The sequence below is a fragment of the Pelobates fuscus genome, chromosome 2 (assembly GCF_036172605.1).
Source record: "Pelobates fuscus isolate aPelFus1 chromosome 2, aPelFus1.pri, whole genome shotgun sequence".
NCBI classification, from domain to species: Eukaryota; Metazoa; Chordata; class Amphibia; order Anura; family Pelobatidae; genus Pelobates; species Pelobates fuscus.
Genome location: NC_086318.1, coordinates 150,142,991 through 150,215,079, shown reverse-complemented (window position 1 = coordinate 150,215,079; position 72,089 = coordinate 150,142,991).

Here is a 72,089-nt window from a genome sequence, read left to right as displayed (position 1 = left end):
ATATAGAATAGCATTTTGATATCTCAGTATAAAATTGAAAAGCAAAATGATAGCTAAATAATTAACTTTCAGAAGATAAAATTAAACTACATGTAAGTTGAAAGGAACATACATTTTTCAAATATATACTAATGAGTTTAAGATGACAGCGGAGAGAATTAGTTAGATTTGACCATGCATTGACTATACTAATTTGACAATGTAAGATTTTAAAGCAACTGTGGTACATCCATTATTTTCCTATTGATAAATCCAGGTCAAGTTTCTTGAAGGCAAAATCTTTTGCCATTTGCCAAAAAAGTGTTGCAATGGTTTATGAGTGACAATGCAATCTTTCTGATGGTTACTGTTATAAGCAATCAAGGTGTTCAGTGTTTCTATAATATTTTAAGCGTTGTTGTCTTTTGTATATTTCATAAATATATATATGGTCACAGACAAAACTAAAATTTCGATATCTTTTGTTTATGTCATATTTCATTGCACATTATTTCTATATTCTAGTTCCTGCTGCAGTGGAGAATGTGATCATAGAGAATATCACCACCAATTCTGTTCTCCTGATCTGGCAAACACCCGGAGGGAACAGAAGTTCATATGAATTAGAAGTTTTAGGCAATTCATCATCCGTTGTGAGCCTTAATTCTAATGATACATCTTACCTTGTGGACCATTTAATACCTGGGAACTTTTACACATTCAAAATCTATGCCAAAGCTGGAAACGGTTTGACTGGGGGCATCGCAGAAAACTATACATTCACAGGTAAATATAGAATAGCATTTTGATATCTCTTTATAAAAATTGAAAAGCAAAATGATAGCTATATAATTAACTTTCAGAAGATAAAATTAAACTACATGTAAGTTGAAAGGAACATACATTTTTCAAATATATACTAATGAGTTTAAGATGACAGCGGAGAGAATTAGTTAGATTTGACCATGCATTGACTATACTAATTTGACAATGTAAGATTTTAAAGCAACTGTGGTACATCCATTATTTTCCTATTAATAAATCCAGGTCAAGTTTCTTGAAGGCAAAATCTTTTGCCATTTGCCAAAAAAGTGTTGCAATGGTTTATGAGTGACAATGCAATCTTTCTGATGGTTACTGTTATAAGCAATCAGGGTGTTCAGTGTTTCTATAATATTTGAAGCGTTGTTGTCTTTTGTATATTTCATAAATATATATATGGTCACAGACAAAACTAATATTTCAATATCTTTTGTTTATGTCATTTTTCATTGCACATTATTTCTATATTCTAGTTCCTGCTGCAGTGGAGAATGTGATCATAGAGAATATCACCACCAATTCTGTTCTCCTGATCTGGCAAACACCCGGAGGGAACAGAAGTTCATATGAATTAGAAGTTTTAGGCAATTCATCATCCGTTGTGAGCCTTAATTCTAATGATACATCTTACCTTGTGGACCATTTAATACCTGGGAACTTTTACACATTCAAAATCTATGCCAAAGCTGGAAACGGTTTGACTGGGGGCATCGCAGAAAACTATACATTCACAGGTAAATATAGAATAGCATTTTGATATCTCTTTATAAAAATTGAAAAGCAAAATGATAGCTATATAATTAACTTTCAGAAGATAAAATTAAACTACATGTAAGTTGAAAGGAACATCAATTTTTCAAATATATACTAATGAGTTTAAGATGACAGCAGAGAGAATTAGTTAGATTTGACCATGCATTGACTATACTAATTTGACAATGTAAGATTTTAAAGCAACTGTGGTACATCCATTATTTTCCTATTGATAAATCCAGGTCAAGTTTCTTGAAGGCAAAATCTTTTGCCATTTGCCAAGAAAGTGTTGCAATGGTTTATGAGCGACAATGCAATCTTTCTGATGGTTACTGTTATAAGCAATCAAGGTGTTCAGTGTTTCTATAATATTTGAAGCGTTGTTGTCTTTTGTATATTTCATAAATATATATATGGTCACAGACAAAACTAATATTTCAATATCTTTTGTTTATGTCATTTTTCATTGCACATTATTTCTATATTCTAGTTCCTGCTGCAGTGGAGAATGTGATCATAGAGAATATCACCACCAATTCTGTTCTCCTGATCTGGCAAACACCCGGAGGGAACAGAAGTTCATATGAATTAGAAGTTTTAGGCAATTCATCATCCGTTGTGAGCCTTAATTCTAATGATACATCTTACCTTGTGGACCATTTAATACCTGGGAATTTTTACACATTCATTATCTATGCCAAAGCGGGAAACAGTTTGACTGGGGGCATTGCAGAAAACTATACATTCACAGGTAAATATAGAATAGCATTTTGATATCTCAGTATAAAATTGAAAAGCAAAATGATAGCTAAATAATTAACTTTCAGAAGATAAAATTAAACTACATGTAAGTTGAAAGGAACATACATTTTTCAAATATATACTAATGAGTTTAAGATGACAGCGGAGAGAATTAGTTAGATTTGACCATGCATTGACTATACTAATTTGACAATGTAAGATTTTAAAGCAACTGTGGTACATCTATTATTTTCCTATTGATAATTCCAGGTCAAGTTTCTTGAAGGCAAAATCTTTTGCCATTTGCCAAGAAAGTTTTGCAATGGTTTATGAGCGACAATGCAATCTTTCTGATGGTTACTGTTATAAGCAATCAAGGTGTTTAGTGTTTCTATAATATTTGAAGCGTTGTTGTCTTTTGTATATTTCATAAATATATATATGGTCACAGACAAAACTAATATTTCAATATCTTTTGTTTATGTCATTTTTCATTGCACATTATTTCTATATTCTAGTTCCTGCTGCAGTGGAGAATGTGATCATAGAGAATATCACCACCAATTCTGTTCTCCTGATCTGGCAAACACCCGGAGGGAACAGAAGTTCATATGAATTAGAAGTTTTAGGCAATTCATCATCCGTTGTGAGCCTTAATTCTAATGATACATCTTACCTTGTGGACCATTTAATACCTGGGAATTTTTACACATTCATTATCTATGCCAAAGCGGGAAACGGTTTGACTGGGGGCATTGCAGAAAACTATACATTCACAGGTAAATATAGAATAGCATTTTGATATCTCAGTATAAAATTGAAAAGCAAAATGATAGCTAAATAATTAACTTTCAGAAGATAAAATGAAACTACATGTAAGTTGAAAGGAACATACATTTTTCAAATATATACTAATGAGTTTAAGATGACAGCAGAGTGAATTAGTTAGATTTGACCATGCATTGACTATACTAATTTGACAATGTAAGATTTTAAAGCATCTGTTGTACATCCGTTTTTTCCCATTGATAAATCCAGGTCAAGTTTCTTGAAGGCAAAATCTTTTGCCATTTGCCAAGAAAGTGTTGCAATGGTTTATGAGCGACAATGCAATCTTTCTGATGGTTACTGTTATTTGCAATCAAGGTGTTCAGTGTTTCTATAATATCTGAAGCATTGTTATCTTGTGTATATTTCATAAATATATATGGTCACAGACAAAACTAATATTTCAATATCTTTTGTTTATGTCATTTTTCATTGCACATTATTTCTATATTCTAGTTCCTGCTGCAGTGGAGAATGTGATCATAGAGAATATCACCACCAATTCTGTTCTCCTGATCTGGCAAACACCCGGAGGGAACAGAAGTTCTTATGAATTAGAAGTTTTAGGCAATTCATCATCCATTGTGAGCCTTAATTCTAATGATACCTCTTACCTTGTGGAACAGTTAATACCTGGGAACTTTTACACATTCAATATCTATGCCAAAGCTGGAAACGGTTTGACTGGGGGCATCGCAGAAAACTATACATTCACAGGTAAATATAGAATAGCATTTTGATATCTGATAACAAAAATTGAAAAGCAAAATGATAGCTAAATAATTAACTTTCAGAAGATAAAATTAAACTACATGTAAGTTGAAAGGAACATACATTTTTCAAATATATACTAATGAGTTTAAGATGACAGCGGAGTGAATTAGTTAGATTTGACCATGCATTGACTATACTAATTTGACAATGTAAGATTTTAAAGCAACTGTGGTACATCCATTATTTTCCTATTGATAAATCCAGGTCAAGTTTCTTGAAGGCAAAATCTTTTGCCATTTGCCAAGAAAGTGTTGCAATGGTTTATGAGCGACAATGCAATCTTTCTGATGGTTACTGTTATAAGCAATCAAGGTGTTCAGTGTTTCTATAATATTTGAAGCGTTGTTGTCTTTTGTATATTTCATAAATATATATATGGTCACAGACAAAACTAAAATTTCGATATCTTTTGTTTATGTCATTTTTCATTGCACATTATTTCTATATTCTAGTTCCTGCTGCAGTGGAGAATGTGATCATAGAGAATATCACCACCAATTCTGTTCTCCTGATCTGGCAAACACCCGGAGGGAACAGAAGTTCTTATGAATTAGAAGTTTTAGGCAATTCATCATCCATTGTGAGCCTTAATTCTAATGATACCTCTTACCTTGTGGAACAGTTAATACCTGGGAACTTTTACACATTCAATATCTATGCCAAAGCTGGAAACGGTTTGACTGGGGGCATCGCAGAAAACTATACATTCACAGGTAAATATAGAATAGCATTTTGATATCTGATAACAAAAATTGAAAAGCAAAATGATAGCTAAATAATTAACTTTCAGAAGATAAAATTAAACTACATGTAAGTTGAAAGGAACATACATTTTTCAAATATATACTAATGAGTTTAAGATGACAGCGGAGAGAATAAGTTAGATTTGACCATGCATTGACTATACTAATTTGACAATGTAAGATTTTAAAGCAACTGTGGTACATCCATTATTTTCCTATTGATAAATCCAGGTCAAGTTTCTTGAAGGCAAAATCTTTTGCCATTTGCCAAAAAAGTGTTGCAATGGTTTATGAGTGACAATGCAATCTTTCTGATGGTTACTGTTATAAGCAATCAAGGTGTTCAGTGTTTCTATAATATTTTAAGCGTTGTTGTCTTTTGTATATTTCATAAATATATATATGGTCACAGACAAAACTAAAATTTCGATATCTTTTGTTTATGTCATATTTCATTGCACATTATTTCTATATTCTAGTTCCTGCTGCAGTGGAGAATGTGATCATAGAGAATATCACCACCAATTCTGTTCTCCTGATCTGGCAAACACCCGGAGGGAACAGAAGTTCATATGAATTAGAAGTTTTAGGCAATTCATCATCCGTTGTGAGCCTTAATTCTAATGATACATCTTACCTTGTGGACCATTTAATACCTGGGAACTTTTACACATTCAAAATCTATGCCAAAGCTGGAAACGGTTTGACTGGGGGCATCGCAGAAAACTATACATTCACAGGTAAATATAGAATAGCATTTTGATATCTCTTTATAAAAATTGAAAAGCAAAATGATAGCTATATAATTAACTTTCAGAAGATAAAATTAAACTACATGTAAGTTGAAAGGAACATAAATTTTTCAAATATATACTAATGAGTTTAAGATGACAGCAGAGAGAATTAGTTAGATTTGACCATGCATTGACTATACTAATTTGACAATGTAAGATTTTAAAGCAACTGTGGTACATCCATTATTTTCCTATTGATAAATCCAGGTCAAGTTTCTTGAAGGCAAAATCTTTTGCCATTTGCCAAGAAAGTGTTGCAATGGTTTATGAGCGACAATGCAATCTTTCTGATGGTTACTGTTATAAGCAATCAAGGTGTTCAGTGTTTCTATAATATTTGAAGCGTTGTTGTCTTTTGTATATTTCATAAATATATATATGGTCACAGACAAAACTAATATTTCAATATCTTTTGTTTATGTCATTTTTCATTGCACATTATTTCTATATTCTAGTTCCTGCTGCAGTGGAGAATGTGATCATAGAGAATATCACCACCAATTCTGTTCTCCTGATCTGGCAAACACCCGGAGGGAACAGAAGTTCATATGAATTAGAAGTTTTAGGCAATTCATCATCCGTTGTGAGCCTTAATTCTAATGATACATCTTACCTTGTGGACCATTTAATACCTGGGAATTTTTACACATTCATTATCTATGCCAAAGCGGGAAACAGTTTGACTGGGGGCATTGCAGAAAACTATACATTCACAGGTAAATATAGAATAGCATTTTGATATCTCAGTATAAAATTGAAAAGCAAAATGATAGCTAAATAATTAACTTTCAGAAGATAAAATTAAACTACATGTAAGTTGAAAGGAACATACATTTTTCAAATATATACTAATGAGTTTAAGATGACAGCGGAGAGAATTAGTTAGATTTGACCATGCATTGACTATACTAATTTGACAATGTAAGATTTTAAAGCAACTGTGGTACATCTATTATTTTCCTATTGATAATTCCAGGTCAAGTTTCTTGAAGGCAAAATCTTTTGCCATTTGCCAAGAAAGTTTTGCAATGGTTTATGAGCGACAATGCAATCTTTCTGATGGTTACTGTTATAAGCAATCAAGGTGTTTAGTGTTTCTATAATATTTGAAGCGTTGTTGTCTTTTGTATATTTCATAAATATATATATGGTCACAGACAAAACTAATATTTCAATATCTTTTGTTTATGTCATTTTTCATTGCACATTATTTCTATATTCTAGTTCCTGCTGCAGTGGAGAATGTGATCATAGAGAATATCACCACCAATTCTGTTCTCCTGATCTGGCAAACACCCGGAGGGAACAGAAGTTCATATGAATTAGAAGTTTTAGGCAATTCATCATCCGTTGTGAGCCTTAATTCTAATGATACATCTTACCTTGTGGACCATTTAATACCTGGGAATTTTTACACATTCATTATCTATGCCAAAGCGGGAAACGGTTTGACTGGGGGCATTGCAGAAAACTATACATTCACAGGTAAATATAGAATAGCATTTTGATATCTCAGTATAAAATTGAAAAGCAAAATGATAGCTAAATAATTAACTTTCAGAAGATAAAATGAAACTACATGTAAGTTGAAAGGAACATACATTTTTCAAATATATACTAATGAGTTTAAGATGACAGCAGAGTGAATTAGTTAGATTTGACCATGCATTGACTATACTAATTTGACAATGTAAGATTTTAAAGCATCTGTTGTACATCCGTTTTTTCCCATTGATAAATCCAGGTCAAGTTTCTTGAAGGCAAAATCTTTTGCCATTTGCCAAGAAAGTGTTGCAATGGTTTATGAGCGACAATGCAATCTTTCTGATGGTTACTGTTATTTGCAATCAAGGTGTTCAGTGTTTCTATAATATCTGAAGCATTGTTATCTTGTGTATATTTCATAAATATATATGGTCACAGACAAAACTAATATTTCAATATCTTTTGTTTATGTCATTTTTCATTGCACATTATTTCTATATTCTAGTTCCTGCTGCAGTGGAGAATGTGATCATAGAGAATATCACCACCAATTCTGTTCTCCTGATCTGGCAAACACCCGGAGGGAACAGAAGTTCTTATGAATTAGAAGTTTTAGGCAATTCATCATCCATTGTGAGCCTTAATTCTAATGATACCTCTTACCTTGTGGAACAGTTAATACCTGGGAACTTTTACACATTCAATATCTATGCCAAAGCTGGAAACGGTTTGACTGGGGGCATCGCAGAAAACTATACATTCACAGGTAAATATAGAATAGCATTTTGATATCTGATAACAAAAATTGAAAAGCAAAATGATAGCTAAATAATTAACTTTCAGAAGATAAAATTAAACTACATGTAAGTTGAAAGGAACATACATTTTTCAAATATATACTAATGAGTTTAAGATGACAGCGGAGTGAATTAGTTAGATTTGACCATGCATTGACTATACTAATTTGACAATGTAAGATTTTAAAGCAACTGTGGTACATCCATTATTTTCCTATTGATAAATCCAGGTCAAGTTTCTTGAAGGCAAAATCTTTTGCCATTTGCCAAGAAAGTGTTGCAATGGTTTATGAGCGACAATGCAATCTTTCTGATGGTTACTGTTATAAGCAATCAAGGTGTTCAGTGTTTCTATAATATTTGAAGCGTTGTTGTCTTTTGTATATTTCATAAATATATATATGGTCACAGACAAAACTAAAATTTCGATATCTTTTGTTTATGTCATTTTTCATTGCACATTATTTCTATATTCTAGTTCCTGCTGCAGTGGAGAATGTGATCATAGAGAATATCACCACCAATTCTGTTCTCCTGATCTGGCAAACACCCGGAGGGAACAGAAGTTCTTATGAATTAGAAGTTTTAGGCAATTCATCATCCATTGTGAGCCTTAATTCTAATGATACCTCTTACCTTGTGGAACAGTTAATACCTGGGAACTTTTACACATTCAATATCTATGCCAAAGCTGGAAACGGTTTGACTGGGGGCATCGCAGAAAACTATACATTCACAGGTAAATATAGAATAGCATTTTGATATCTGATAACAAAAATTGAAAAGCAAAATGATAGCTAAATAATTAACTTTCAGAAGATAAAATTAAACTACATGTAAGTTGAAAGGAACATACATTTTTCAAATATATACTAATGAGTTTAAGATGACAGCGGAGAGAATAAGTTAGATTTGACCATGCATTGACTATACTAATTTGACAATGTAAGATTTTAAAGCAACTGTGGTACATCCATTATTTTCCTATTGATAAATCCAGGTCAAGTTTCTTGAAGGCAAAATCTTTTGCCATTTGCCAAAAAAGTGTTGCAATGGTTTATGAGTGACAATGCAATCTTTCTGATGGTTACTGTTATAAGCAATCAAGGTGTTCAGTGTTTCTATAATATTTTAAGCGTTGTTGTCTTTTGTATATTTCATAAATATATATATGGTCACAGACAAAACTAAAATTTCGATATCTTTTGTTTATGTCATATTTCATTGCACATTATTTCTATATTCTAGTTCCTGCTGCAGTGGAGAATGTGATCATAGAGAATATCACCACCAATTCTGTTCTCCTGATCTGGCAAACACCCGGAGGGAACAGAAGTTCATATGAATTAGAAGTTTTAGGCAATTCATCATCCGTTGTGAGCCTTAATTCTAATGATACATCTTACCTTGTGGACCATTTAATACCTGGGAACTTTTACACATTCAAAATCTATGCCAAAGCTGGAAACGGTTTGACTGGGGGCATCGCAGAAAACTATACATTCACAGGTAAATATAGAATAGCATTTTGATATCTCTTTATAAAAATTGAAAAGCAAAATGATAGCTATATAATTAACTTTCAGAAGATAAAATTAAACTACATGTAAGTTGAAAGGAACATAAATTTTTCAAATATATACTAATGAGTTTAAGATGACAGCGGAGAGAATTAGTTAGATTTGACCATACATTGACTATACTAATTTGACAATGTAAGATTTTAAAGCAACTGTGGTACATCCATTATTTTCCTATTGATAAATCCAGGTCAAGTTTCTTGAAGGCAAAATCTTTTGCCATTTGCCAAGAAAGTGTTGCAATGGTTTATGAATGACAATGCAATGTTTCTGATGGTTACTGTTATAAGCAATCAGGGTGTTCAGTGTTTCTATAATATTTGAAGCGTTGTTGTCTTTTGTATATTTCATAAATATATATATGGTCACAGACAAAACTAATATTTCAATATCTTTTGTTTATGTCATTTTTCATTGCACATTATTTCTATATTCTAGTTCCTGCTGCAGTGGAGAATGTGATCATAGAGAATATCACCACCAATTCTGTTCTCCTGATCTGGCAAACACCCGGAGGGAACAGAAGTTCATATGAATTAGAAGTTTTAGGCAATTCATCATCCGTTGTGAGCCTTAATTCTAATGATACATCTTACCTTGTAGACCATTTAATACCTGGGAACTTTTACACATTCAAAATCTATGCCAAAGCTGGAAACGGTTTGACTGGGGGCATCGCAGAAAACTATACATTCACAGGTAAATATAGAATAGCATTTTGATATCTCTTTATAAAAATTGAAAAGCAAAATGATAGCTATATAATTAACTTTCAGAAGATAAAATTAAACTACATGTAAGTTGAAAGGAACATCAATTTTTCAAATATATACTAATGAGTTTAAGATGACAGCGGAGAGAATTAGTTAGATTTGACCATGCATTGACTATACTAATTTGACAATGTAAAATTTTAAAGCAACTGTGGTACATCCATTATTTTCCTATTGATAAATCCAGGTCAAGTTTCTTGAAGGCAAAATCTTTTGCCATTTGCCAAGAAAGTGTTGCAATGGTTTATGAGCGACAATGCAATCTTTCTGATGGTTACTGTTATAAGCAATCAAGGTGTTCAGTGTTTCTATAATATTTGAAGCGTTGTTGTCTTTTGTATATTTCATAAATAAATATATGGTCACAGACAAAACTAATATTTCAATATCTTTTGTTTATGTCATTTTTCATTGCACATTATTTCTATATTCTAGTTCCTGCTGCAGTGGAGAATGTGATCATAGAGAATATCACCACCAATTCTGTTCTCCTGATCTGGCAAACACCGGGAGGGAACAGAAGTTCATATGAATTAGAAGTTTTAGGCGATTCATCATCCATTGTGAGCCTTAATTCTAATGATACATCTTACCTTGTGGAAGAGTTAATACCTGGGAACTTTTACACATTCAATATCTATGCCAAAGCGGGATACGGTTTGACTGGGGGCATCGCAGAAAACTATACATTCACAGGTAAATATAGAATAGCATTTTGATATCTCATTATAAAATTGAAAAGCAAAATGATAGCTAAATAAGTAACTTTCAGAAGATAAAATTAAACTACATGTAATTTGAAAGGAACATTAATTTGGCAAATATATACTAATAAGTTTAAGGTGGCAACAGAGTGAATTAGTTAGATTTGACAATGCATTGACTATACTAATTTTACAATGTCAGATTTTAAAGCAACTGCGGTACATCCATTTTTTTCACATTGATAAATCCAGGTCCAGTATCTTGAAGGCAAAATCTTTTGCCATTTGCCAAGACAGTGTTGCAATGGGTTTTGAGCTACAATGCAATGTTTCTGATGCTTAATATTATTTACAATCAAGATGTTCAGTGTTTATATAATATTTGAAGCATTGTTGTCTTAATGTCTTGTGCATATTTCATAAATATATATATGCTCAAAGACAAAACTAATATTTCGATATCTTTTGTTTATGTCATATTTCATTGCACATTATTTCTATATTCTAGTTCCTGCTGCAGTGGAGAATGTGATCATAGAGAATATCACCACCAATTCTGTTCTCCTGATCTGGCAAACACCCGGAGGGAACAGAAGTTCATATGAATTAGAAGTTTTAGGCAATTCATCATCCATTGTGAGCCTTAATTCTAATGATACATCTTACCTTGTGGACCATTTAATACCTGGGAATTTTTACACATTCATTATCTATGCCAAAGCGGGAAACAGTTTGACTGGGGGCATTGCAGAAAACTATACATTCACAGGTAAATATAGAATAGCATTTTGATATCTCAGTATAAAATTGAAAAGCAAAATGATAGCTAAATAATTAACTTTCAGAAGATAAAATTAAACTACATGTAAGTTGAAAGGAACATACATTTTTCAAATATATACTAATGAGTTTAAGATGACAGCGGAGAGAATTAGTTAGATTTGACCATGCATTGACTATACTAATTTGACAATGTAAGATTTTAAAGCAACTGTGGTACATCCATTATTTTCCTATTGATAATTCCAGGTCAAGTTTCTTGAAGGCAAAATCTTTTGCCATTTGCCAAGAAAGTGTTGCAATGGTTTATGAGCGACAATGCAATCTTTCTGATGGTTACTGTTATAAGCAATCAAGGTGTTTAGTGTTTCTATAATATTTGAAGCGTTGTTGTCTTTTGTATATTTCATAAATATATATATGGTCACAGACAAAACTAATATTTCAATATCTTTTGTTTATGTCATTTTTCATTGCACATTATTTCTATATTCTAGTTCCTGCTGCAGTGGAGAATGTGATCATAGAGAATATCACCACCAATTCTGTTCTCCTGATCTGGCAAACACCCGGAGGGAATAGAAGTTCATATGAATTAGAAGTTTTAGGCAATTCATCATCCGTTGTGAGCCTTAATTCTAATGATACATCTTACCTTGTGGACCATTTAATACCTGGGAATTTTTACACATTCATTATCTATGCCAAAGCGGGAAACGGTTTGACTGGGGGCATTGCAGAAAACTATACATTCACAGGTAAATATAGAATAGCATTTTGATATCTCAGTATAAAATTGAAAAGCAAAATGATAGCTAAATAATTAACTTTCAGAAGATAAAATGAAACTACATGTAAGTTGAAAGGAACATACATTTTTCAAATATATACTAATGAGTTTAAGATGACAGCAGAGTGAATTAGTTAGATTTGACCATGCATTGACTATACTAATTTGACAATGTAAGATTTTAAAGCATCTGTTGTACATCCGTTTTTTCCCATTGATAAATCCAGGTCAAGTTTCTTGAAGGCAAAATCTTTTGCCATTTGCCAAGAAAGTGTTGCAATGGTTTATGAGCGACAATGCAATCTTTCTGATGGTTACTGTTATTTGCAATCAAGGTGTTCAGTGTTTCTATAATATCTGAAGCATTGTTATCTTGTGTATATTTCATAAATATATATGGTCACAGACAAAACTAATATTTCAATATCTTTTGTTTATGTCATTTTTCATTGCACATTATTTCTATATTCTAGTTCCTGCTGCAGTGGAGAATGTGATCATAGAGAATATCACCATCAATTCTGTTCTCCTGATCTGGCAAACACCCGGAGGGAACAGAAGTTCTTATGAATTAGAAGTTTTAGGCAATTCATCATCCATTGTGAGCCTTAATTCTAATGATACCTCTTACCTTGTGGAACAGTTAATACCTGGGAACTTTTACACATTCAATATCTATGCCAAAGCTGGAAACGGTTTGACTGGGGGCATCGCAGAAAACTATACATTCACAGGTAAATATAGAATAGCATGTTGATATCTGATAACAAAAATTGAAAAGCAAAATGATAGCTAAATAATTAACTTTCAGAAGATAAAATTAAACTACATGTAAGTTGAAAGGAACATACATTTTTCAAATATATACTAATGAGTTTAAGATGACAGCGGAGTGAATTAGTTAGATTTGACCATGCATTGACTATACTAATTTGACAATGTAAGATTTTAAAGCAACTGTGGTACATCCATTATTTTCCTATTGATAAATCCAGGTCAAGTTTCTTGAAGGCAAAATCTTTTGCCATTTGCCAAGAAAGTGTTGCAATGGTTTATGAGCGAAAATGCAATCTTTCTGATGGTTACTGTTATAAGCAATCAAGGTGTTCAGTGTTTCTATAATATTTGAAGCGTTGTTGTCTTTTGTATATTTCATAAATATATATATGGTCACAGACAAAACTAAAATTTCGATATCTTTTGTTTATGTCATATTTCATTGCACATTATTTCTATATTCTAGTTCCTGCTGCAGTGGAGAATGTGATCATAGAGAATATCACCACCAATTCTGTTCTCCTGATCTGGCAAACACCCGGAGGGAACAGAAGTTCATATGAATTAGAAGTTTTAGGCAATTCATCATCCGTTGTGAGCCTTAATTCTAATGATACATCTTACCTTGTGGACCATTTAATACCTGGGAATTTTTACACATTCAATATCTATGCCAAAGCGGGAAACGGTTTGACTGGGGGCATCGCAGAAAACTATACATTCACAGGTAAATATAGAATAGCATTTTGATATCTCTTTATAAAAATTGAAAAGCAAAATGATAGCTATATAATTAACTTTCAGAAGATAAAATTAAACTACATGTAAGTTGAAAGGAACATACATTTTTCAAATATATACTAATGAGTTTAAGATGACAGCGGAGAGAATTAGTTAGATTTGACCATGCATTGACTATACTAATTTGACAATGTAAGATTTTAAAGCAACTGTGGTACATCCATTATTTTCCTATTGATAAATCCAGGTCAAGTTTCTTGAAGGCAAAATCTTTTGCCATTTGCCAAGAAAGTGTTGCAATGGTTTATGAGCGACAATGCAATCTTTCTGATGGTTACTGTTATAAGCAATCAAGGTGTTCAGTGTTTCTATAATATTTGAAGCGTTGTTGTCTTTTGAATATTTCTTAAATATATTTATGGTCACAGACAAAACTAAAATTTCGATATCTTTTGTTTATGTCATATTTCATTGCACATCATTTCTATATTCTAGTTCCTGCTGCAGTGGAGAATGTGATCATAGAGAATATCACCACCAATTCTGTTCTCCTGATCTGGCAAACACCCGGAGGGAACAGAAGTTCATATGAATTAGAAGTTTTAGGCAATTCATCATCCGTTGTGAGCCTTAATTCTAATGATACATCTTACCTTGTGGACCATTTAATACCTGGGAATTTTTACACATTCATTATCTATGCCAAAGTGGGAAACGGTTTGACTGGGGGCATTGCAGAAAACTATACATTCACAGGTAAAAATAGAATAGCATTTTGATATCTCAGTATAAAATTGAAAAGCAAAATGATAGCTAAATAATTAACTTTAAGAAGATAAAATTAAACTACATGTAAGTTGAAAGAAACATACATTTTTCAAATATATACTAATGAGTTTAAGATGACAGCGGAGAGAATTAGTTAGATTTGACCATGCATTGACTATACTAATTTGACAATGTAAGATTTTAAAGCAACTGTGGTACATCCATTATTTTCCTATTGATAAATCCAGGTCAAGTTTCTTGAAGGCAAAATCTTTTGCCATTTGCCAAAAAAGTGTTGCAATGGTTTATGAGTGACAATGCAATCTTTCTGATGGTTACTGTTATAAGCAATCAAGGTGTTCAGTGTTTCTATAATATTTTAAGCGTTGTTGTCTTTTGTATATTTCATAAATATATATATGGTCACAGACAAAACTAAAATTTCGATATCTTTTGTTTATGTCATATTTCATTGCACATTATTTCTATATTCTAGTTCCTGCTGCAGTGGAGAATGTGATCATAGAGAATATCACCACCAATTCTGTTCTCCTGATCTGGCAAACACCCGGAGGGAACAGAAGTTCATATGAATTAGAAGTTTTAGGCAATTCATCATCCGTTGTGAGCCTTAATTCTAATGATACATCTTACCTTGTGGACCATTTAATACCTGGGAACTTTTACACATTCAAAATCTATGCCAAAGCTGGAAACGGTTTGACTGGGGGCATCGCAGAAAACTATACATTCACAGGTAAATATAGAATAGCATTTTGATATCTCTTTATAAAAATTGAAAAGCAAAATGATAGCTATATAATTAACTTTCAGAAGATAAAATTAAACTACATGTAAGTTGAAAGGAACATCAATTTTTCAAATATATACTAATGAGTTTAAGATGACAGCGGAGAGAATTAGTTAGATTTGACCATGCATTGACTATACTAATTTGACAATGTAAGATTTTAAAGCAACTGTGGTACATCCATTATTTTCCTATTGATAAATCCAGGTCAAGTTTCTTGAAGGCAAAATCTTTTGCCATTTGCCAAGAAAGTGTTGCAATGGTTTATGAGCGACAATGCAATCTTTCTGATGGTTACTGTTATAAGCAATCAAGGTGTTCAGTGTTTCTATAATATTTGAAGCGTTGTTGTCTTTTGTATATTTCATAAATATATATATGGTCACAGACAAAACTAATATTTCAATATCTTTTGTTTATGTCATTTTTCATTGCACATTATTTCTATATTCTAGTTCCTGCTGCAGTGGAGAATGTGATCATAGAGAATATCACCACCAATTCTGTTCTCCTGATCTGGCAAACACCCGGAGGGAACAGAAGTTCATATGAATTAGAAGTTTTAGGCAATTCATCATCCGTTGTGAGCCTTAATTCTAATGATACATCTTACCTTGTGGACCATTTAATACCTGGGAATTTTTACACATTCATTATCTATGCCAAAGCGGGAAACAGTTTGACTGGGGGCATTGCAGAAAACTATACATTCACAGGTAAATATAGAATAGCATTTTGATATCTCAGTATAAAATTGAAAAGCAAAATGATAGCTAAATAATTAACTTTCAGAAGATAAAATTAAACTACATGTAAGTTGAAAGGAACATACATTTTTCAAATATATACTAATGAGTTTAAGATGACAGCGGAGAGAATTAGTTAGATTTGACCATGCATTGACTATACTAATTTGACAATGTAAGATTTTAAAGCAACTGTGGTACATCCATTATTTTCCTATTGATAATTCCAGGTCAAGTTTCTTGAAGGCAAAATCTTTTGCCATTTGCCAAGAAAGTGTTGCAATGGTTTATGAGCGACAATGCAATCTTTCTGATGGTTACTGTTATAAGCAATCAAGGTGTTTAGTGTTTCTATAATATTTGAAGCGTTGTTGTCTTTTGTATATTTCATAAATATATATATGGTCACAGACAAAACTAATATTTCAATATCTTTTGTTTATGTCATTTTTCATTGCACATTATTTCTATATTCTAGTTCCTGCTGCAGTGGAGAATGTGATCATAGAGAATATCACCACCAATTCTGTTCTCCTGATCTGGCAAACACCCGGAGGGAATAGAAGTTCATATGAATTAGAAGTTTTAGGCAATTCATCATCCGTTGTGAGCCTTAATTCTAATGATACATCTTACCTTGTGGACCATTTAATACCTGGGAATTTTTACACATTCATTATCTATGCCAAAGCGGGAAACGGTTTGACTGGGGGCATTGCAGAAAACTATACATTCACAGGTAAATATAGAATAGCATTTTGATATCTCAGTATAAAATTGAAAAGCAAAATGATAGCTAAATAATTAACTTTCAGAAGATAAAATGAAACTACATGTAAGTTGAAAGGAACATACATTTTTCAAATATATACTAATGAGTTTAAGATGACAGCAGAGTGAATTAGTTAGATTTGACCATGCATTGACTATACTAATTTGACAATGTAAGATTTTAAAGCATCTGTTGTACATCCGTTTTTTCCCATTGATAAATCCAGGTCAAGTTTCTTGAAGGCAAAATCTTTTGCCATTTGCCAAGAAAGTGTTGCAATGGTTTATGAGCGACAATGCTATCTTTCTGATGGTTACTGTTATTTGCAATCAAGGTGTTCAGTGTTTCTATAATATCTGAAGCATTGTTATCTTGTGTATATTTCATAAATATATATGGTCACAGACAAAACTAATATTTCAATATCTTTTGTTTATGTCATTTTTCATTGCACATTATTTCTATATTCTAGTTCCTGCTGCAGTGGAGAATGTGATCATAGAGAATATCACCACCAATTCTGTTCTCCTGATCTGGCAAACACCCGGAGGGAACAGAAGTTCTTATGAATTAGAAGTTTTAGGCAATTCATCATCCATTGTGAGCCTTAATTCTAATGATACCTCTTACCTTGTGGAACAGTTAATACCTGGGAACTTTTACACATTCAATATCTATGCCAAAGCTGGAAACGGTTTGACTGGGGGCATCGCAGAAAACTATACATTCACAGGTAAATATAGAATAGCATGTTGATATCTGATAACAAAAATTGAAAAGCAAAATGATAGCTAAATAATTAACTTTCAGAAGATAAAATTAAACTACATGTAAGTTGAAAGGAACATACATTTTTCAAATATATACTAATGAGTTTAAGATGACAGCGGAGTGAATTAGTTAGATTTGACCATGCATTGACTATACTAATTTGACAATGTAAGATTTTAAAGCAACTGTGGTACATCCATTATTTTCCTATTGATAAATCCAGGTCAAGTTTCTTGAAGGCAAAATCTTTTGCCATTTGCCAAGAAAGTGTTGCAATGGTTTATGAGCGAAAATGCAATCTTTCTGATGGTTACTGTTATAAGCAATCAAGGTGTTCAGTGTTTCTATAATATTTGAAGCGTTGTTGTCTTTTGTATATTTCATAAATATATATATGGTCACAGACAAAACTAAAATTTCGATATCTTTTGTTTATGTCATATTTCATTGCACATTATTTCTATATTCTAGTTCCTGCTGCAGTGGAGAATGTGATCATAGAGAATATCACCACCAATTCTGTTCTCCTGATCTGGCAAACACCCGGAGGGAACAGAAGTTCATATGAATTAGAAGTTTTAGGCAATTCATCATCCGTTGTGAGCCTTAATTCTAATGATACATCTTACCTTGTGGACCATTTAATACCTGGGAATTTTTACACATTCAATATCTATGCCAAAGCGGGAAACGGTTTGACTGGGGGCATCGCAGAAAACTATACATTCACAGGTAAATATAGAATAGCATTTTGATATCTCTTTATAAAAATTGAAAAGCAAAATGATAGCTATATAATTAACTTTCAGAAGATAAAATTAAACTACATGTAAGTTGAAAGGAACATAAATTTTTCAAATATATACTAATGAGTTTAAGATGACAGCGGAGAGAATTAGTTAGATTTGACCATGCATTGACTATACTAATTTGACAATGTAAGATTTTAAAGCAACTGTGGTACATCCATTATTTTCCTATTGATAAATCCAGGTCAAGTTTCTTGAAGGCAAAATCTTTTGCCATTTGCCAAGAAAGTGTTGCAATGGTTTATGAGCGACAATGCAATGTTTCTGATGGTTACTGTTATAAGCAATCAAGGTGTTCAGTGTTTCTATAATATTTGAAGCGTTGTTGTCTTTTGTATATTTCATAAATATATATATGGTCACAGACAAAACTAATATTTCAATATCTTTTGTTTATGTCATTTTTCATTGCACATTATTTCTATATTCTAGTTCCTGCTGCAGTGGAGAATGTGATCATAGAGAATATCACCACCAATTCTGTTCTCCTGATCTGGCAAACACCCGGAGGGAACAGAAGTTCATATGAATTAGAAGTTTTAGGCAATTCATCATCCGTTGTGAGCCTTAATTCTAATGATACATCTTACCTTGTGGACCATTTAATACCTGGGAACTTTTACACATTCAAAATCTATGCCAAAGCTGGAAACGGTTTGACTGGGGGCATCGCAGAAAACTATACATTCACAGGTAAATATAGAATAGCATTTTGATATCTCTTTATAAAAATTGAAAAGCAAAATGATAGCTATATAATTAACTTTCAGAAGATAAAATTAAACTACATGTAAGTTGAAAGGAACATCAATTTTTCAAATATATACTAATGAGTTTAAGATGACAGCGGAGAGAATTAGTTAGATTTGACCATGCATTGACTATACTAATTTGACAATGTAAGATTTTAAAGCAACTGTGGTACATCCATTATTTTCCTATTGATAAATCCAGGTCAAGTTTCTTGAAGGCAAAATCTTTTGCCATTTGCCAAGAAAGTGTTGCAATGGTTTATGAGCGACAATGCAATCTTTCTGATGGTTACTGTTATAAGCAATCAAGGTGTTCAGTGTTTCTATAATATTTGAAGCGTTGTTGTCTTTTGTATATTTCATAAATATATATATGGTCACAGACAAAACTAATATTTCAATATCTTTTGTTTATGTCATTTTTCATTGCACATTATTTCTATATTCTAGTTCCTGCTGCAGTGGAGAATGTGATCATAGAGAATATCACCACCAATTCTGTTCTCCTGATCTGGCAAACACCCGGAGGGAACAGAAGTTCATATGAATTAGAAGTTTTAGGCAATTCATCATCCGTTGTGAGCCTTAATTCTAATGATACATCTTACCTTGTGGACCATTTAATACCTGGGAATTTTTACACATTCATTATCTATGCCAAAGCGGGAAACAGTTTGACTGGGGGCATTGCAGAAAACTATACATTCACAGGTAAATATAGAATAGCATTTTGATATCTCAGTATAAAATTGAAAAGCAAAATGATAGCTAAATAATTAACTTTCAGAAGATAAAATTAAACTACATGTAAGTTGAAAGGAACATCAATTTTTCAAATATATACTAATGAGTTTAAGATGACAGCGGAGAGAATTAGTTAGATTTGACCATGCATTGACTATACTAATTTGACAATGTAAGATTTTAAAGCAACTTTGGTACATCCATTATTTTCCTATTGATAAATCCAGGTCAAGTTTCTTGAAGGCAAAATCTTTTGCCATTTGCCAAGAAAGTGTTGCAATGGTTTATGAGCGACAATGCAATCTTTCTGATGGTTACTGTTATAAGCAATCAAGGTGTTCAGTGTTTCTATAATATTTGAAGCGTTGTTGTCTTTTGTATATTTCATAAATATATATATGGTCACAGACAAAACTAATATTTCAATATCTTTTGTTTATGTCATTTTTCATTGCACATTATTTCTATATTCTAGTTCCTGCTGCAGTGGAGAATGTGATCATAGAGAATATCACCACCAATTCTGTTCTCCTGATCTGGCAAACACCCGGAGGGAACAGAAGTTCATATGAATTAGAAGTTTTAGGCAATTCATCATCCGTTGTGAGCCTTAATTCTAATGATACATCTTACCTTGTGGACCATTTAATACCTGGGAATTTTTACACATTCATTACCTATGCTAAAGCGGGAAACAGTTTGACTGGGGGCATTGCAGAAAACTATACATTCACAGGTAAATATAGAATAGCATTTTGATATCTCAGTATAAAATTGAAAAGCAAAATGATAGCTAAATAATTAACTTTCAGAAGATAAAATTAAACTACATGTAAGTTGAAAGGAACATACATTTTTCAAATATATACTAATGAGTTTAAGATGACAGCGGAGAGAATTAGTTAGATTTGACCATGCATTGACTATACTAATTTGACAATGTAAGATTTTAAAGCAACTGTGGTACATCCATTATTTTCCTATTGATAATTCCAGGTCAAGTTTCTTGAAGGCAAAATCTTTTGCCATTTGCCAAGAAAGTGTTGCAATGGTTTATGAGCGACAATGCAATCTTTCTGATGGTTACTGTTATAAGCAATCAAGGTGTTTAGTGTTTCTATAATATTTGAAGCGTTGTTGTCTTTTGTATATTTCATAAATATATATATGGTCACAGACAAAACTAATATTTCAATATCTTTTGTTTATGTCATTTTTCATTGCACATTATTTCTATATTCTAGTTCCTGCTGCAGTGGAGAATGTGATCATAGAGAATATCACCACCAATTCTGTTCTCCTGATCTGGCAAACACCCGGAGGGAACAGAAGTTCATATGAATTAGAAGTTTTAGGCAATTCATCATCCGTTGTGAGCCTTAATTCTAATGATACATCTTACCTTGTGGACCATTTAATACCTGGGAATTTTTACACATTCATTATCTATGCCAAAGCGGGAAACGGTTTGACTGGGGGCATTGCAGAAAACTATACATTCACAGGTAAATATAGAATAGCATTTTGATATCTCAGTATAAAATTGAAAAGCAAAATGATAGCTAAATAATTAACTTTCAGAAGATAAAATGAAACTACATGTAAGTTGAAAGGAACATACATTTTTCAAATATATACTAATGAGTTTAAGATGACAGCAGAGTGAATTAGTTAGATTTGACCATGCATTGACTATACTAATTTGACAATGTAAGATTTTAAAGCATCTGTTGTACATCCGTTTTTTCCCATTGATAAATCCAGGTCAAGTTTCTTGAAGGCAAAATCTTTTGCCATTTGCCAAGAAAGTGTTGCAATGGTTTATGAGCGACAATGCAATCTTTCTGATGGTTACTGTTATTTGCAATCAAGGTGTTCAGTGTTTCTATAATATCTGAAGCATTGTTATCTTGTGTATATTTCATAAATATATATGGTCACAGACAAAACTAATATTTCAATATCTTTTGTTTATGTCATTTTTCATTGCACATTATTTCTATATTCTAGTTCCTGCTGCAGTGGAGAATGTGATCATAGAGAATATCACCACCAATTCTGTTCTCCTGATCTGGCAAACACCCGGAGGGAACAGAAGTTCTTATGAATTAGAAGTTTTAGGCAATTCATCATCCATTGTGAGCCTTAATTCTAATGATACCTCTTACCTTGTGGAACAGTTAATACCTGGGAACTTTTACACATTCAATATCTATGCCAAAGCTGGAAACGGTTTGACTGGGGGCATCGCAGAAAACTATACATTCACAGGTAAATATAGAATAGCATGTTGATATCTGATAACAAAAATTGAAAAGCAAAATGATAGCTAAATAATTAACTTTCAGAAGATAAAATTAAACTACATGTAAGTTGAAAGGAACATACATTTTTCAAATATATACTAATGAGTTTAAGATGACAGCGGAGTGAATTAGTTAGATTTGACCATGCATTGACTATACTAATTTGACAATGTAAGATTTTAAAGCAACTGTGGTACATCCATTATTTTCCTATTGATAAATCCAGGTCAAGTTTCTTGAAGGCAAAATCTTTTGCCATTTGCCAAGAGAGTGTTGCAATGGTTTATGAGCGAAAATGCAATCTTTCTGATGGTTACTGTTATTTGCAATCAAGGTGTTCAGTGTTTCTATAATATTTGAAGCGTTGTTGTCTTTTGTATATTTCATAAATATATATATGGTCACAGACAAAACTAATATTTCAATATCTTTTGTTTATGTCATATTTCATTGCACATTATTTCTATATTCTAGTTCCTGCTGCAGTGGAGAATGTGATCATAGAGAATATCACCACCAATTCTGTTCTCCTGATCTGGCAAACACCCGGAGGGAACAGAAGTTCATATGAATTAGAAGTTTTAGGCAATTCATCATCCGTTGTGAGCCTTAATTCTAATGATACATCTTACCTTGTGGACCATTTAATACCTGGGAATTTTTACACATTCATTATCTATGCCAAAGCGGGAAACGGTTTGACTGGGGGCATTGCAGAAAACTATACATTCACAGGTAAATATAGAATAGCATTTTGATATCTCAGTATAAAATTGAAAAGCAAAATGATAGCTAAATAATTAACTTTCTGAAGATAAAATTAAACTACATGTAAGTTGAAAGGAACATACATTTTTCAAATATATACTAATGAGTTTAAGATGACAGCGGAGAGAATTAGTTAGATTTGACCATGCATTGACTATACTAATTTGACAATGTAAGATTTTAAAGCAACTGTGGTACATCCATTATTTTCCTATTGATAATTCCAGGTCAAGTTTCTTGAAGGCAAAATCTTTTGCCATTTGCCAAGAAAGTGTTGCAATGTTTTATGAGCGACAATGCAATCTTTCTGATGGTTACTGTTATAAGCCATCAAGGTGTTCAGTGTTTCTATAATATTTGAAGCGTTGTTGTCTTTTGTATATTTCATAAATATATTTATGGTCACAGACAAAACTAAAATTTCTATATCTTTTGTTTATGTCATATTTCATTGCACATCATTTCTATATTCTAGTTCCTGCTGCAGTGGAGAATGTGATCATAGAGAATATCACCACCAATTCTGTTCTCCTGATCTGGCAAACACCCGGAGGGAACAGAAGTTCATATGAATTAGAAGTTTTAGGCAATTCATCATCCGTTGTGAGCCTTAATTCTAATGATACATCTTACCTTGTGGACCATTTAATACCTGGGAACTTTTACACATTCAAAATCTATGCCAAAGCTGGAAACGGTTTGACTGGGGGCATCGCAGAAAACTATGCATTCACAGGTAAATATAGAATAGCATTTTGATATCTCTTTATAAAAATTGAAAAGCAAAATGATAGCTATATAATTAACTTTCAGAAGATAAAATTAAACTACATGTAAGTTGAAAGGAACATACATTTTTCAAATATATACTAATGAGTTTAAGATGACAGCGGAGAGAATTAGTTAGATTTGACCATGCATTGACTATACTAATTTGACAATGTAAGATTTTAAAGCAACTGTGGTACATCCATTATTTTCCTATTGATAAATCCAGGTCAAGTTTCTTGAAGGCAAAATCTTTTGTCATTTGCCAAGAAAGTGTTGCAATGGTTTATGAGCGACAATGCAATGTTTCTGATGGTTACTGTTATAAGCAATCAAGGTGTTCAGTGTTTCTATAATATTTGAAGCGTTGTTGTCTTTTGTATATTTCATAAATATATATATGGTCACAGACAAAACTAATATTTCAATATCTTTTGTTTATGTCATTTTTCATTGCACATTATTTCTATATTCTAGTTCCTGCTGCAGTGGAGAATGTGATCATAGAGAATATCACCACCAATTCTGTTCTCCTGATCTGGCAAACACCCGGAGGGAACAGAAGTTCATATGAATTAGAAGTTTTAGGCAATTCATCATCCGTTGTGAGCCTTAATTCTAATGATACATCTTACCTTGTGGACCATTTAATACCTGGGAACTTTTACACATTCAAAATCTATGCCAAAGCTGGAAACAGTTTGACTGGGGGCATCGCAGAAAACTATACATTCACAGGTAAATATAGAATAGCATTTTGATATCTCTTTATAAAAATTGAAAAGCAAAATGATAGCTATATAATTAACTTTCAGAAGATAAAATGAAACTACATGTAAGTTGAAAGGAACATCAATTTTTCAAATATATACTAATGAGTTTAAGATGACAGCGGAGAGAATTAGTTAGATTTGACCATGCATTGACTATACTAATTTGACAATGTAAGATTTTAAAGCAACTGTGGTACATCCATTATTTTCCTATTGATAAATCCAGGTCAAGTTTCTTGAAGGCAAAATCTTTTGCCATTTGCCAAGAAAGTGTTGCAATGGTTTATGAGCGACAATGCAATCTTTCTGATGGTTACTGTTATAAGCAATCAAGGTGTTCAGTGTTTCTATAATATTTGAAGCGTTGTTGTCTTTTGTATATTTCATAAATATATATATGGTCACAGACAAAACTAATATTTCAATATCTTTTGTTTATGTCATTTTTCATTGCACATTATTTCTATATTCTAGTTCCTGCTGCAGTGGAGAATGTGATCATAGAGAATATCACCACCAATTCTGTTCTCCTGATCTGGCAAACACCCGGAGGGAACAGAAGTTCATATGAATTAGAAGTTTTAGGCAATTCATCATCCGTTGTGAGCCTTAATTCTAATGATACATCTTACCTTGTGGACCATTTAATACCTGGGAATTTTTACACATTCATTATCTATGCCAAAGCGGGAAACAGTTTGACTGGGGGCATTGCAGAAAACTATACATTCACAGGTAAATATAGAATAGCATTTTGATATCTCAGTATAAAATTGAAAAGCAAAATGATAGCTAAATAATTAACTTTCAGAAGATAAAATTAAACTACATGTAAGTTGAAAGGAACATACATTTTTCAAATATATACTAATGAGTTTAAGATGACAGCGGAGAGAATTAGTTAGATTTGACCATGCATTGACTATACTAATTTGACAATGTAAGATTTTAAAGCAACTGTGGTACATCCATTATTTTCCTATTGATAATTCCAGGTCAAGTTTCTTGAAGGCAAAATCTTTTGCCATTTGCCAAGAAAGTGTTGCAATGGTTTATGAGCGACAATGCAATCTTTCTGATGGTTACTGTTATAAGCAATCAAGGTGTTCAGTGTTTCTATAATATTTGAAGCGTTGTTGTCTTTTGTATATTTCATAAAAATATATATGGTCACAGACAAAACTAATATTTCAATATCTTTTGTTTATGTCATTTTTCATTGCACATTATTTCTATATTCTAGTTCCTGCTGCAGTGGAGAATGTGATCATAGAGAATATCACCACCAATTCTGTTCTCCTGATCTGGCAAACACCCGGAGGGAACAGAAGTTCTTATGAATTAGAAGTTTTAGGCAATTCATCATCCATTGTGAGCCTTAATTCTAATGATACCTCTTACCTTGTGGAACAGTTAATACCTGGGAACTTTTACACATTCAATATCTATGCCAAAGCTGGAAACGGTTTGACTGGGGGCATCGCAGAAAACTATACATTCACAGGTAAATATAGAATAGCATTTTGATATCTCTTTATAAAAATTGAAAAGCAAAATGATAGCTATATAATTAACTTTCAGAAGATAAAATTAAACTACATGTAAGTTGAAAGGAACATACATTTTTCAAATATATAATAATGAGTTTAAGATGACAGCGGAGAGAATTAGTTAGATTTGACCATGCATTGACTATACTAATTTGACAATGTAAGATTTTAAAGCAACTGTGGTACATCCATTATTTTCCTATTGATAAATCCAGGTCAAGTTTCTTGAAGGCAAAATCTTTTGCCATTTGCCAAGAAAGTGTTGCAATGGTTTATGAGCGACAATGCAATCTTTCTGATGGTTACTGTTATAAGCAATCAAGGTGTTCAGTGTTTCTATAATATTTGAAGCGTTGTTGTCTTTTGTATATTTCATAAATATATTTATGGTCACAGACAAAACTAAAATTTCGATATCTTTTGTTTATGTCATATTTCATTGCACATCATTTCTATATTCTAGTTCCTGCTGCAGTGGAGAATGTGATCATAGAGAATATCACCACCAATTCTGTTCTCCTGATCTGGCAAACACCCGGAGGGAACAGAAGTTCATATGAATTAGAAGTTTTAGGCAATTCATCATCCGTTGTGAGCCTTAATTCTAATGATACATCTTACCTTGTGGACCATTTAATACCTGGGAACTTTTACACATTCATTATCTATGCCAAAGCGGGAAACAGTTTGACTGGGGGCATTGCAGAAAACTATACATTCACAGGTAAATATAGAATAGCATTTTGATATCTCAGTATAAAATTGAAAAGCAAAATGATAGCTAAATAATTAACTTTCAGAAGATAAAATTAAACTTCATGTAATTTGAAAGGAACATTGATTTGGCAAATATATACTAATAAGTTCAAGGTGGCAACAGACTGAATTAGTTAGATTTGACCATGCATTGACTATACTAATTTTACAATGTCAGATTTTAAAGCAACTGCGGTACATCCATTTTTTTCACATTGATAAATCCAGATCAAGTTTCTTGAAGGCAAAATCTTTTGCCATTTGCCAACACAGTGTTGCAATGGCTTTTGAGATACAATGGATGTGTCTGGTAGATATTCTATTGGCTCTATTATACAAACTCCACAACCAATATCTCAGGTATATCTACAACAATGCATGCCCACCCTACATAGTATATTCAAAGAAGATCTAAGCTATTTTTTTCCCACTGTGAGAGAAAACATGCTTGAACTTAGGAAAAGATTAAAACAAATGAGCAAAATAATGAACCACTGGAGTTTAAATAAATAAAAATGTTAAAGAAGAATGTGAATTATTGGAAAAAAAAAATATGGGGGATAGAATGCAAAGAAACAAAAACTAAGAATCAGTGGTATAAATGAGAAGATAGAACAAGCTACAATAAGAGAATATCTGCTAGACCTATTCAAAAGCATGGGAATGCAAGAAGCAGAGAAGAAAGTTATAATTGATAGAGCACACAGAATCATGCGGTTTTTATAATTCTATGTTTGACAGAAAGTCGTTGATGCTTCTAGAGCAGGTCTTCCGAAACTTTTATGGGTTGAGACCCACTTTTAAAAAACGAAAAATTTTCGAGACCTATTAACTTTTAATGCGTATTTTCAAAATGAATACACTTGGCACACCATGGCAGCTTTAGAGGCATACAATTGGCCCACCATGGCAACCAGTTTTAGATGCATAAAATTGGCCCACCATGGCAATCAGTTTTAAAGGCATACAATCTGCACACCATGGCAATCTGATTTATAGGCATACATTTGGCACACCATGACAATCCGCTTTAGATGGATAAAATTGTCACACCGTGGCAATCAGTTTTAGAGGCATAAAATTGTCACATTAAGAAACTATAAGAGCGTTTAATCTTGATGACAGTTTAATTGGCTCTGTCATGGCCTTATACACAACCCCATCTGCTAGAGTGGCAGGTTAAGGATTCTGCTCAAATTGGTTGAACATTAAAGGGACACTCCAGGCACCCAGACCACTTCTGCCCATTGGAGTGGTCTGGGTGCCAACTCCCACTACCCTTAACCCTGCAAGTGTAATTATTGAAGTTTTTTATGAACTGAAATAATTTACTTGCAGGGTTAACTCCACCTCTAGTGGCTGTCTACAGGACAGCCACTAGAGGGCACTTCCGTGTCCCTAGCACAGGAAACCTGTGCTAGAGCGTCGCTGGACGTCCTCACGCTGTGTGTTGAACTCCAGCATCGCTCATTTCCCCATAGGAAAGCATTGAAAAACATTTTCAATGCTTTCCTATGGGGAGCTCTAATGCGCACGGAGGAAGAAGCAGCAACGTGGGACATCGTTGCTGCCTCAGGTAAGTTACTGAAGGGGTTTTCACCCCTTCAGCAACTGGGGATTTGGGGGTGGGAGGGAGAGGGGACCTGCAGTGCCAGGAAAAAGGATTGTTTTCCTGGCACTGGAGTTTCCCTTTAAAAACAGTATGAGAAAAGGATGCCCGTTAGCTCCAACCCTTTATATCATGTCCCTGGAACCACTTGCTAATACTATATAAAATAACAGAAATATTAAGGGCATAAAAATAGGCACAATAGAATATAAATTAACCATGTATGCAGATGACATGCTGGTGACTCTTAGCTCCCCAGAAATATATTTATCTTATTTGTTTAAAGAAAAAGATGTATATAGCTTTTTGTCTAACTATAAAGTAAATACAAATAAATATGAAATTATGCCAATAGCACTAGAAGAAGAAACTATATCCAAAATTGAAAGACAATATGGGCTTCTGGTGAACAAATCAGGGATTATATACTTGGGGATAATCTTAACAGATAACGTTGAAAATATTTGGCGAATTAACTATCTTGCTTTAATCAAGGAATATGAAAATAACCTAGCAGAGTGAAAACACTTATATGTTTCATGGATGGGCAGGATCAATATAATAAAAGCTTATGCATTCCCCAAGTGGTTATACCACTTACGTATGATCCCCATTAAAATTCCTATAAAATATTGTGATTATTTTTAAAAAATCACAGAGAAGTTTATATGATTGGGAAAAAAAACTAGAATCTGTAGAAACGTACTGTATTCTACACCTCATCAAGGAGGGTTAAGCCTACTTAAACTGGAAAATTATGCCAATGTAGTGATGGTTACTCAAGCTCATAAATTTCAAGTAGACAATTCTAAACCAGAAGACTGGTACTTGATAGAATCTGAGTTATTAAAAATCAAGAATTGAAAAAATATTCTGTGGGCTCATCATAACGAGATTAAAAAAATAATTAGATATAATACTTTGAATATTCTTGATAACATTATTAATGGTTGGACAAGGGCACATCTTTCAGTTGGGGTGGGATTCTTCAACCTCCCCCGACCCTCTAATCCAACCAATAATCCAGTCCAAACCAATAACAAAAGCATAAAATCCTTGTGTAGCAGCAGCATGCTCCTCATTCTGTCTTCACTAACACAGCAGGGATAGAGAAACAGCACTGGAGCCTGCTCTGCATGGATCACACTTCCTCTCTTCCAACTGTATATGTGTGACTTTGTCAGCCATGCCCAATGCACTTTTCCAGCATTCCTGGAAATGAGGCTGGTTGATTAGATCAGTGTTCCCCCTGGAGTGGGTATGGAAAGCATAAGAAAGAAGAAGCAGGTAAATATAAAAAAAAAAAAAACAATTTGCCTGCTCTTTTTATGCTGCAGAGTAAGGCAATAGTCCACTTCAAAACTAAAGGTTTTAAATGAGACAGTAATTTCAAAGTGATGCATGTCCATTAACCCATGCATGCACTGTTATTTGCTCACATTCATACACATGTAATGTGGACTGTCTTTACAATTTATATAATATGTGCGCATTATGATTTTGTCTTTTGCATCAATTAGCACTGGGAAAAATCAATGAATTAATAAATCTTCATATATTGTTCAGTATAAATCATTATGTGTTTTTTTTATGTTCCAGTTCCTGCAGTAATTGCGGATGTGATTATACAGAATATCACCACTAGCTCTGTATTGCTGAGCTGGCCAACTCCCCCTGGGAACAGAAGTTCATATGAGTTAGAAGTTTCAGGCACTCCATCACAGAACATGACCCTTAATTATTATGAAACAACTGTGTTTTTAGATCATCTAGTGCCTGGGAATTTTTACATATTCACTATGTTTGCCAAAGCCGGAAATGGTTTGAGTGGAAATAAAACAGAAAAATCAACATACACACGTAAGTATATTAAACCATGTTAAAGGATTACTCTAAGTACCATAATCACGGCACTGTATTGCAGGGGTAATGGTGCTTGGAGTCTGCATGTGCAGCATTTCAGTTTGAAACATTTCCCATACAGGAATAACCTTGGTCATTGGTCATTGGTCACTCAACTATAGGAACTATTTGTATAATTGTAAAATCTATTTGAATACAAAAGATTTTAAAATATAAAACATACTTTTATTATTACAAATTTCCATCTCTGGTCTGTTGTTAAACTATTTTACCGGTCAAATGTGCATCAGACCATTGAAATCTAGCCATCATTGATCGAATGCTAGAAAATAAGGTAAATAGAATGGAATTAAGCACTCACTACAAAGAGAAGAGATTGGGGGGCAGCAGTAAATCTGTGAGAATTCCCCAAATCTCGCTAACAAAACAGATAAGGGCAAACAGGGTGATGAACAACGCCCCCAAAAAAATAAAATAAAATAATACATAATTTGGTAATATATAACAGGAGATATATTTACATCAGTATATATTCAATCAATATACACAGGAATGGGATGGTTTATATAACCTTTAAAGGAAGCAGAAATGGACAACATACGTACACAAACTAAAAGATAAAAAGCGGTATCTTACTTACAATATCCAGAGCAATGGCCTGCTCTGGTATGGAGAGCGTTGGTGGTATTATCCCCACCTAGGATATGCAGAATACACCAGGGAGAATGATGACAGGAATGTGGTGAAATAAAATAAAAAATAATAAAATGTAATGGCAAACAGGGTGATGAACCACTAGTAGAATAACTAATAATAAAGAATTTATAATTTTAAAGGTATATTTCCATTTAAAAAAAAAAATAAAAAAAAATTATTTCATCACATTCCTGTCATCATTCTCCATGGTGTATCCTGCATATCCTAGGTGGGGATAATACCACCAACGCTCTCCATACCAGAGCAGGCCATTGCTCTGGATATTGTAAGTAGGATATCGCTTTTTATCTTTTAGTTTGTGTACGTATGTACTACACCATAAGATCTCTCTCTATTGTGTTTTCCCATATATATATTGGATGGCAAGAACAATAGAACATAGCTACTTATATCCACAGACGGGGATTGTACCGTCCGGGCGCATAACAGCAGAGCTCTTAGTAGCTCAACCAATTGTGAGTTAGCACTCTATATACCTACCTCAAATAGTCCACATTATTGCTACATATTGCACTATTTGTTATCCATTTCTGCTTCCTTTAAAGGTTATATAAACCATCCCATTCCTGTGTATATAGATTGAATATATACTGATGTAAATATATCTCCTGTTATATATTACCAATCTCTGTATTATTTTATTTTATTTTTCTTGGGGCGTGGTTCATCACCCGGTTTGCCCTTATCTGTTTTGTTAGCGAGATTTCGGGAATTCTCACAGATTAACTGCTGCTCACCAATCTCTTCTCTTTGTAGTGAGTGCTTATTTCTATTCTATTTACCATATATATATATATATATATATATATATATATATATATATATATATATATACATATATAAAAGGTAATTATGGAGTAGATTCTTCCAGTACCAACACTTAACGTGTTTCACCCAGCTGGGCTTTCTCAGAAGTGTAGGTAGTCCTGTCAAGTCCTGGTATATATATGGTATCCGTCCATACTCAGTGGATAATAAGGAGTATGCTAGGGACAGAAGTTTTTATTTTTAAATTTTACAATGTATGCGATGACGTGATGACAACATGTTTATGTTAAGATGCCCATATGTCCTAATAAACATATGTTAACTGAGCCAATAACAAACTGACATCAGTCATAGTCCCTTGGAAAACTTACAAAGTATCAATAGAGCCTCACCTGTCATGAAACACCTTTAAAGTATATCCCTCTGCAGTCCTCTTTTCTGTTAGTTTATCCTTTTAGTTGCCAACATTGCACGAGGGCCACTTGTACAGAAAGAAAGGTACTGGAGCTATGGGATTCCCAGAGAACCGATTGAACTTCTGCTTACTTTGCACTTTGTGTGTGATGTCAGTGTGTGAATGCAAAAGTGTATTTGCGTAGTGCAGTCGTGGATTATCTGGGAATGTATGCCCAAGCAAAAACTTACCACCATTTTGTCCAAAGATTTAACAGAAACTAAAGTTTCAGGGAGCTCTTTGGGGGGAATAGATTAGGCTGCTTTATTACCAAAAAAAGGGGGAAAAAAACTATCCCAAATCCATACACACATTTAAATAAAACCTCAGTTATTTAAACGTGCATAAGAATTTGATATAGTGCACAAGTAACATTTTTTCTTTGTTTTTATTGTATGTATTGGAGCTGGTGTGTAATATAGCCATTGCAGCTACCCAGGAGTAGTGGGAATTTAGGTGCAGAGCTGAATTTTGTGTGTTTGCATTCTTACAAAGGCTGAATTATTTAAATTGATTATATACATTTATACCATATAGAAGTCTGCAACATTTTGAGAAAAAGCAAAAGTTGTCTGTGTGTATCAGGGAAATAATGAGGTTACAATAATAATTTTAAAAAGTTTTTTGTGACAAATTAAGTGTTTAACTATCTTAATTTATTTTCTTTTCCATGTACATTAGTTGCTTGTGAAGCTTTAAAAGTTATTGTATGTTTATTTTTTTGCTTTTTTCTAGCTCCTGGTAAAGTAACCATTCTCGATGTCTTGAAATTAAATTTAAGTTCATTGTATTTGAGCTGGTCACCCTCAGAAGGAAACCAAAGTGCTTATTTGGTGAATGTTTTGGGAGAGTCAACCCAGTGGTTCACCGTAACTACAGAATCCGCAACTATTACCAACCTGACCACTGATATCCAGTACACAGTGAGGATCTCTGCACTTGCTGGAGAGAATGACCTGAAACAGCAGGGAAGCAGCAGTGATATTTCAGTCCTATGTTAGTATTATTTTATGATAATATTATAGATGTAAATGTTTAGGAATAAAATGAAGACCATCTAAGTACTTGTTTAAATAAAAAGCAGGCATTTACATTGTAGAGTTACAAAGTTTTGCTGATTTAAAATGTTATTGGATTTCCTAGTTTAATTAATACTTTATTAATGTGGATCAGTTTATGAATTAGTTGATAAGGTTTTCTTTGAAATAGTTTTTATTAAATAATTTTGTAAATTTAACAATAATGAACAATAAAATCAAAACAAATTAAAAAAGGTGAAAATCATCTATGGCCATACCAGAATTAATTTCCATACCTTCTTAATTATTTGGTTCCTTATTTAAAAACTTATGTACCTAAGATAAAGAGTGCACATTTTTAAATGTTAGCTCAGTGGTGATTGCTTCTTTAAAAATTTGCCCCAGAAGAAAACCTGATTTTTCGTTAATAAATCAATCCCATAACGTTAAAAGATGTGTTTATTGGAAAACGATATCCATATATGTATCTAGGTATTTAGGATAGACAATGGTTAATCAACTGGTTGTATTTTATATATCTCTTCAACAGTGTCAGACACCCTTAGTGCTACCAACATTACCACCACCTCATTAAAACTGGTCTGGCTGCCTTCGAACATTGAGCAGATATCCTACAATATAACTAGTTTTGGTATTCCGTCTTATAATTGGTCTGGGGCTTCGGAAGAAGTGCTTATTGAGAGTTTAATACCAGGGAATCTTTATACAATTCAGTTATCGGCTTCACAAGAGAACAATGTATTGTATGGCTATGGAGGACAGATTTCTGTGTTTACAAGTAAGTACTGATTTAATTCCTTTATTATAATCTTATACAGTTGATTTAGATCAAAGCAAACTTTGATTGATTGTCTATCTACTCCTTCCAAATTGATTAATTAATGCGTGCACGCTCTTCCTAGAAGTAATTCACACCAGAGACAAAGTTTCTGATTAGTGAAAAACCTGAGGAATGCTTTATTGCCGGCAGTGGGAGCCCCTTTTAAATCAGAAATACGTCATGTACAGAGTCACAGTTAACATACAGTATACATTCAACAATTAGTTAACAGTCTAAGGGGTCTTGTCTAAACCCACCCTACATGATGTAATGTCATCATTACAGAGTTCTCCCACCCACATTCCAGCTCCATCTTGGTTACACGATGGGAGGGGGAGTGAGTAGGTACTGAACAGAGAGGGGCTGAAGGGGAAACAGTTACTTTAACAGCGATTCTCCATTTTGTTACACGTGGCACATACCTGTTAACTTGCACAAAGGAAGTGGTGGAGGAGTTAGTGAAGGAAGCTGTTCTTTTAACACAGGAATTTGTTACACAAGGCTTGCTCGATGGGAAGGGGGGAGAGTAGCCGGATGGGAGGAATTTACAGAGGAAATAGTTACTGAGCACACATGTACAGAGTAAAAAATACATTTTATCCTTTCAAGTATTTTGTCCATAACAGTCCCCCCTTAAAATGACTATTTTACTAACAACTACTATCTCTAACTCTAATACGGTCCCTATAGAAAAATAACAAAAAGGCTATCTTGCACATCTGTCTGAACAGGCCTCGAACGCTTCACTGCACGGGTGACCCGTAGCAGCTTGTCCACTACTTCTCCCGCGACAGACTTCTGCCCGTAGAGACAGACGCTATCCCTGAATGTCCTTAAGAGAAAGTAGCTGTTGATTTAATGCGGTGGGACTGTAAGGGTGTATGTGGTGTATCGCGGTCTATGTCGTCAATCTCTTGGACAAACTCTTTAACGTTTCTATTGCCAATGTTACCTTGCGATTAGGGCCTGTATTATCTGGGATATCGGTACAGCATGTCATGGTGTCTGGGAGTATTTTACATACTCCCCCTTTCTCCGCCAGTATCATGTCTAAGGCCATTCTATTCTGGAATGTCATCTGGGAAGGAGATGGGGTATAAGACACGTTAGGACAGGAAATATCAATCAAATAGAGTGGGAGTGAAGGAGAGAGTAAAGCACTGCCCAATAGGAGAGAGCAAGAGACAGGTATGTAAGGTAGAAGGTTCTCTGGGAGGCCATAAGCTGTCTTAAAGAGATTGGTTTTAAAGCACTTCTTAAAGAATTGTAGACTAGGGGAGAGTCTGATGGGGTAGGCAGGCTTTTCCAAAGGAAAGGAGCCACCCACGAAAAGTTCTGCAAGCGTTAGTTGGCCGTACGGGTGCGAGCAGCGGTCAGGAGGTGGTCACGGGCAGAGCGGAGGGAAAAAGGAGGGGCATACCTTTGGTCCTGTGAAGAGATATAAGAGGGGCTTGAATTGTTCATTGCTTTAAATGTATGGGTAAGCACTTTGAATTGACTCCTATAGGATAAAGGGAGCCAATGTAAGGACTGGCAGAGGGGTGAGGTGTGAGAGGACCGACTAGAGAGGAAAATAAGTCTGGCGGTGGCATTCATTACAGACTGTAGCGGGGCAAAATGGCTTTTGGGGAGACCAATCAGGAGAGGGTTACAATAATCCATGAAGGAAATTACTAGGGCATGGACAAGCTCCTTGGTAGCATCTTGTGTAAGAAAGGGGCGGATGCGGGCTATGTTTTTAAGTTGGTATCTACAGGATTTGGCAACAAACTGGATGTGAGGCTCAAAGGTGAGGCCAGAGTCAAGTATGATGCCAAGACAGCGTACTTGCAAGGATGAGCTTATGTGGATATCACTGACTTGAAGGGAGAGCGAGAGAGGAGGATCAGTATTAGAAGGAGGAAAAACAAGGAGTTCAGTTTTAGAGAGATTTAGTTTCAGAAAGCGCGAGGACATCCAGTCAGAGATGGAAGAAAGGCAAGCAGTGAAACGTTACAAGACGGCAGGGGAGAGGTCCGGGGAGGAGAGGTATATCTGAGTGTCATCAGCATACAGGTAGTAGTGTAGTCCAAAAGAGGCAAAAAGTTTGCCAAGAGAGGCAGTATAAAGAGAAAATAGAAGGGGACCAAGGACAGAGTCGGAGACTCGGAGACAGGACGAGGGTAGGAGGTATCCTTGGAAAAGGAGACACTGAATGGGAGTTGGGAGAGATAAGAGGAAAACTATGAGAGGACAGAGTCACAGAGACCGAGTGATTGAAGAGTTTGAAGGAGGAGAGCATAATCAATGGTGTCAAAGGCAGCTGAGAGGTCAAGGCGAATTAGTATGGAGTAGTGGATTTAGCTGTGATTAGGTCATTAGTAACTTTGATAAGAGCAGTCTCGGTAGAGTGGAGAGGGTGGAAGCCAGACTGAAGAGGGCCAAGGAGAGAATTGGAATTGAGGAAGCGAGACACACACACATATATATATATATATATATATATATATATATATATATATATATATATTTACATATTGTATCTCTAAAAGTATCAGGGTCATTGTTGCTTCATATGTAAAATGATTACAAGTACACAAATCTAGACCTTTGCATTCAGTTTCGGGTGAATCTAATTTAGTCTGAAATTCAGGCAAATTTTGGTATCTATATATAAATACATTGGGAATATAGGGCCGTGGCCTAGGTCCCTTCAGCTGTATAGGCTGTACCCACTTGATAGCAAATCTGTTCCTCAGTGTTGGCCTGTTTGGAGATCTACTGATACATTTAATTTTAATGCACATCTAAACAAAAATGTATTGTTGTTAATATGTATGAACAAAATATAATCGATTTATGTCTCTTTGCTAAACATAGGACCTGATATCATCAGAAATGTGCAGTTTGGAAATATAAGTACTACGTCTATTGATCTGAGTTGGAATCCCCCATTTGGTAACCATAGTAATTACATAATTGAAATGACGGGAGATTACCTACAGAATTTGACAACAGAGTCTGCATCCATCTACAACCTCACCCCTGGAGCCCAATATACTTTTAAAATCTCTGCAGTTGCAGGAGAAAATGTACCTGGAGATATATACAAGTTATCTGTTTTCACTGGTCAGTGTTAATACAAAATTACAAAAGACATTTTAACAGTCATGATATCTTAAAATAATAATAATTGCTAATTAAAACTTTCAATTTTTTTTTATTCCTAGAGCCTGATGTTGTCCAATATCTAAATATTAGTTGGATCACTGCTTCTTCTGCTTTTCTTAGTTGGACTCAACCCCAGGGTGGCCATTTGTTTTATCAGTTAGATGTTACTGGACCCTCTACAGATAACCTAACTTCTTACACAGAATCTTTGCTTGTGTCTGACCTTATTCCTGGATCCCAGTATAATTTTTCTGTTTATGCAGTAGTTGGAGAAAATAGGACACAAGGAAAAGCAGTTACAGTTTCAGGCATGACACGTGAGTATAAACGATAACACTGAAGTTATCATTAAAAAAAATGATAATGCATTTTATGTTATTTAAATACAGTATACACACTATGGTATTAATTATTGCATCCAATATGCTTTGTTTTCAAACAGAACCTGGTGTAGTCAGAGATATCCAGCTTGTAAATATATCTTCTACGTCTATTGAATTGACATGGCTTCCACCAACTGGTACACACAGCTATTATAAGATTAGTGTGATTGGAGATATCTTTCAGGACCTTACAACATCTTCAGAATCATTGTCCATAAAATATCTCACTCCAGGAACATATTACACATTTGTAATATCTGCAGTGGAAGAAAACACTGAAGGAACAACACAGGAGATTTCAACATATACAGGTAAAGAATCACTTGATTGTTCATTCTTTCACAAAACCATATATCTATAAATGCTCTATATATTGAATCACCAACTCAAACTAACTTTCCCCATATATTCATTAAATCATTTTAGCAAGCAGAAAAAAAGTACAGTGTAAAATCTTATATGCAATTTGTAATTTTCTTGGTGTAACACTATGGCTACAGTTCTTGTCTGGGCTAGTTCTAGAGGTTGGGAGATTGATATTTCTTGTCTGTTTAATGTTTGGATCCTAGCTGTATCTCTGTAGTTAGCTGTGTCAATCTTATAAGGACTAGTAAAAATCCAAATGTCACCTTGTTAACTGAGTTCATCCTATTCCTTCCAACCTCCATGTTTCAGTAGGATTCTTTTGGCAATATGTACTGATACCTCATCTTGTATCTCTAAAAGTATCAGGACCATTGTTACTTCATATGTAAAATTATTATGAGTACACAAATCTAGACATTCACATTTAGTTTTGGGTGAATCTAATTTAGTCTAAATTTCAGGCAAATTTTGGTATTTGTAAGGTTCAGAATTCCCAATTCAGCAGCATTAGAAATAATGGACAACAAATGTTTTCAGAATGAATTTATCTGATATATTCTGATCCATTCGTTTTCATAAAGAACACACATTAAGAACTGAAATAGAAAAATTAAGAATAGGTATTTTTGCCTTAATTTTGATCTTTTGATAATTATGGGTATCAAATTATCTACTAAGCAACTGGAAGAGCAAATTTAAGAAAGAGGGCTTTTCTTATTTTGGATCTTTCATCTGTTTATGAGATAGGGCCCCTAATTTGGTACATTGATGTGGGATTTCCCTTCTTAAGAAACCCTGTCAGGATGTTGCAAAGCGAAGAGATCTTCCAACCACTCAAGTATCAATCTGCCAGGCATGCCCGATGCACTTTTCTTTTTGCTTGGGATAGTACACTAATCAGTTAAACTGGTGTCCACCCTGGAGTGGGTTTGGAAAGCATAAGAAAGCATAAAAATCACATATACCTGCTTTTTTTCAACCTTAAGAGTGAAGCACCCGTCAATTAAAGCAAAAGTTTTTGAAAGAGATAGTTGTCTCAGCGTAATGCATGTCTCTTTAACCCATGCTCGCACAGTTATTTGCTCACAGTCACATACACTGTCATTTTACCCATGGGTGCAGTGTAGCTCCCTAATTTGGTATCCTAAATTCAACAGTTCCACATAAGGGAATCAAACTAGAGATGGCTCTACTAAAAACCCTAATTTGGTATCTAAAAATAGGCAATCCCACACAAGAGTACGTAAGAGCTATCTATTAACCAGCGCTCTAAATTGCTATCCTAAATATGGGAATCCCACGCAAGGTTACCAATATTGGGGAGCAATATAGTAAACAGTACCCTATAGGGAATAACAGATGTCTGAATTATGGCTAAATTTAGTTTGTTTCGGATTGAGAATTACCAAGTCTCGCTGATACAAATTTTTGAATTACCAAAATGAAACCAAACAAGTACCAAATATTTTCCCATGGCACATGTCAAATAGTCAGATTAAGAGGAAAGGGCAGTATATCATCAGTATGCATTGGAATTAGAACATATAGAACATCACCACCAATTCTGTTCTCCTGAGATGGTAAACCCCAGAAAGGAACAAAAGTTGATATAAGTTAGACTTAAATGACACTTTTTGAGCATTATTTTTTCCAATACATCTTTCTTTGTTCAATGGCTAGTACTTGGAAACCTTTATACATTCAGTATATATCACAAATGGCTTAACTGGGTACATACGAAGGTAACTAAAAAACAGTAAAATTAAGGAAAATGATTGCATTCCTACCATAACTTATTTTCCCTGATTATTATTCATGGCAGCATTTACTCATGGCTTAGCTCCTCCCCTCACAGGAGAAAGGACAGACAATAGAACTATGAAATTGATATAAATACAGAGGTGTAACTAGAAACTACAGGGCCCCGGTTCAAAAATTGCCCTGGAGCTTCCTTCAATCTCCCCCCCCCGCTCCCAACCCATACACAGACACACATGCTAATACACAGACACACATTCAAATACAAAGAATGACACTTCTACAGATACAAACAATGACACACATACACACATACAGACAGATATTCATATAGACACATGCAGATACACATACACAGCATGACACGCATACAGATACGAACTGTGATACACCTACAGATACAAAGGGGCAAACACTGACACACATGCAGACAAACACATACACACACAGATACATGTGAAGAAAAACAGAAACGGGTGGCCGATGCCCTTCAATGCGGCCCCGGCGGTTGTTCCACGCAGCCAGGGTCGCACCACAATGCTGGCAGGAACCACAGTCACAGGGGTCGGCAGGGCTGCCGGGCCCCCTGGATTGAGGGGTAGTGATGTCCCAAACGGTTCGCTGGCGAATAGTTCCTGGCGAACATCGCTTGTTCGCGTTCGCCACGGCAGGCGAACATATGCGATGTTCGGTCCGCCCCCTATTAATTTACTAATACTAAGTAAAATTACTTAGTATTAGTAAATTGTGCCCCTATTTGCAATACCGCGAGTAGGGGCATGTCTATAAAACAGTGAGCAGCCAGTGGCTGCTCACTGTTAAAAAAAAAAAAAGGGGTGGGGGCCCTAAAAATCACAATAAGGGGGGACCTACTGTCCCCCCTGGCCCCCACCCCTGAGCGGTGGGTGGGGGCCCTAAAATTAACAATAAGGGGGGGACCTATTGTCCCCCCCCGGCCCCCACCCCTGAGCGGTGGGTGGTGGCCCTAAAATTAACAATAAAGGGGGGACCTATTGTCCCCCCCCGGCCCCCACCCCTGAGCGGTGGGTTGGGGCCCTAAAATTAACAATAAGGGGGGGACCTATTGTCCCCCCCCGGCCCTCACCCCTGAGCGGTGGGTGGGGGCCCTAAAATTAACAATAAGGGGGGGACCTATTGTACCCCCCGTCCCCCACCCCTGAACGGTTGGTGGGGGCCCTAAAATTAACAATAAGGAGGGGACCTATTGTGCCCCCTGGCCCCCACCCCTGAGCGGTGGGTGGGGGCCCTAAATACAAAGGGGGGGGACCCTAGTCACCCCTCCCCCCCAAAAAAAAATTTATCTACCTACCTACCCCCCTCACCCTAAAAATAATGAGGGGGGGACCTTTAACTAAGAACCTGTAAAAAAAAAAAAAGATAAAAACAACTTACCATTCAATGTTTTCTTTCTTCTACAATCTTCTTTTTTCAGCCCCAAAAAAGGCCAAATAAAAAACCATAATAACCGACGCAATAAAAGAAAAAAAAAAAAACAGCGCACAAAAAAATAATCCATCTTCACCCATGGAGGGCTCTGCGCAGACTGAGCTCTGCAGGGCGGGGGAAGGCTTATAAAGCCTTGCCACGCCCTGCAATTAGGCTAAGAACACTCTGATTGGCTGGTTTAAGCCAATCAATGTGCTCTTTGTCATTTTACACAGCGTGGGAAAATTCCAAAGAACTTTCCCACGCCGTGTAAAATGACACAGAGCACTGTGATTGGATGGCTTGAAATCCATCCAATCACAGTGCTCTGTGTCATTTTACACAGCGTGGGAAAGTTCAATTTTCCCACGCTGTGTAAAATGACACAGAGCACTGTGATTGGATGGATTTCAAGCCATCCAATCACAGTGCTCTGTGTCATTTTACACGCGTGGGAAAGTTCTTTGGAATTTTCCCACGCTGTGTAAAATGACAAAGAGCACTCTGATTGGCTTAAACCAGCCAATCAGAGTGTTCTTAGCCTAATTGCAGGGCGTGGCAAGGCTTTATAAGCCTTCCCACGCCCTGCAGAGCTCAGTCTGCGCGGAGCCCTCCATGGGTGAAGATGGATTATTTTTTTGTGCGGTCGTTTTTTTTTTATTTGTTTTTTTAATTGCAACGGTTATTATGGTTTTTTGTTTGGCATTTTTTGGGGCTGAAAAAAGAAGATTGTAGAAGAAAGTAAACATCGAATGGTAAGTTGTTTTTATCTATTTTTTTTTTACAGGTTTTTAGTTAAAGGTCCCCCCCTCATTATTTTTAAGGTGAGGGAGGTAGGTAGGTAGATAAAAACATTTTTTTTGGGGGGAGGGGTGACTAGGGACCCCACACTTTGTATTTAGGGCCCCCACCCACCGTTCAGGGGTGGGGGCCGGGGGGGACAATAGGTCCCCCCTAATTGTTATTTTTAGGGCCCCCATCCACCGCTAAGGGGTGGGGCCGGGGGGGACAATAGGTCCCCCCCTTATTGTTATTTTTAGGGCCCCATCCACCGCTATCGGGTGGGGGCCGGGGGGGACAATAGGTCCCCCCCTTATTGTTATTTTTAGGGCCCCCACCCACCGCTCAGGGGTGGGGGCCGGGGGGGGGAGGACAGTAGGCCCCCCCCTCATTATCATTATGGCCCCCACCCGCTGCCCAGGGGTGGGGGCCGGAGAGGGGGAGGACAGTAGGTCCCCCCTCATTATCTTTATGGCCCCCACCCGAACCCAGGGGTGGGGGCCAGGGGGGGAAGGAGAGTAGGTCTCCTCCCCCCCCCTTCAACCACTATTGTGGTTAGAAAGAGTCCCTGTGGGTTTTAAAATTCGCCTTCCTATTGAAGGCTATGGCGGTTCGCACGGTTCGCCGGTTCGCGAACATTTGCGGACGTTCGCGTCCGCCGTTCGCGAACCGAAAATTTTATGTTCGCGACATCACTATTGGGGGGTATAAATAGATCCTCCCCATCCTTCCTATCAGGCATTCTTTGTAACTAGCTTCACAACTCTTATAGTAGATGGGTGGGAATGTAATGCTGCCATGAATAATGACCAGGAAGGGAAAATTATGGTAAGTATGAAACAATTTTCCTTATACCTGATCAATCATGGCAGCATTTACTCATGGGGAATATCCAAGCATTTATAGTGGGAGCATTCAAATACAGCTTATAGTTAAAAAAAAAAAACATTATTGAGCTGCATAAACCTTAGAAGACTTAAAAAAGCCAAACAAGTAATCAATAGAATATTGTCATAAAATCTGTTCAGATAAGTTAATTTACCCTGAAGGCTGCTGGGTCAGCAACCCCTTGGCATTCCAATGTCAGAAATATCCTGGAGAAATCTCAATAAAATCAAGACATGGTCTACAAATGATAGACCTAGCATGTTAAAAACAGAAGATAATTTCCTTCTCTAATATAAATGAAATACCAAATAGATGGCAGTATCAAATCAGAACCTTGACAAAGGCATTACTTCCAGAGATCAGACTCTCAACAATACCTTACACTGTGAACGAAATTGTTTGATACAGTAATGATCAGTTACAGGAGAGGTACAAACCAATAATCCAAATAGATATTACTAGGCAAAGGCAAGAAGAATCACATCATTCAGATCAGTTAAAATTTATCAGTATGAGCCGTAAAAATTGTGACAACTACTAAATTATAAGTAGGCAATGTAGGCCAACCACATCAGAACCTACATTCAAAGTTAAAAATATTGTAAATAGTACAATTTATGCCAAACAGTAGAAAATGAGAGAGAGTGTTGTGCAATATAAGTAGGAGAAATGTAATAGGCAAGGTGATTACCATGATTAAAAGGTGGTAACCAGAGGCAAAGGATCCATTGTGGCAACAGACACATAATAGCAGGATAGTAGAAAATATTCAGTTGTCCTTATGAGAACAAAAAAACAATGCATACTTACTCTGATCTTATCGTCAGATAGTGTTGAAGCACTTACGACAGAGCCTGTGGTGATAATAAGATCATTCTGCAGCTTGTTTTATCTGCAAAAATATAAACACCAGTCCAAGCATATAATCCACAAGTATTACATCAATGCAATGTTAGGAGTGACCATCACTTATACAGATCTAGGTAGAGACCATGTGAAACATATCAGCCAAATGCTTGTCACAAACAAGCTACAATATTATAGTCTACAGGATGACTCAACAGCTTAAAGCCACACATTGGCTGTCAAAGTCCCTATAGTAGTAAACCCAGAAGGATCTCCATGAATATCAGAACAGAGGTCAGTAATAGGACTGTCACGTTACCTTTTGTTGCCCAGGCTGTAATAAAGCCTGGAGAGGTCCAGGAAGGAGAGAGGAACCATTCCCACAGTCCCTCTCATGTCTCCAGCGGTACAGACGCCGGTCGCTATAGCTCCGACCCATTTTCTGACACGGCGCATGCGCGTCAATGTCATGACACCGAGGATGTCACAGCCTGCCAATAAATTTGAATTCTAATGTTTTGGGGCGTGGCTATAATTTAAAAACTTAGGGTATAAAAGGAGCACTCAGGTAATGGATCATTGCCCTGTTGTGGTTTCTGTTTTCAGTTCCCAAGAGTACGTTATATCCTGTGTCTATTCTGGTATTTTGATCTTGGCTTTCTACTGACTATTCTACATTCTGTCTTCCCTGACTCGGTTATTGTTTTTTTAGCTTCCCTGATTTCTGGCTTCCCTAAACTTGGCTTGTCCCTGACTATCCTAGTTCTAACAGCGTATAACCCGGCCATTCTAAGGACTGATAAACGTTGTCTAATCTATTATCATATTTAGATAGATAGATATTTATATAGAGGGAGCCATGTTACTCTGTATATAGAGAGGAGCCATGTTACTCTGTATATAGAGGGAGCCATGTTATTCTGTATATAGAGGGAGCCATGTTTACACGGTATATAGAGGGAAGCCATGTTACTCTGTATATAGAGAGGAGCCATGTTACTCTGTATATAGAGGGAGCCATGTTATTCTGTATATAGAGGGAGCCATGTTTACACGGTATATAGAGGGAAGCCATGTTACTCTGTATATAGAGAGGAGCCATGTTTACACTGTATATAGAGGGAGCCATGTTACTCTGTATATAGGGAGGAGCCATGTTTACACTGTATATAGAGGGAACCATGTTACTCTGTATATAGAGAGGAGCCATGTTAACACTGTATATAGAGGGGAGCCATGTTAATCTGTATATAGAGGGGAGCCATGTTACACTGTATATAGAGGGAGCCATGTTACTCTGTATATAGAGAGGAGCCATGTTTACACAGTATATAGAGGGGAGCCATGTTACTCTGTATATAGAGAGGAGCCATGTTTACACTGTATATAGAGGGAGCCATGTTACTCTGTATATAGACAGGAGCCATGTTTACACTGTATATAGAGGGAGCCATGTTACTCTGTAAATAGAGGGGAGCCATGTTACACTGTATATAGAGGGAGCCATGTTACTCTGTATATAGAGGGAGCCATGTTTACTCTGTATATAGAGGGAGCCATGTTTCTATCTGAGGTGGTTAACTTTGGTTGGCCCTGGCATGTTTGTTAGTCTGGCCTGCATGGTTGTCTGGCATGAATAAAAGTAGCATGTTTAAACTATATTAGTAGTTAGACTAGTTTGCACTAAAACATGTGCAAATGGGGTGTTTGCGGTTGTGCAAATGGACTGTTTGCGGTTGTTTGCGGTGCGTTAAACGGGGAGTTTGGTCTGTCACTGTGAAGCGGGCGTGCCAAATAAAGGATCCGCCCCGGGTGCCAAATGCTCCAGGTACGCCCCTGTATAGAGGGGAGCCATGTTACTCTGAATATAGAGAGGAGCCATGTTTACACTGTATATAGAGGGAGCCATGTTATTCTGTATATAGAGGGAGCCATGTTTACACGGTATATAGAGGGAAGCCACGTTACTCTGTATAGAGGGAGACATGTTATTCTGTATATAGAGGGGAGCCATGTTACACTGTATATAGAGGGAGCCATGTTACTCTGTATATAGAGAGGAGCCATGTTTACACAGTATATAGAGGGGAGCCATGTTACTCTGTATATAGAGAGGAGCCATGTTTACACTGTATATAGAGGGAGCCATGTTACTCTGTATATAGAGAGGAGCCATGTTACACTGTATATAGAGGGGAGCCATGTTACTCTGTATATAGAGGGGAGCCATGTTACACTGTATATAGAGGGAGCCATGTTACTCTGTATATAGAGGGAGCCATGTTTACTCTGTATATAGAGGGAGCCATGTTACTATCTGAGGTGGTTAACTTTGATTGGCCCTGGCATGTTTGTTAGTCTGGCCTGCATGGTTGTCTGGCATGAATAAAAGTAGCATGTTTAAACTATATTAGTAGTTAGACTAGTTGTACATCCGTTTTTTCCCATTGATAAATCCAGGTCAAGTTTCTTGAAGGCAAAATATTTTGCCATTTGCCAAGAAAGTGTTGCAATGGGTTATGAGCTACAATGCAATGTTTCTGATGGCTACTGTGATTTGCAATCAAGGTGTTCAGTGTTTCTATAATATTTAAAGCATTGTTGTCTTGTGTATATTTCATAAATATATTTATGGTCACAGACAAAACTAATATTTCAATATCTTTTGTTTATGTTATTTTTCATTGCACATTATTTCTATATTCTAGTTCCTGCTGCAGTGGAGAATGTGATCATAGAGAATATCACCACCAATTCTGTTCTCCTGATCTGGCAAACGCCTGAAGGGAACAGAAGTTCATATGAATTAGAAGTTTTAGGCGATTCATCATCCATTGTGAGCCTTAATTCTAATGATACATCTTACCTTGTGGAAGAGTTAATACCTGGGAACTTTTACACATTCAAAATCTATGCCAAAGCTGGAAACGGTTTGACTGGGGGCATCTCAGAAAACTATACATTCACAGGTAAATATAGAATAGCATTTTGATATCTCTTTATAAAAATTGAAAAGCAAAATGATAGCTAAATAATTAACTTTCAGAAGATAAAATTAAACTTCATGTAAGTTGAAAGGAACATTAATTTGGTAAATATGCTAATGAGTTTAAGGTGACAGCAGAGTGAATTAGTTAGATTTGACAATGCATTGACTATACTAATTTGACAATGTAAGATTTTGAAGAAACTGTGGTACAGCCGTTTTTTCACATTGTTAAATCCAAGTCAACTTTCTAGAAGGCAAAATCTTTTGCTATTTGCCAAGACAGTGTTGCAATGGGTTTTGAGCTACAATGCAATGTTTCTGATGGTTACTGTTATTCACAATCAAGGTGCTCAATGTTTCTATAATAATTGAAGCATTGTTGTCTCGTTCATATTTCAAATATATATATATATATATATATATATACATATATATGGTAAAAGACAAAACGAATATTTCAATATCTTTTGTTTATGTAATTTTTCATTGCACATCATTTCTATATTCTAGTTCCTGCTGCAGTGGAGAATGTGATCATAGAGAATATCACCACCAATTCTGTTCTCCTGATCTGGCAAACACCTGAAGGGAACAGAAGTTCATATGAATTAGAAGTTTTAGGCAATTCATCATCCATTGTGAGCCTTAATTCCCTTGATACATCTTACCTTGTGGAACAGTTAATACCTGGGAACTTTTACACATTCAAAATCTATGCCAAAGCTGGAAACGGTTTGACTGGGGGCATCGCAGAAAACTATACGTTCACAGGTAAATATAGAATAGCATTTTGATATCTCTTTATAAAAATTGAAAAGCAAAATGATAGCTAAATAATTAACTTTCAGAAGATAAAATTAAACTTCATGTAAGTTGAAAGGAACATTAATTTGGTAAATATATACTAATGAGTTTAAGGTGACATCAGAGTGAATTAGTTAGATTTGACCATGCATTGACTATACTAATTTGACAATGTCAGATTTTAAAGCAACTGTTGTACATCCGTTTTTTCCCATTGATAAATCCAGGTCAAGTTTTTTGAAGGCAAAATATTTTGCCATTTGCCAAGAAAGTGTTGCAATGGGTTATGAGCTACAATGCAATGTTTCTGATGGTTACTGTGATTTGCAATCAAGGTGTTCAGTGTTTCTATAATATTTAAAGCATTGTTGTCTTGTGTATATTTCTTAAATATATTTATGGTCACAGACAAAACTAATATTTCAATATCTTTTGTTTATGTTATTTTTCATTGCACATTATTTCTATATTCTAGTTCCTGCTGCAGTGGAGAATGTGATCATAGAGAATATCACCACCAATTCTGTTCTCCTGATCTGGCAAACGCCTGAAGGGAACAGAAGTTCTTATGAATTAGAAATTTTAGGCGATTCATCATCCATTGTGAGCCTTAAATCTAATGACACATCTTACCTTGTGGACCAGTTAATACCTGGGAACTTTTACACATTCAATATCTATGCCAAAGATGGAAACGGTTTGACTGGGGGCATTGCAGAAAACTATACATTCACAGGTAAACATAGAATAGCAGGTTGATATCTCATTGTAAAAATGTAATAGCAAAATGATAGCTAAATAATTAATTTTCAGAAGATAAAAATAAACTACATGTAAGTTGAAAGGAACATTAATTTAGTAAATATGCTAATGAGTTTAAGGTGACAGCAGAGTGAATTAGTTAGATTTGACAATGCATTGACTATACTAATTTGACAATGTAAGATTTTGAAGAAACTGTGGTACATCCGTTTTTTCACATTGTTAAATCCAAGTCAACTTTCTTGAAGGCAAACTCTTTTGCTATTTGCCAAGACGGTGTTGCAATGGGTTTTGAGCTACAATGCAATGTTTCTGATGGTTACTGTTATTCACAATCAAGGTGCTCAATGTTTCTATAATAATTGAAGCATTGTTGTCTCGTGCATATTTCAAATATATATATATATACATATAGATGGTCAAAGACAAAACTAATATTTCAATATCTTTTGTTTATGTCATTTTTCATTGCACATCATTTCTATATTCTAGTTCCTGCTGCAGTGGAGAATGTGATCATAGAGAATATCACCACCAATTCTGTTCTCCTGATCTGGCAAACACCTGAAGGGAACAGAAGTTCATATGAATTAGAAGTTTTAGGCAATTCATCATCCATTGTGAGCCTTAATTCCATTGATACATCTTACCTTGTGGAACAGTTAATACCTGGGAACTTTTACACATTTAAAATCTATGCCAAAGCTGGAAACGGTTTGACTGGGGGCATCGCAGAAAACTATACATTCACAGGTAAATATAGAATAGCATTTTGATATCTCTTTATAAAAATTGAAAAGCAAAATGATAGCTAAATAATTAACTTTCAGAAGATAAAATTAAACTTCATGTAAGTTGAAAGGAACATTAATTTGGTAAATATATACTAATGAGTTTAAGGTGACATCAGAGTGAATTAGTTAGATTTGACCATGCATTGACTATACTTATTTGACAATGTCAGATTTTAAAGCAACTGTTGTACATCCGTTTTTTCCCATTGATAAATCCAGGTCAAGTTTCTTGAAGGCAAAATATTTTGCCATTTGCCAAGAAAGTGTTGCAATGGGTTATGAGCTACAATGCAATATTTCTGATGGTTACTGTGATTTGCAATCAAGGTGTTCAGTGTTTCTATAATATTTAAAGCATTGTTGTCTTGTGTATATTTCTTAAATATATTTATGGTCACAGACAAAACTAATATTTCAATATCTTTTGTTTATGTTATTTTTCATTGCACATTATTTCTATATTCTAGTTCCTGCTGCAGTGGAGAATGTGATCATAGAGAATATCACCACCAATTCTGTTCTCCTGATCTGGCAAACGCCTGAAGGGAACAGAAGTTCTTATGAATTAGAAATTTTAGGCGATTCATCATCCATTGTGAGCCTTAAATCTAATGACACATCTTACCTTGTGGACCAGTTAATACCTGGGAACTTTTACACATTCAATATCTATGCCAAAGCTGGAAACGGTTTGACTGGGGGCATTGCAGAAAACTATACATTCACAGGTAAACATAGAATAGCAGGTTGATATCTCCTTGTAAAAATGTAATAGCAAAATGATAGCTAAATAATTAACTTTCAGAAGATAAAAATAAACTACATGTAAGTTGAAAGGAACATTAATTTGGTAAATATGCTAATGAGTTTAAGGTGACAGCAGAGTGAATTAGTTAGATTTGACAATGCATTGACTATACTAATTTGACAATGTAAGATTTTGAAGAAACTGTGGTGCATCCGTTTTTTCACATTGTTAAATCCAAGTCAACTTTCTTGAAGGCAAACTATTTTGCTATTTGCCAAGACGGTGTTGCAATGGGTTTTGAGCTACAATGCAATGTTTCTGATGGTTACTGTTATTCACAATCAAGGTGCTCAATGTTTCTATAATAATTGAAGCATTGTTGTCTCGTGCATATTTCAAATATATATATATATACATATAGATGGTCAAAGACAAAACTAATATTTCAATATCTTTTGTTTATGTCATTTTTCATTGCACATCATTTCTATATTCTAGTTCCTGCTGCAGTGGAGAATGTGATCATAGAGAATATCACCACCAATTCTGTTCTCCTGATCTGGCAAACACCTGAAGGGAACAGAAGTTCATATGAATTAGAAGTTTTAGGCAATTCATCATCCATTGTGAGCCTTAATTCCCTTGATACATCTTACCTTGTGGAACAGTTAATACCTGGGAACTTTTACACATTCAAAATCTATGCCAAAGCTGGAAACGGTTTGACTGGGGGCATCGCAGAAAACTATACATTCACAGGTAAATATAGAATAGCATTTTGATATCTCTTTATAAAAATTGAAAAGCAAAATGATAGCTAAATAATTAACTTTCAGAAGATAAAATTAAACTTCATGTAAGTTGAAAGGAACATTAATTTGGTAAATATATACTAATGAGTTTAAGGTGACATCAGAGTGAATTAGTTAGATTTGACCATGCATTGACTATACTTATTTGACAATGTCAGATTTTAAAGCAACTGTTGTACATCCGTTTTTTCCCATTGATAAATTCAGGTCAAGTTTCTTGAAGGCAAAATATTTTGCCATTTGCCAAGAAAGTGTTGCAATGGGTTATGAACTACAATGCAATATTTCTGATGGTTACTGTGATTTGCAATCAAGGTGTTCAGTGTTTCTATAATATTTAAAGCATTGTTGTCTTGTGTATATTTCTTAAATATATTTATGGTCACAGACAAAACTAATATTTCAATATCTTTTGTTTATGTTATTTTTTCATTGCACGTTATTTCTATATTCTAGTTCCTGCTGCAGTGGAGAATGTGATCATAGAGAATATCACCACCAATTCTGTTCTCCTGATCTGGCAAACGCCTGAAGGGAACAGAAGTTCTTATGAATTAGAAATTTTAGGCGATTCATCATCCATTGTGAGCCTTAAATCTAATGACACATCTTACCTTGTGGACCAGTTAATACCTGGGAACTTTTACACATTCAATATCTATGCCAAAGCTGGAAACGGTTTGACTGGGGGCATTGCAGAAAACTATACATTCACAGGTAAACATAGAATAGCAGGTTGATATCTCATTGTAAAAATGTAATAGCAAAATGATAGCTAAATAATTAACTTTCAGAAGATAAAAATAAACTACATGTAAGTTGAAAGGAACATTAATTTGGTAAATATGCTAATGAGTTTAAGGTGACAGCAGAGTGAATTAGTTAGATTTGACAATGCATTGACTATACTAATTTGACAATGTAAGATTTTGAAGAAACTGTGGTACATCCGTTTTTTCACATTGTTAAATCCAAGTCAACTTTCTTGAAGGCAAACTCTTTTGCTATTTGCCAAGACGGTGTTGCAATGGGTTTTGAGCTACAATGCAATGTTTCTGATGGTTACTGTTATTCACAATCAAGGTGCTCAATGTTTCTATAATAATTGAAGCATTGTTGTCTCGTGCATATTTCAAATATATATGTACATATATATGGTCAAAGACAAAACTAATATTTCAATATCTTTTGTTTATGTCATTTTTCATTGCACATCATTTCTATATTCTAGTTCCTGCTGCAGTGGAGAATGTGATCATAGAGAATATCACCACCAATTCTGTTCTCCTGATCTGGCAAACACCTGAAGGGAACAGAAGTTCATATGAATTAGAAGTTTTAGGCAATTCATCATCCATTGTGAGCCTTAATTCCCTTGATACATCTTACCTTGTGGAACAGTTAATACCTGGGAACTTTTACACATTCAAAATCTATGCCAAAGCTGGAAACGGTTTGACTGGGGGCATCGCAGAAAACTATACATTCACAGGTAAATATAGAATAGCATTTTGATGTCTCTTTATAAAAATTGAAAAGCAAAATGATAGCTACCATATATGCTCGAGTATAAGCGGACCCGAATATAAGCCGAGGCCCCTAATTTTACCCCAAAAAACTGGGAAAACTTATTGACTCGAGTATAAGACTAGGGTGAGAAATGCAGCAGCTACTGGTAAATTTCTAAATAAAATTAGATCCTAAAAAAAATATATTAATTGAATATTTATTTACAGTGTGTGTATAATGAATGCAGTGTGTGTATAATGAATGCAGTGTGTGTATAATGAATGCAGTGTGTGTGTATGAATGCAGTGTGTGTGTATGAATGCAGTGTGTGTGTATGAATGCAGTGTGTGTGTATGAATGCAGTGTGTGTGTATGAATGCAGTGTGTGTGTATGAATGCAGTGTGTGTATGAATGCAGTGTGTGTATGAATGCAGTGTGTGTATGAATGCAGTGTGTGTGTGTATGAGTGCAGTGTGTGTGTGTATGAGTGCAGTGTGTGTGTGTATGAGTGCAGTGTGTGTGTGTATGAGTGCAGTGTGTGTGTGTATGAGTGCAGTGTGTGTGTGTATGAGTGCAGTGTGTGTGTATGAGTGCAGTGTGTGTGTATGAGTGCAGTGTGTGTGTATGAGTGCAGCGTGAGTGTATGAGTGCAGCGTGAGTGTATGAGTGCAGCGTGAGTGTATGAGTGCAGCGTGAGTGTAGCGTGTCTATGAGTGTAGCGTGTCTATGAGTGTAGCGTGTCTATGAGTGTAGCGTGTCTATGAGTGTAGCGTGTCTATGAGTGTAGCGTGTCTATGAGTGTAGCGTGTCTATGAGTGCAGCGTGTCTATGAGTGCAGCGTGTCTATGAGTGCAGCGTGTCTATGAGTGCAGCGTGTCTATGAGTGCAGCGTGTCTATGAGTGCAGCGTGTGTATATGAGTGCAGCGTGTGTATATGAGTGCAGCGTGTGTATATGAGTGCAGCGTGTGTATATGAGTGCAGCGTGTGTATATGAGTGCAGCGTGTGTATATGAGTGCAGCGTGTGTATATGAGTGCAGCGTGTGTATATGAGTGCAGCGTGTGTATATGAGTGCAGCGTGTGTATATGAGTGCAGCGTGTGTATATGAATGCAGTGTGTGAGCGTATGAGTGCAGTGTGTGAGCGTATGAGTGCAGTGTGTGTGTATGAGTGCAGTGTGTGTATGAGTGCAGTGTGTGTATGAGTGCAGTGTGTGTGTGTATGAGTGCAGTGTGTGTGTATGAGTGCAGTGTGTGTGTATGAGTGCAGTGTGTGTGTATGAGTGCAGTGTGTGTGTATGAGTGCAGTGTGTGTGTATGAGTGCAGTGTGTGTGTATGAGTGGTGTGTGTGTGGGTATGAGTGGTGTGTGTGTGTGTATGAGTGGTGTGTGTGTGTGTATGAGTGGTGTGTGTGTGTGTGTATGAGTGGTGTGTGTGTGTGTGTTGCAGAGCCTTGGTGGGGGATGGGCAATTTTGTTTTTTATTATTATTTTAATATTTTTTTTATTATTATTTATTATTTTTATTTATTTAATTACATTTTTATTATTTTTGTATTATTATTTAATTTCTTTTTTTTATTAGTACTAATTTTTTTTTTCGTCCCCCCCTCCCTGCTTGATACATGGCAGGGAGGGGGGCTCTCCTTCCCTGGTGGTCCAGCATTGGCAGTTCAGTGGGGGCTGTGGGGGCTGTAAGAGAGTTTACTTACCTCTCCTGCAAGTAAGTAAACTCTCTTACAGCCCCCACAGCCCCTGTCTGTATTATGGCAATGCAAATTGCCATAATACAGACTATTGACTCGAGTATAAGCCGAGTTGGGTTTTTTTTTATTTTTTTTATTTCAAATTTTTATTCTTTTTATGTGCATATAGTTTTACAACATCGACATGCAATTGGTACATAAGGTCAATATTTGACTGAATATAAATCTGAAAACATATGTTGCAAGTGCAACAATAAAACATTACGGTTGTACATTAAATCAAGAAAGGTAGATTAGTTATACATAGAATCATAAAAAAAGAAAAAGTTTAACATGAAATATGCATTTGTGGAACCGCTTCAAAGATAGTCATAACGGTTTAAGGTTCTGTTGCGTCCTTGTTATAGCAGGCTCTACTAACCTCAATGAGAGGAATTTGTATGGATGAAAAAATAATGGTGGGAGTGGAATGGTAGGAGAGGAAGGGATGGGAGTGGGGGGGGGGATGAAGGGTTTAGTGAGTGGTTGTGGTTTCCATGAATTGTGTCCAAGGTTTCCAAATATTGGTGAACTTAGTGTAATCTTTTGACTTGGCGAATGTTATCGCTTCCATTTGTTTAGTGCTTTCGACTCTCGTGATCCACTCTCTTGTGGAAGGGACTTGCGGCGTTTTCCAGTATATGGGAATTAGTTGAGCCGCCGCCATAGCTAAATGTTGAAAGAGAGTGCAATGCAATTTGTTTAGTTTCAGGTTATTGGGCGGTTCTAGAAAAATAAAGTGTAAAGGCTCTAGAGGGAATTTTTTGCCCAGGATCATTTGGGTAATCGTGTGGATTCTTTTCCAATATTTAGTGACAATTGGGCACTGCCACCAAATGTGGGCGTGATCTGCAGTGCTGTTATTGCATCTCCAACAGTTGTCGCTTTCTGTAGTATGTATATGTTGGATTTTAGCTGGAGTGTAGTGCCAACGTGATATTCGCTTATAATTACTTTCTTGGACCGTTAGAGAGATTGATGCTCTATGTGTAGATGTGAATATGGCTTGCCATTGTTTATGTGAGAAGAGTTGGGGTTTTTTAGCACAAAAAATGTGCTAAAAAACTCGGCTTATACTCGAGTATATACAGTAATCAATAGAATATTGTCATAAAATCTGTTCAGATAAGTTAATTTACCCTGAAGGCTGCTGGGTCAGCAACCCCTTGGCATTCCAATGTCAGAAATATCCTGGAGAAATCTCAATAAAATCAAGACATGGTCTACAAATGATAGACCTAGCATGTTAAAAACAGAAGATAATTTCCTTCTCTAATATAAATGAAATACCAAATAGATGGCAGTATCAAATCAGAACCTTGACAAAGGCATAACTTCCAGAGATCAGACTCTCAACAACAGTCCCCCTCATGTCTCCAGTGGTACAGATGCCGGTCACTATAGCTCCGCCCCTTTTTCTGACCTGGCGCATGCGCGTCATTGTCATGACACTGAGGATGTCACAGCCTGCCAATACATTTGAATTAGAAAGTTTTGTGGCGTGGCTATAATTTAAAAACTTAGGGTATAAAAGGAGCACTCAGGTAATGGATCATTGCCCTGTTGTGGTTTCTGTTTTCAGTTCCCAAGAGTACGTTATATCCTGTGTCTATTCTGGTATTTTGATCTTGGCTTTCTACTGACTATTCTACATTCTGTCCTCCCTGACTCGGTTATTGTTTTTTTAGCTTCCCTGATTTCTGGCTTCCCTAAACTTGGCTTGGCTATCCTAGTTCTAACAGCGTATAACCCGGCCATTCTAAGGACTGGTAAACGTTGTCTAATCTATTATCATATTTATTTATTCTGCATGTTGGGTCACAAGTTATCATGACAGGGACTTCATGTTCAGCGATTTCCTTTGATTTCCGATTGTTCTGGCAGCAGGTGAATTTGACCTGAAATAGTAAACCTGGTAGAATGGTCTGGTGACCGAAGCAACCTTCCATTGTCAATTAAAATACTTGCAATACGCAGCATTAAAGTAACATAGAGCATATGAGCATAAAATAATAAATGTTATTTCAGAAAGGAAATTATAATGTCCCCCTTCCCAAGAGGGCAATCTGTGGGAAATTATGATCCTCATCTCCTTAAGAACCAAACAAATGCCACCACTGACATACATTAAAGGGATGGCCAAGCTCAAGGTCCCCAAGGGATAAAATAGCAGAATGCAGAATATAACAAATAGCACATTCTCTAATTTATAAAGATTATGCTTTAAGGAAGTAAACTCAGTTCTAAGGAATATTCTAAACCAACTCCAGAGCATTGAGCTGAAATCTGAATTGTTCCTGGGGTAGTGAATTGTTCAGAGTAGAATCTTGCAGAAAATAAAAATGATCACAAAAGTCATGACCAGGTGAAACAAAAAGCCAATATCAACAACTTTAAAATTAAAGTTAAATTAGGTTTGAAAAAGCGAAGCATACCAGTGAAAACAGTCAGGTAATTTCTTCAGAGTTGCTTACTCATAGGAGCAATAAATAGCCCAATCTGTGCACCTGTAATCATTAGGATCTACTAAGCTGTGCACCTACAATCAGCAAGATCTACTAAGCTGTGCACCTACAATCAGCAAGATCTACAAAGCCGTGCACCTGAAGTCAGCAATATATATTTAAGTTAAAAACTGCCACCAAACTTAAAAACATTAAGTATCTTGATCAGAGAAGAGAAGATACCTCGCAATAGAAATACTTTTGTAGAATTGTTTCATGTGTAAATACATAGGTGTGCACACAAGAAATGTCAACTCTATACAACATTACCAGCCTCCAATTTGGAACTCAGGCGCCCTTCTCTCCAGTGGGAGGGGCACCCAGGAAGGTTAATTTATACCTGCAGTCCATCTAAATTGGTTAATTGTGTTAATTGCTTATTAAAAACACTTGGGAGAAGAAATCTAATGCAAAGCCAAAAGGCAGTATGTTTCTCTTTTCTACTTAATTTAAAAAACTGAAAGAGAAAATCCACAGTTTGTAGCAGATACCTACCCAGTGCAACAGTGCATTTGTTTTAGTAGAATTGGGCTATATTAAATTTCAGCGCTAACACAGACCATAGGTCAGTTACATATACATATAAGGTTGTGTATACATTGGTGTTATATAATAACACCATCTTGCATACATAATATACTAATCACATAGTATCAGTCCAATTCATACATAGAGCATATAGTGGAAACATACTGATGCTGTGTTTCAAACCAGTTCATGTACAGAGATAATATCAATTACATATACTGAGCCTGTGTCTTCACACCAGCTCCTACTGAGTGGGTATCTTGGTCTCATATGATGAAATAGATAAGCAAGAAGAACCAAACATTATTTTCTTTCACTCTCTGAAAAAGCCTTCTTATTTGCTACAATGCACAGATAACAGCAATCATTGCCGCATGCCTTGATAGGAACAAGTGTCTGCATAAACTTGAAGTTAGGTTTTAAAACCAGTCATAATCATGTGCGTACTTCAATCAGTCACCCAGGGAAATTTTCTTATACCTTGGGTATTTCTCTGTCTTCAGGACTGTGGAATTCAGGCATACTTTATACAGCCAGAGTATCCATTATCAGCACTCTTTTGCACAATGCCTCCTTGCATTATCAGCACTCTTTTGCATAATGTCTCCGATATGGTGGTATACATAAAAGTGGTATACCCAGGAAGTCTCCTTATGAAAGTTCTGTTTACTGGGTCTTCAGGTAAAAGAGGCTTAGACCCAGCTGGGCCTTGTGTATGCAGTGGACCGCTGTGATCCCATCAGCGAGAGAGATAGGTCAGACCCCTGGTTGCTGAAGGAGGTACCCAGGCTGGCAACTCTTACAGATGTGCTTTTTGCTGGGTCTTTAGGGATAAGAGACTGAACCCTGGCATGACTTCACGTATGCAGACTAGTTCCCAACTGCTGTGAATGACATGAAAAAAGACTGCCTGGTGGCAAGGAGGAGGAACTATTTATACCAATTTCAGAGTTCTATTCCCTCTGCATTCTGCTGTGAGGGGAGGAGATAACACATAAGTAGATGCTGTCATGATTGATCAGGAAAATTAACCCCAAAAAAGGTCATTAACGACCTCGGACGTACCTGGTATGTCTGCGGGACATATGCACTTACCTGATCGCTGGCGATCATGATGTGGGACCTGCCTAGCATCCCAGGCAGTCCCACTGTGGCTAATCCGCCCCCCCCCCCTCGGCTATGTAATCGCGGGGTCCATATAGAAAAGTGCCCATTTTAGATTGGCCTTTTATTGTGACCAGACTAAGGCACACCTTTGCAATAATCATGCTGTCTAATCAGCATCTTGATATGCCACACCAGTGTGGTGGATGGATTATCTCGGCAAAGGAGAAGTGCTCACTAACACAGATTTAGACAGATTTGTGAACAATATTTGAGAGAAATAGGCCTTTTGTGTACATAGAAAAAGTCTTAGATCTTTGAGTTTAGCTCATGAAAAATGGGTGCAAAAACAAAAGTATTGCGTTTAGAATTTTGTTCAGTGGATGTATAATATATTATAAAATGCTTTCATTATTTTATAATATATTATACATATATATACACACACACACACACATATCATTATTTTTTATTTATTTTTAATTTGGCATAGATTGGTGGAAAAATGGTTTCATGAAAAGAGTCGAAATACCCCAAGTTTAATACCTTAGGTTGTCTTCTTTTAAAAAATATGTACATGTGAAGGGTTATTCAGGGATTCCTGACAGATATCAGTGTTACAATGTAACTTTAATTAATTATGGAAAAAAATGGTTTGGAAATAGAAAAGTGCTACTTGTACTTATTGCCCTATAACTTGCAAAAAAAAAAAGCTAAGAACATGTCAACATTGGGTATTTTTAAACTCAGGACAAAATTTAGAAACTATTTAGAACGGGTGTTTTTTGGCGGTTGTAGATGCGTAACAGATTTTGGGGGTCAAAGTGAGAAAAGGTGTGTTTTTTAAAATTCTTTCATCATATTTTATAATTAGTTTTATGGTAAATTATATGACATGATAAAAATAATGGTATCTTTAGAAAGACCATTTAATGGTGATAAAAACGGTATATAATATGTGTGGGTACAATAAATGAATAAGAGGAAATTTACAGCTAAACACAAACACCGCAGAAATGTAAAAACAGCCCTAGTCCCAAACTGTAAGAAGATTGAAAAACGATCTGGTCACTAAGTGGTTAAGTTTCACAAGGCAAAAAATGTGCATGTAATTAGAAGTAAAAATTTATTTGGAAAATGTACAAATGGATTCAGTATCATAATTCAGTATCACGCTGAAATAGATACAGTTGACATTGCATTGACTATATTAGTTTGATAGATTTAAGTTTTAACCCCTTAAGGACACATGACATGTGTGACATGTCATGATTCCCTTTTATTCCAGAAGTTTGGTCCTTAAGGGGTTAAAGGGAAAGTGGTATGTCCAAATCCTACTCTTGTTTGTTGAATGCAAACTCTTTTGACATTTACAAGGACAGAGTTAAAATGTGTTACAAGCTACAATGTAATGTTGTAATGTTGTAATGTTGCTTATGTATCCTTTCACCCTTCATAGACAATGAGCTTTTGTGAAAGATGTTCAAAATGCATCTTATAAGTGCCGCATTGCTCGCTCATTTATATTTCAAAAACACATATAAGATCATGGTCAGAATAAACTATTTAAATATCTTTTGTTTCTATCATATTTAATTGTACAGATTTTCTTCAATGCAAAATCTTTTGACTTTTGCAAAGACTGTGTTCCTATGGGTCATAGATTACAATGTAATGCTTCAGATGGTTAGTGTTATTCACATTCAAAATGTTCAGCATATATATTATATTTGAATCAGTGGTGTATCCTGGTTTTGTGCTGCCCTAGGCAGGACAAATCTCAGGCACCCCCCTCCCCCCCACACCACCCCTTCCCCCCGCCCCGCCTTCTAAATACACACACACACATTCACTGACAGATACGCATACACTAACAGACACACACACACACACTAACAGACACACACACACTAACAGACACACACTCACACGCACACTCACTAACAGAAACACACACACACTCACTAACAGAAACACACACACACACTCACTAACAGACACACACACACACTCACTCACTCACATTTTTTTTTTTACTTTAAACCCCCCTCAGCCTCCTTACCTTTGGGAATGCTGGGGGTGGGGGTCTTTTCTCTTTCTCCCTGGTGGTCCAGTGACTGCTGGGCGGTCGGGGGGCGCTGGCGGGCGGCTGGCGAGGGAGAGCTCCCACTGAGCTGTCTGCTCAGCTCCCTCGCGCGCCGCAGAGTGAGGCTGGGAGGCGGAGCCGGAATATGACGTCATATTCCAGCTCCCAGCCTCACTCTGCGGCGCGCGAGGGAGCTGAGCAGAAAGCTCAGAGGAAGTGCTCCCTCGCCAACCGCCCGCCAGCGCCGCCCGACCGCCCACCAGCCCTCAGGCATGTCTATTAGCCGCAAGGCTAACAAGACATTTGCCTTGGGCATTTGGGGGCGGCTTTTTTTGCCGCCCCCTGGAAAATGCCACCCAAGGCAAATGCCTTGTTTGCCTCGCGGCTAAAACGTCCCTGATTTGAATCATTGATGTCTTGTGCATGTTTCAAAAATATTAATATGGTCAAAGACTAAATTAGCGATTTAGATATCCTTTGTTTATATTATTTTTCATTGTACATATATTCCATATTTTAGTTCCTGCTCCAGTGGAGAATGTGATCATAGATAATATAACCACCAATTTATGGTCAAAGACTAAATGTCCCAATGTGTTTTATACCTCACCTGCTATAGACTGTAAGCTTGTTTGAGCAATTTTCCTATATATAGTTAAATCCCCCCTCTAATAATATTGTAAATCGCTACGGAATCTGTTGGCGCTATATAAATGGCAAAATTAATTATAATAATAAATTATCTGTTTAGATACCTTTAGTTTATGTTATTTCTCATAGCACATTATTTCTATATTCTAGTTCCTGCTGCAGTGGAGAATGTGATCATAGAGAATATCACCACCAATTCTGTTCTCCTGAGCTGGCAAACACCCGGAGGGAACAGAAATTCATATGAATTACAGGTTTTAGTGAATTCATCATCGGTTGTGAGCCTTAATTCTAATGATACATCTTACCTTGTGGACCAGTTAATACCTGGGAACTTTTACACATTTAATATCTATGCCAAAGCTGGAAACGGTTTGACTGGGGGCATCGCAGAAAACTATACATTCACAGGTAAACATAGAATAGCAGGTTGATATCTCATTGTAAAAATGTAATAGCAAAATGATAGCTAAATAATTAACTTTCAGAAGATAAAAATAAACTACATGTAAGTTGAAAGGAACATTAATTTGGTAAATATGCTAATAAGTTTAAGGTGACAGCAGAGTGAATTAGTTAGATTTGACAATGCATTGACTATACTAATTTGACAATGTAAGATTTTGAAGAAACTGTGGTACAGCCGTTTTTTCACATTGTTAAATCCAAGTCAACTTTCTTGAAGGCAAACTCTTTTGCTATTTGCCAAGACAGTGTTGCAATGGGTTTTGAGCTACAATGCAATGTTTCTGATGGTTACTGTTATTCACAATCAAGGCGCTCAATGTTTCTATAATAATTGAAGCATTGTTGTCTCGTGCATATTTCAAATATATATATATATACATATAGATGGTCAAAGACAAAACTAATATTTCAATATCTTTTGTTTATGTCATTTTTCATTGCACATTATTTCTATATTCTAGTTCCTGCTGCAGTGGAGAATGTGATCATAGAGAATATCACCACCAATTCTGTTCTCCTGATCTGGCAAACACCTGAAGGGAACAGAAGTTCTTATGAATTAGAAGTTTTAGGCGATTCATCATCCATTGTGAGCCTTAATTCCCTTGATACATCTTACCTTGTGGACCATTTAATACCTGGGAATTTTTACACATTCAATATCTATGCCAAAGCTGGAAACGGTTTGACTGGGGGCATCGCAGAAAACTATACATTCACAGGTAAATATAGAATAGCATTTTGATATCTCTTTATAAAATTTGAAAAGCAAAATGATAGCTAAATAATTAACTTTCAGAAGATAAAAATAAACTACATGTAAGTTGAAAGGAACATTAATTTGGTAAAAATATACTAATGAGTTTAAGGTGAGAGCAGAGTGAATTAGTTAGATTTGGCCATGCATTGACTATACTAATTTGACAATGTCAGATTTTAAAGCAACTGTGGTACATCCATTTTTTACCATTGTTAAATCCAGGTTAAGTTTCTTGAGGGCAAAATCTTTTGCCATTTTCCAAGACAGTGTTGCAATAAGTTTTGAGCTGCAATGCAATGTTTCTGATGGTTACTGTTATTCACAATCAAGGCGCTCAGTGTTTCTATTATATTTGAAGTATTGTTGTCTTGTGCATATTTCATAAATATATATATGGTCAAAGACAAAACTAATATTTTGATATCTTTTGTTTATGTCATATTTCATTGAACATCATTTCTGTATTCTAGTTCCTGCTGCAGTGGAGAATGTGATCATAGAGAATATCACCACCAATTCTGTTCTCCTGATCTGGCAAACACCTGAAGGGAACAGAAGTTCTTATGAATTAGAAGTTTTAGGCGATTCATCATCCATTGTGAGCCTTAATTCTAATGATACATCTTACCTTGTGGAACAGTTAATACCTGGGAACTTTTACACATTCATTATCTATGCCAAAGCGGGAAACGGTTTGACTGGGGGCATTGCAGAAAACTATACATTCACAGGTAAATATAGAATAGCATTTTGATATCTCATTATAAAATTTGAAAAACAAAATGATAGCTAAATAATTGACTTTCAGAAGATAAAAATAAACTGCATGTTAGTTGAAAGGAACATTAATTTGGTAAATATATACTAATGAGTTTAAGGTAATAGCAGAGTGAATTAGTTCGATTTGACCATGCATTGACTATACTGATTTGACAATGTAAGATCTTAAAGCAACTTTGGCACATACGTTTTTTCCCATTGATAAATCCAGGTTAAGTTTCTTGAAGGCAATATCTTTTGCCATTTGCCCAGACAGTGTTGCAATGTGTTATGAGCTACAATGCAATGTTTATTTTTGAATCTTTTATTTTTATTTTAAACTTTAGTTCTTTTCAGTCACTTCAAACAATAACAAATTACAATATTCAGCGTTATTTGACGTTTAAGAAATTCAGTAATACATATATCATACAGATTTACATATATATCATACAGATTTACAATACAACACAAAACAACACAGCAGCAAAATAGGAAAAGAAGAAAAAGAAACCAGAAAAATTTCCTAAGTAGAGTGGTAGGAGCATTAAATATATCTCCTAAATTTTATTAATTTTTCAATGTTCATGGAATTAGTCCACTTCTAACTGATCAACAGTATTTCTTACATCAATCAGCTCAATACATTTTAACCAAACAGATACCATATTGCTTAATTTTTGTTTGCTTGGCATCAACTCCATTTTAATCTGAAACTCGAGTTGATTTTTAACTTTCTTCCAGGGGACTTCTGAATCTTTTTTCCACCATCTCGCAATTACGATTTTGACAGCTAAAAAGAGATGTATAAGAATTGCTTTTAGTTCGTACGTCATACGTGGCCAATTGAAATGTAACAAGACTACCTCTGGGGAAATTATCAACTCGAGTTTTAGATTATTGGATATGAAATGCTGTATTTTGAACCACAGATTTTTAAATTTATGGCAGTCCCACCAAATATGTCTAAAATTACCTCTAGTACTGTTACACCTCCAGCAGATAGGGTTAGTTAAAGGATATATTTAATTCAGTTTCGCTGGTACTAATTACCACCTATTTAAAACTTTAAAGTGTGTTTCTAGTAAATTTAATGAGTGTATGTTCTTCTTAGCCTCCATCATTGAAGAACCCCATTGTTTCATGCTGATATCAATATTTAAATCTTTTTTACATTCCTGTATAGCAGTAGGATTTGTGTCCTTAACCATTGATTTAGTTAGTATTAGAGCTTTAGAGAGTGGTTTCTTGATTTTTTTTTAGGTGAATAGTAAATCAATCAGATTGCGCAAATTAGATTTTGGTGTTATAAGGTGTGTGTTCATATAACTTTTAAGTCTTAAAAAATTAAACACCTCTCTGGATGGGAGATTATATACGCATGTTATTTGAGCAAAAGTTTTGATTGATCCTTCTGTCAATAAATGATCTAAACTTATTATCCCTGATTTTTTCCAACTATTCAGATTTAAATCTTCCACATGATTTTCTACAGTATTTAACTCTAAATAACTCAGAACTTTTTTTTCTATGTTCAATGCTTTTTTTAATTTTAGACCAATTTTCCAATAATTGAGTCAAAATAGTATTGGGATACTCTTTTTTTTTGGCGTTTTATTTATGTTCCAAATTAAGCAATCTAAGCTAGGGACTTCTCCTGCCTTCATTTCCATTTTATACCATCCTTCATCTTTGTTTTCTTCGATTTGCATTCTATAAATATGCAGAATAGTAGCTGCTTTAAAGTTATTCATTATGAATATGTAAGCGAGTCCGCCTTTATGTAGTTTTTGCACTAATATTGATTGTTTTAGTCTTGGCTTCTTACCTTTCCAAATGTATTGAGTAAAACTTATTTGTATTAATTGGAGCCAATGAATTGGAATGTGGAGGGGTAACATTTGGAACATATAATTCCACTTTGGTATGACATATGAGTTAATGACGTTTATTCGTCCCCAAAAAGTAATCTCTAAATTTCTGCGATCTTTTAACCATTTATTGAACTCCAATAATAATGTTAGGAAATGTATTTCCATAGTCCTGTTTATCTCTCTAACTATTTTAATTCCTAAGTAATCCATGCTTTCCTTGACCAAATAAAATCATATCTGTTTTTAATCTCTTGTTGCGTTTTTTTATTGAGATTAATATCTAGTATCAGAGATTTGTTTGCATTCAACTTATAGTTTGATATAAAGCTGTATCGATCTATTTCTTGCATTATATGTTCTAAAGAGCTTTTAGGATTTGTAACAGTAATTAAAATATCGTCGGCATATAGATTGATTTTTTGATCTTCATCCATTATTTTATAGCCATTAATCTTCTTATTGTTTCTGATGTTTTCAGCCAATGGTTCGATAGTCAACAAGTAAAGTAATGGCGAAAGGGGGCATCCCTGCCGAGTACCATTTCTAAGTTGGAACCATGGGGCAACAATATTAGGTCCAATGGTACGTGCAACTGGATTTGCATATAGGGCCATTATAGCTTTCTTAATCCAGCCTTCCAGTCCATAATGTGAAAGACGGCTTCTAAATATTTCCAGCTGACTCTGTCGAATGCTTTTTCAGCATCAATCGACAGAGTCAGAACTGGAATATCATTTCTATTTGCGTCGTCCAAGATGTTAATGATTTTCCTTATACTTGTATAAGAATTTCTGCCTGGAACATATCCTATTTGATCTTTATGGATAATTAATGGAAGAAGTTTTTTTTATTCTGGCAGCCAAGACCGAGGCATATAGCTTAGTGTCTACATCTATTAAAGATATTGGACAGTAATTTTTAATGTCGGTGGGATTTTTATCATTTTTTAGGATTGGCAAGATATTAGCCTTAAGCATCTCTGCTGGTAGAAATCCTCTGTTTGCAGCTGTATTAAAAGCAGAGGTCAAATATGGGCATAGTAGATCTTTAAATGTTTTATAAAATAGGTTACTAAACCCATCAGGGCCTGGTGTTTTAGTTCTTTCTAAGTCATTTATAGCTTTCATAATCTCCTCCATAGTTATAGATTTATTTAGAAGTTCGTTGTCAATAGGTGTTAATTGAAACTTCTTTATAGTTTTTAAATAATTTTTAATATCATCATCTGTGTTATTTTGAGATATATTATATAAATTGCCGTAATATTCATTAAAACATTTTCCAATTTCTCTAGGGGTTTTGCTATTTTTCCATTCTGTATTATTTTTTTCTACTTTGTTCTGTCCTTTTTGTTTTCTGAGTTTTTGAGATAACATCTTATCAGCTCGGTTACCTTTAGAGTAATATTTAAGTTTTAATCTATCCATATTTTTAACTGTCGTATCTATTAATTTTTGCTTTATATTTTCTTGCAGTTCTAATATTTTTCCATAAATTTCAGGAGATGGAGATTGTTTATTAATATAAGTCGTATTTCTTAATTCAGTATATAGATACGACAAAGTGATGTTTTTATCAAGCTGACTTTGTAGTTTGATAAAGTGGCCTCTTATAACAGCCTTAAAGCGGCACTGTCATGCCGAATTCCGTTTTTTTTTTAACCCCCCTCCCGCCTCAACTACATCCAATCGACCCCCTAGTCATCCCCAAATGCCCCTATGCCCCCCACATTACCTATTTTTTATTCTTTATTTTCTGCCCCGATCTATATTCAGGGCGCCGCCATCTTTGTGTGGGTAGGTGAAGTCCCTGTGGGACACGTCATCTGCCCACACTAGATAGCCCTGAGATTCCCGCACATGCCCAGTGAAACATCTGGACATGCGAACGGGAATTTCACCTATTCATTCATTCATCAGACAGACGAATGAATGAATAGAAAAAATCAGACGAACAAACTAACACTGTGTATCAGTGTTAGTTTGTTCGTTCAGTTTATTACAAGGAGGGAGCTACCGGCGTGCAGCTCCCTCCTTGCAATATGTAAAGACAGAAGCGGCAGGGAGCAGTGCTCCCCACCACTTCCTAAGCCCCCCAGGTCCCCTCCTCACTCTATGGGGGTCAATATGACCCCCATAATAGCACAAGGGAGATTAAAATCTCCCCAGTGCCCCTACTCGCTATATCGCGAGTAGGGGCATGTCCACTAAACAGTGAGCAGCCTGTGGCTGCTCACTGTAAAAAAAAAGGGTAATAAGGGGGGGACGGGGGGCCTACTGTCCTCCCCCGCCGGCCCCCACCCCTGGACGGCGGGTGGGGGCCATAATGGGAATGAGGGGGGACCTACTGTCCTCCCCTCAGGCCCCCACCCCTGGGCGGCGGGTGGGGGCCATAATAGTAATAAGGGGGGGGACCTACTGTCCTCCACCCCCCGGCCCCCACCCCTGGGCGGCGGGTGGGGGCCATAATAGTAATAGGGGGGGGGGACCTACTGTCCTCCCCCCCCGACCCCCACCCCTGGGCGGCGGGTGGGGGCCATAATAGTAATAAGGGGGGGGATCTACTGTCCTCCCCCCCCCCGGCCCCCACCCCTGGGCGGCGGGTGGGGGCCATAACGATAATGGGGGGGGACCTACTGTCCTCCCCCCGCCCCCACCCCTGGGCGGCGGGTGGGGGCACTAAGTAAATTCCCCCCCCCCCCCATCAAGGTGACTAGGGGTGCCCAAGCCCCTAGTCACCCACCCCCCACCCAAATAAAAAATGCCCCTACCTACCCCCCTCACCCTAAAAAATAGTGAGGGGGGAATAAAATTGCTAACCTGTAAAGTAAAATTAAACTTACCATTCGACGTCTTCTTTTTTCTAAAATCTTCATTTTTCAGCCCCAAAAAAGGCCAAATAAAAAAACATCATAGCCGTCGAACTAAAAATAAAATAAAAAACCCGAGCGCAAAAAAAAAAAAACCCGACGAAAAAGAAAAAAACGGAGCGCACAAAAAAATAATCCATCTTCACCCATGGAGGGCTCCGCGCAGACTGAGCTCCGCAGGGCGGGGCAAGGCTTATAAAGCCTTGCCCCGCCCTGCAATTAGCCTAAGAACACTCTGATTGGTGGGTTTAAGCCAATCAGAGTGCTCTTTGTCATTTTACAAGCGTGGGAAAGTTCTTTGGAATTTTCCCACGCTTGTAAAATGTCACAGAGCACTGTGATTGGATGGCTTGAAATCCATCCAATCACAGTGCTCTGTGTCATTTTACAAGCGTGGGAAAATTCCAAAGAACTTTCCCACGCTTGTAAAATGACACAGAGCACTGTGATTGGATGGATTTCAAGCCATCCAATCACAGTGCTCTGTGTCATTTTACAAGCGTGGGAAAATTCCAAAGAACTTTCCCACGCTTGTAAAATGACACAGAGCACTGTGATTGGATGGATTTCAAGCCATCCAATCACAGTGCTCTGTGTCATTTTACAAGCGTGGGAAAATTCCAAAGAACTTAAACCCACCAATCAGAGTGTTCTTAGGCTAATTGCAGGGCGGGGCAAGGCTTTATAAGCCTTGCCCCGCCCTGCAGAGCTCAGTCTGCGCGGAGCCCTCCATGGGTGAAGATGGATTATTTTTTTTGTGCGCTCCGTTTTTTTCTTTTTCGTCAGGTTTTTTTTTTTTTGCGCTCGGGTTTTTTCTTTTATTTTTAGTTCGACGGCTATGATGGTTTTTTATTTGGCCTTTTTTGGGGCTGAAAAATGAAGATTTTAGAAAAAAGAAGACGTCGAATGGTAAGTTTAATTTTACTTTACAGGTTAGCAATTTTATTCCCCCCTCACTATTTTTTAGGGTGAGGGGGGTAGGTAGGGGCATTTTTTATTTGGGTGGGGGGTGGGTGACTAGGGGCTTGGGCACCCCTAGTCACCTTGATGGGGGGGGGGGATTTACTTAGTGCCCCCACCCGCCGCCCAGGGGTGGGGGCGGGGGGGGGGCAGTAGGTCTCCCCCCCCCTTATTACTATGATGGCCCCCACCCGCCGCCCAGGGGTGGGGGCCGGGGGGGGGAGGACAGTAGGTCCCCCCCCCTCTTATTACTATGATGGCCCCCACCCGCCGCCCAGGGGTGGGGGCCGGGGGGGGGAGGACAGTAGGTCCCCCCCCCCTCTTATTACCATTATGGCCCCCACCCGCCGCCCAGGGGTGGGGGCCGGGGGGGAGGACAGTAGGTCCCCCCCCCTTTATTACTATTATGGCCCCCACCCGCCGGCCAGGGGAGGGGGCCGGGGGGGAGGACAGTAGGTCCCCCCCCCTACTACTATTATGGCCCCCACCCTCCGCCCAGGGGTGGGGGCCGGGGGGAGGACAGTAGGTCCCCCCCCCTCATTATCTTTATGGCCCCCACCCACCGCTCAGGGGTGGGGGCCGGGGGGGGGACAATAGGTCTCCCTCCCTTATTTTACTTTACGGCCCCCACCCGTCATTTAGGGGTGGGGGGCAATATTTTTTTTATTTTTTTTCTACAGTGAGCAGCCACAGGCTGCTCACTGCTTACTAGACATGCCCCTACTCGCGGTATAGCGAGTAGGGGCATATTATTTACTAATACCAAGTCATTTTTACTTGGTGTTAGTAAATTTGGCTGAAAGACCAATTTAGGTCTTTCAGCCTTTTAGTAGATAGCTCCCTGATACCGTGGGAATTAGGGAGTTATCTACTAAGCGGCTGCAAGATGCAGCCACAGCAATGAATAGGATCGGAGTTTCATTCATTTGAATGAAATTCCAATCCGAACAAAGTACCGAATTACATCCTAACACCAATGGAGAAACAGTGCTCATTCTGTTAGGAATGCAATTCGGCAGTTTTGCCGGCGTTCTGTCTAAGTGACAGGACTTTCGGCAATACTGACAGGAAGCATTGTGGGAACTGGGAGGAAAGCTAGGGATCATGGGAAAATTGCTCTGACCAGCGGAAATGAAGCACACTTTGCTCCTCCGCTGGTCAGAGCTGGTCAAGCGGAGGAATCCTCCATAAGACAGAGTCCCTACTTTGTCTTATGATTTTAAAGAAAACTAAAGAAGAATGGAAGAAAAGAATAACAGATCCCGAGAGAGGGGGAGAAGAGGAAGAGATTGAGGAAAGGTAAGTTCGGCATGACAGTGCCGCTTTAAAGGCGCACCACAAAATCGATGGATCAATGTTTTCTGAAATAGTTTCTTTAAAGTAATTTTTGATGTTGTTTTCTATGTAGGTTTTATTTGATTCACAGCAAAGCAAATTATCTCTTAACCGCCAGGTATAGGCTTCTCTTTTAAGTTTGCAAAAGGCTATTTCACAGGAGACTCCATTGTGATCTGTCCAAACTATTTCATCAATCTTTGTTTTTTTGTTCATATCAATAATGCTTGGATCTACCCAAATCATATCCAGTCTTGAATAAGAAAAGTGAACTTTAGAAAAATGCGTGTAGTCTCTCTCGTTGGGATTATAAATTCTCCAGATATCAAATAAGTTATATTCATCTTTAATTTTTTTTAAAGCTTTGGCTTGTTTTATCACCATTTGGTTTAAATTATTTCCTTTCATTAATTTTTTATCAATCTGAGGATCCAATACAGCATTAAAGTCCCCTGCTAATATTAACTTTCCCACTTTGATTTCATCTACTTTTTCCAATATTGTTTTTAAATAGGAAACTAGTGAATGATTGGGGAGATATATATTACATAATGTGAAAAGCATGGAGTCAATTTTGCATATTATTATCAAATATCTGCCCTTAATATCTTGTATCTGGTGGCTAATTTCAACTTTAATTTTTTCTCCAAATACTACAGCTACCCCACATTTTTTTTTGTCTTTATTAGAGGTTTGAATTATAAGTGGAAATCTTTTACCTCCCCAATTCTGTTTATCTATTTGCCTCCAATGGGTTTCTTGTAAAAATATTAGGTTCAATTGTTTTTCGCTAAGATATCTATACAGTAAAGCTCTTTTTGCTATAGTATTCCTTCCCTGAACATTGAGTGTAAGCATTTTTATCATGTTATTTTCATAAGCTTCTCTGCATCCTTTTCCATTCGATGATCACCATTATCTTTCCCTACTGCTGCAAAAACATATACATACCAACACACAAAACATAGATTTAAAATCATTGGAGGAAATCCTCCTTTTACAATGCAATGTTTCTGATGGTTGTTGTTATTCACAATCAAGGCGCTCAGTGTTTCTATTATATTTGAAGCATTGTTGTCTTGTGCATATTTGTAAAAATATATATATGGTCAAAGACAAAACTAATATTTCGATATCTTTTGTTTATGTCATATTTTATTGCACATCATTTCTATATTCTAGTTCCTGCTGCAGTGGAGAATGTGATCATAGAGAATATCACCACCAATTCTGTTCTCCTGATCTGGCAAACACCCGGAGGGAACAGAAATTCATATGAATTACAGGTTTTAGTAAATTCATCATCGGTTGTGAGCCTTAATTCTAATGATACATCTTACCTTGTGGAACAGTTAATACCTGGGAACTTTTACACATTTAATATCTATGCCAAAGCTGGAAACGGTTTGACTGGGGGCATCGGAGAAAACTATACATTCACAGGTAAATATAGAATAGCATGTTGATATCTCATTATAAAATTTGAAAAGCAAAATGATAGCTAAATAATTAACTTTCAGAAGATAAAAATAAACTACATGTAAGTTGAAAGGAACATTAATTTGGTAAATATATACTAATGAGTTTAAGGTGAGAGCAGAGTGAATTAGTTAGATTTGACCATGCATTGACTATAGTAATTTGACAATGTAAGATTTTAAAGCAACTGTGGTATATCCATTTTTTACCATTGTTAAATCCAGGTAAAGTTTCTTGAAGGCAAAATCTTTTCCCATTTGCCAAGACAGTGTTGCAATGGGTTTTGAGCTACAATGCAATGTTTCTGATGGTTGCTGTTATTCCCAATCAAGGCGCTCAGTGTTTCTATTATATTTGAAGCATTGTTGTCTTGTGCAAATTTTTTAAAAATATGTATATGGTCAAAGACAAAACAAATATTTCGATATATTTTGTTTATGTCATATTTCATCGAACATAATTTCTGTATTCTAGTTCCTGCTGCAGTGGAGAATGTGAACATAGAGAATATCACCACCAATTCTGTTGTCCTGATCTGGCAAACACCTGAAGGGAACAGAAGTTCATATGAATTAGAAGTTTTAGGTGATTCATCATCCATTGTGAGCCTTAATTCTAATGATACCTCTTACCTTGTGGACCAGTTAATACCTGGGAACTTTTACACATTTAATATCTATGCCAAAGCTGGAAACGGTTTGACTGG